Source organism: Ceratotherium simum, chromosome 30 (assembly GCF_057802395.1).
Source record: "Ceratotherium simum simum isolate JZ-2026a chromosome 30, ASM5780239v1, whole genome shotgun sequence".
NCBI classification, from domain to species: Eukaryota; Metazoa; Chordata; class Mammalia; order Perissodactyla; family Rhinocerotidae; genus Ceratotherium; species Ceratotherium simum.
In genome coordinates this window covers 29,827,461-29,896,020 of record NC_141929.1, presented here as the reverse complement: position 1 = coordinate 29,896,020, position 68,560 = coordinate 29,827,461, and the positions used below count along the sequence as shown (strand labels likewise).

Genomic DNA, 68,560 nt, shown 5'->3' with positions numbered 1-68,560 from the left:
TAAGGATTCAGTGACATGGTTATATAGAAGACCAAATGGATTTGGTTAAGGCTGGATCACTTCCATAAAGTCCAAAGATAAATTTAGTTGAAAATTGGTCACAGGTAGCCTTGAAGTTTCAAAGGGCATTTCTGACTAGACAAACAGCGTCTCCCAACATCCCCTCCACTGAAATAAACCCCGCCCTCAGCTCCCACCCACCAGCCAATAGCCTAATCAGGCAGAAAAGCTCTCTCCCTTCCAAAGATCACTCTGGGCTTTTTGTGAGCCTCTACGCCACGCCTCCCAGAGTTTACCCTCTTTTATCTGAGCTGCAGGGACTAAACTCTTCAATTAAGATAGTGACAGACTGGTCAAACAACTTGTTACATAAGGGCTTCTCCCTTCCTGGACTCTAACCTTAGTGTATGAGCCTTCCAAAGGCAGGCACAAGGAGACAGGTGCCCTTAGACAAGGAGAGACGTTGGTCCCCCTTTGGGGTCACTAGAACAAGCTTAAAACTTTTAGAGCAACTCCCAGCCCTGTAGCTGCTCAGCTCAGGAGCTGAGGACAAATCTCTTAGCTTCCCTGGGCTTCTATTTTATAGAGTTCTATGCTGTCAGGTTTGGAAGCACCTTAAATTTCATCCAGTCTCCTTTCTGATGTCTAAATTAGCTTTACAATGTTCTAGCCAAGTGATTCAGATTCTTGTCGCACACCTCCAGGGTCAGGGAACTCACTACCTTTAGAGGCAGAGATCTTTGGGCAGAATGTTCTTACCGTGATGAACTCCATCCTTCTATAATCCCTGGCTCTATTCATTCATTCATCTGTTCATCCATCCATCTTTCCATCCATCCTTTCATTTATTCATTATTCCATTTATTCATCCATTCTGGAAACATTTACCAAATGTCTGGCACTATGCTAGGCATTAGAAATTCAAAGATGAGTTTGAGACATGACCCATCTCCTCAAGGAGCTCACTATGTTGTAGAAAAGACAGAGGAGTGGGGGTTGGTTTGCAAATGCAATGTGAAGGCACTGAAATAGAGGGATGCAAAGTGCTCTGGGTACACCTGGGAATGTGTCATTTACCTGCTGGGGACACAAGGAAGATGTCGAAGCCTGTTTCATAGATTCATTAAATGTCTAACAACAGGGAATTCATTAAATACACCCTGGTACAGCTGGCTAAGGAAATACTATGAATTCACTCAAACTAGTGATGCACATCTCTGTTTATTAACAAGGAAAGACAGTCATGATCTGTTGTGAAGGGAAGAAAACAGATTATAAAATAGTTATGGCTGCTTTGGGAAACAGTTTGGCAGTTCCTCAAAAATTAAACCCAGCGTTACCATACTTGCCAGAAATTCCACTCCTAGGTAATTGAGATAATTCCAGATAACTGAAAACATGTCCATACAAAAACTTGTACATACATAGCAGCATTATTGGTAATAGCCACAAGTAGATACAACCCAAATGTCCATCATCTGATGAATGCACAAATAAAATGTGATCTATCGGCACAATGCAATATTACTCAGTGATAAAAAGTAATGAAGTATGGATACTTCCTACAACAGGAATGTTTTCATCCATTTCAAGGAAGAATCTAAAAAACGTTATGCTAGTGAAAGAATCCAGACACAAAAGGCCACATATTCTATATTTCTATTTGTAAGAACTGTCCAGAATAAGGAAATCCATAGATACAGAAAGTACGTTAGGCATTTCTAGGGGCTGCAGGAGGAGGGGATGAGGAACCACTACTAATGGGTATGAGGTTTCTTTTCGATGTGATGGAAATGTTCTGGGTTTAGAGGGTGGTGATGGCTACACAACTTTGTGAATATAATAATATCACTGAGTTGTAGACTTCAAAAAGTTGAATTATATGGTTTGCACGTTATATTTCAATAAAATAAAGAAATATTTTTTTAAAAATCCAGTCATGTATAATATCCCAATTTAGTAACAATATTTATCTTTATTTGAATAGGAAAAATTCTGGATGGTTATTCATCATACAGCCATTTCCTGGCTGTAGTACCATGAATATTTCCACTCTTTGTATTTTCCACTCATATTCATTCAGACATTCATTTGACTGTGTGGCAAACGCTGTGCTGAGTGTTTTGTTTGTAGAATCTCAATTAGTTGTCAAAATAACCCCATGAATTGATTCTATTATCTCCTGGGGCTCAGCGTGGTCCAGAACTGGCCACAATCACACACCAAGTATGAGGAAGAGCTGACGATTGAACAAAAGCTGCATAACGTTACAGCCCTTACTCTCAACCACTCTGCTATGGTGTCAAAACTTCTTGACAAATCAAGCACATACTTGGTTCCCCTGTGTATGAGCTTGTGTAGCCTCTCTCTTCTGGGATTTCCTCCATCTTCACCCCTTCAAACTGCCATGCCTTCCTGCTGACCCGTCCTGGGTCCTCTGACTGCCTGGAAGGATGGTTGGAAATAGGAGTGCTGGGGCTCCTGGGAGAGGTAGTGACCAGGTGGTGGAGGTGTGTGCTCATGGCTCACACTTCATGGTCTCCTCTCCCAGTGTGGACTTGTCACTGAGAAGGTGCTGCCCAGCCAGGAGCGCATGCACCAGTCTCCCTCACATTAACTGGAGTCATGAGATTCATTCTTGCCAATAGAGAGGGGGCAGACATGAAGCAGGGTTGTCTCCAGGCCAGCACAGTAAAGAGTCAGCTGTGCCTTCTCCACACTTACACTGTTTTCCCAGTGTCATTTGACAAGCCTGCCCTTGTCCAGGCCAGACTGATATTGACACAAGGGAGAACTGGGTAACCAGCAGTCATAAAACACATGACAGTCATAGAAAAGCTCATGTGTTCTTATCCACGGCCATAGGTTATAGCCAAAACAAAGCTTTTGGAGACCCAAATTCAAAAAGGGATGCTCATTTGCACTAATTCTAGACATTGTGGCAGGCTGGTGACGGGGGGTCTGTGGTGGGGTGAGGACTTTGTGACAGCATTAGAGTCAGTCTCCAGAGGTGACTGCTTCTGCAAAGACTGACCCGGCCTAGGGTTCCTCTCTCTTATCCAGGAAAGAAACATGGGTCGTAAAGACCACCCTAATGAAGAGCAACCCTATCTCTGTCCACATGGGACAATCTAGGTGGTCCTCATAAGTAGACAACAAAGCTGTTTCTAATCACTTAGCACACCACACACACACACACACACACAAACACAGTCACTCAAACACACAAGCACACACCCGCTAAGGCATAACCATCCTGCCTTTTGCCCTGGTCAGCTGGGCTTTGCAACCTGAGAACACAGCCCTAGCTCTTAGCCTATGAAGACTGTAGGATGCTGACTTAGCAAAATAAGGAAGGCAGGGATGAATTATTCTCCCAGCCCCACTGTTCAATCACATGCCCGCTTGTTACACCAACCAATTCCACAAACAGAGGCAGCCACTCCGAGACCTTGCCTTGTCTGGTTACAGCCTGGAAGCTCGTTCCTGGCTCATGATGACTCTGCAGAAGTGATGGGTGAGGCTGGAGTCTATGAATCCTAAAGCCAGATCTCAGTTTTCCTTAACATGTATAATCTCCCTGCGTCACATTAGCTGTAAGTTATACAGCTCTTCTAGTTTCAGTGGCAGTTGACTGGGATTATCGCTTTTCCCTCGGGGAACTCCCTGAGGTTTCCCCTGTGGAACTATATGGTCTGAAAAGTAAACTCCTGGGAGCTGGCCTTAACTCCTAAGCGGTTGTGCATGTCTTAGGAGAGAAGACACCCCTGGGGGCTCCAAATTAGCCCCCAAACCTCTCCACCTCCATCAATTTTCTCAACAGATACATGGAGAGCACATGCTAGAACAAGCACTGGACTGGTAGGAGCCCCTGTCCTACTGGCCCCTTCACTTGGCTCTGTCTGTTAATCATGGGATTAATCAGGCAGAACCATCATGAGGGGGAACACGGCACTGGGAGACCAGAGGTCTGGGAACCCCAGTGGCTGACATTTGGGGATCTTTGCTGGAAATGGGGTGGTAAGAGGTAAGGGTGGCTATGAGTTGATGATCTCTCATGCTCTGTTCACCCTGGATCAATATTCTGTGAAGCTAGAATCCTATGATAGTTTCCAATGCAGTCTAGACATATGAAGTGTTTCTGGAACCTCAATTATTCTCCTAACAACATCATGTTTTTTGCCATACAAGCATACTATCTGTACTATTATTAGCAATTTTCCTTAAGTGGGTTAATTCTGTTTACTTTAATACAATCATTCAAAAAGGAAATTTTACATCATTTACATAAATGGAAGATCCATATAACCTGTTCTGAATTAAAGGTAAGCATGGAAAATGTGTTATTGTATTTTTAAAAATTAAAATGATGATAAAATAAAAAGTGAATAAGGAAATAGAAGGGGCTGGCCACATGGTCTACTGGTTAAGTTCGGCATGCTCTGCTTTTGCAGCCCGGGTTTGGATCCCCGGCACAGACCTACACCACTCATTGGTGGCTCTCCTGTGGTGATGACCAACACACAAAATAGAGGAAGATTGGCACAGATTTTAGCTCAGGGCAAATCTTCCTCAACCAAAAAGAGGAAGATTAGCAACAGATGTTAGCTCAGGGCTAATGTTTCCCCCAAAAAAGAAAAGAAAATGTGAAGAAGGAAACATAAGTAATAACATCTTCAATTGATTTACAAAAGTTTACACTCAAAATAAGCTACTCAATGGGAAAAGTGGACCATTAATGGTCATTAGTAATATAAGGGCAGGGACAACCTTGTCCACCATCATGACCACTACGTAGGTGAGCAGGAATTGGCTTCATCAAAGGTCATTGCTACTGTAGACATTGCCTTGAGTTTCAGGGAACTTCTTCATTTTGGCATTCAGATCATTGCAGAGAAATGACATTATGTTCACACCTCTCAAGGCTCTCGATGCTGAGCTGCAATTAGGGGGTCAGACTCCCGGGGGTTAATCTGGTCCTAGGACAGAGTGAGAGAGAGCACCTATGGGAAATTTTGGTCTGGGGGTGAGTCCTGGGGGGCAGTACTGCCCCATGGGCATAGTGGTCATCCTGCATGGCACTAACACCTGGCGATCAGGTCATTTACATCAGGCGATCATGTGGGACTGCCTAGTTTAGCTCCTGCTGAGTAAGAATGTACTGTCGCAGTAGGGTAAACTATGGGAGCAAATAGTCTCAGAATTTCAGGGGCTTATTTCTTGCTTTTGTAATGGACTTGGGTGATGTTCGGGTCAGCAAAGTGGTTGTCCACTATATGGTCCCTCAGGGATCTAACCAAGGGGTCAGCAAACATACTCTCTAAAGGGCCAGAGAGTAAATATTTTAGGCGTTGTGTGTCATATGGTCTCTGTGGCAACTACTCAACTCTGCTGCTGCAGCAAGAGCAGCATAGACAACGCCCAGACAAATGGGCACGGCCGTGTTTCAATAAAACTTTATTTTAAAAGCAGATGGCGGGCCAGATATGGAACACGGGCCATAGTCTGCTGACCACTGATCTAGACCGTGAGAGCTTTGCCATCTTTATGTCATGGTTTCTAATGTTATTATGGGTGTTGACTCCAGTCAGCTCCAGTGGGGAGGAGCATAAAGAAGTGAAGACAGTGCGGGTGGGAGCAGAAGTGGGGCATTTTGGACCAGTCCTGGATGTGGCACTCCTCACTTCCACTCACATTCCACTGGAAAGAACTTAGACACACAGCCAATCTAATTGCAAGGAAGGCTGGGAGATGTGGTCTGGCTACGCACCAAAGAAGGTAGGACTTTAATTGACAGCTAGCAATTCCTGTGACAAATAATATCCATTAAATTATGGATTTGATATTAGAGATTTTTTTTTCTAAAACACAGCAAAGTAAACATGTAACCACTATATAAATGCTTTAAAGTTTGTTTGCATGCCGTGTGAAATGATCTTACATAACTCTGGGAAGAAGTGTACTGCACTTTGGTGAACACTGAGCTTTTGTATTTCTTTGATTTAAATCCTGAAAGCCTGATTGTAAACCCGGTTCTTGCTTGCTAGGGCTACTCTCTAAAGGTTTCCTTAGGCCTTTACAAGTAAAGAATGTAAATGGGTGAATTAGAAAAAGAGGTAAACATTTAGATTGAATTATACTCTGGAAAGAGCTCAGCAAACTCAAATTGTTGTTATAGATTTTATTATAGACATATGATAAACATAGGAACCTCAACTAGAGTTCGTTTGTGTGTTTTCTTATCTGAAAGTTTATATGTATCAATGCCCCAAACTGTTCATGACTTCTCCTGATTATACTGGGTATTAACAGGGAAGCAGGATTTGGAGGAGCAGAGAAGACAGGACATTATTGGAGGTGCAAGGTGAGTTTGGGGGTTTCTTGGGGATGTCATTTGGGATGGAAGGGTGAATAGAGGATGGAAGTCTTGAATGCCAAGTTAAGGAGAGCTGGTTTTCACCTCAGACAAAAGAAGACTTTGAAACGCTTTAACCCAGGGGATGACAAGATGAAAAGGGCATTTCCAAAAGTAGAATCTGGCAGAAGCAGGCAAGCCATTGGAGAGGCCAAGAAGGGTAGTCTGAAAAGCACTCTGCCAAGCACTCACTGGGAGGGTGGATGGTGAGCTCTCCTTTCCAAAGATGGCTATGCACTCTGCATGTGAAAGCTTGGCCTTTTGGGGTCCCACAGGCCTCAACAAGAATAATGACATAAGCGTCTCCAAAATGCTGGACTGCACAAAGTTTTGCCAAGTCCCAGGATCTATTGATGCTGGTTCTCAGTTCTCATTTTAGAATGTCACAGAAGCACAGGGATGTTCTAACCCTCTGAGATCCCCAAATCAATTGTGTGTTCTGTGCCTATGTCTTGCTATGGAAGCAGGTCCGGAACACATTGAGGGAGGGCACAGGAGTGTGTGGGAGAGGAAGAGTCAGTCCGTGGTCCCCCAATCTCATCACCCAGGTCCCAAGGGCCATTCAAACTCATACATATAAAATGTTATTTCAACATCCCAATAAGCATGATCATTAAGACTTGCAAATTAAAAGCATATGCTCAAATTGCCCCTATCAAATTGGCAAGGATTTTTACCATTATTATTTTAGTGGCCATGCCAAGTATTGGAAATATATGGAAAACAGGAACTTTCACCACTGATGTGAGAGATAAACTAGTACTGGCATTTTTGGGAGGCAATTGGAAAATATCTACCCAAACAGGCATCCCTGGGTATCTGCAGGGGATTGGTTGCAGGACTCCCTGTGGATACCAAAATCCGCGGATGCTCATGTCCTTTAGAAGGCCCGTTGTATCTGCAGGTTCCGCAACCCCAGATTCAACCAACTGTGGATCATAAACATACTACACCATCCGCAGTTGGTTGAATCCATGGATGTGGAACCCGTGGATATGGAGGGCTGACTGTACTTAACAGGGGCATCTCCATTGCCCTAGCTATTGTCTCTCTAGGAATAATTCTGAATGAGTCTAAAGATGTATGTACCAGGGATGGTTCACCTCAGTGATACTGAGAATAGTAAGAACTATGAAATAACCTAGTGATCAATAATACTAAATGTTTAAATAATTTATTACACATTCATACTATGGGATGTTACGTAGCTGTCAAAGTAGAAACATATATGATATTGTTTCTAAATATTCATTGAAACAGCAGTTTGCCACCTCCCATTAAAGAAGAAGGATCAGAACTTGCATGTATTTTCACTCTCTCCCCAAATTCATCTAAAAGGACAGTAAAATAAAGTCTTTAAAGGCACAAGCCCACATGGACAAATGGGATGGAAGCATTTTGGAAGCTGGAAGATGGACAGAGCAATGACAACTGCTTTTTGAGCAGAGAAAGTGAAAGTCAGTGCACAGGGAGGAGGGAGCCCCCAGACACACTGGATTCGAGATGGAGGCAGGAGAAAACTCTCTGGATTTAGAGTGATCACATACCTGTGAAAGTGGGATGCAGATATCCCCCACCTATGCACATGGCTAGTGCAGCTCTCTCCCAGGCCAGAGTTCCCCACAAGTGCTTTAACTCTGCCAGTCCTAGAATTGGATTGAATCTGGGGAATCTGATCACCTGATTAGAACAGAGCATCAGAGGGCCTTGGCAGCATCAACATCATGTGGTTTCTGTCCAGAGATATGAGCATCAACAAGAAATTCCCTGAAGGTCCAGGAAATGGTGAAGTAACAGTGACTCTTGACGAAGCCAATGCCTGGTCACCTAACCAGTGGTCATGATGGTGTGCAAGATTGTCCCTGCCCCTATACTACTAACTGACCATCAAACGGTCCACTTTTCCCATTGAGTAACTTATTTTCAGGAACGCAATTTTGTAAATCAATAGTCTTTCAGAAAATATCAAGTGTTGACATCAATAGAGAGCAGCTGGAAATCTCTTACTCTGCTGAGAGGAGGACAAATTTGTACAACCACCTTGGAAAAATTTTTTGGAGTGTCCACTATATGGTTGACATATGAAACCCCTGTGACCCAGCAAAGCCACTTGTAAGTAATTATCCAAGAGAAATGCAAGCATGTAGTCACTAAAAGACATGTTCTAGAATATTAAAGGGAACTCTATTCATAAAAACCTGAACCTGGTGTAGGGGAAGAGGGAGAATCCACCCCACCCCCGACGTGTCCCTTAAGGTTCTTATGGCTGGTCAAATAATTAAAAAGGCAGGTTAGTGAGAGAAAATAAAACAAAGTTTAATAACATGTATACATGGGAGAAACTCAGGAGAAACTGAGCAACTCGACAAAATGGCAGAGGTTCTCATCTTAAATGCCATCTTCAGCTAAAGAAAGAGCATCAATAACCTGAGGTACAATACAAAAGGTTTAACATATGCATAATTGGAGTCCAGAGGAGAGGAGAAGGAGAATGAAGCAGAAGAACTATTTGAGAGATATTGGTTAAAAAACTGATGAAAGACATCAACCCACATATCTAAGAATCTCAACAAATCCCAAATGGATAAATTCAAAGAAAAAAAAATCACACCTTTGCACATCATAATCAATTGCTGAAAACCCAAGCTAAAAAAATCTAACCAACAGCCACAGAATAAAATACATACTGGATTTTAGAGGAAAACAATAAGAATGATAGCTACTTTTATTAGGAACAATGGAAAGCAGAAGATAACAGGATGAAAGAAAAAGCACTGTCCATCCAAAACTTTTTATCTGTCAAAAGTATTCTTCAAGAAGGAAGAAGAAATACAGACATATACAGAAAAGAATTGCTGAGAGAATTTGCTACTGGTAGGCTCATACTGTAAGAAAGACTAAAGGATGTTCTTCAGGAGATGCATGGTGGCTTGGGAGAAAATGATGTCATAGAGAATCCCAAAGGACCATCACTCCACACAAACAATGAAAACATTGGTTAAAAAAAAAAACTGTCAGAATCAACTTTATCTGAACTCTGGAAATGAGTCAAAACTTTACATAACCAGGAAAACACTGAATCTAGGAAAAGGTGGCTGAATCTTGGTAGGAAAGCTTTGTGGCATTTTAATCTACTTTGCCACTGTCCCCAAACCCATCTCCATGGCAGTCCAGTGGCTCCTGAAGGACTAGCTCTAAAGGTTTGCTCTTATTGAGCCTAACTCAGAACATTCCCAAAATAGAGAGATGACTAACCAGAGGGCTTTTGTCAAAAATATTTAAAGACAAATGTACTAGCTGCTGCCAAATGGGACAAGGGATACTAGTTGGGGCAAACAATAGACACATAGAAAAGCTTGAGAGGGAAAGCTGGGCAGTGAGATGCTTTGGAAAATAAGGGCTTTGAAAGCTCCCACCTTGGGAATTTCAAAAGGCCATGTGCATGCTAAGGGTGGGGAGCATACTCAGAGGAGACATCTAAGGACCCTAAGATCTCACATATTTCTGACTTTCAGCCTCCATCCAAGCAAATATGAAGGCTAAGACAGAGTTGTGAATTACCCAGCTAACTGTTGAAAACATACCGCAACAAAGAGAGCACATCTGCAAAAAGTAGGAGGTTTTGTTCTTGTAGTGGAGGTTGGTATTGTTCTTCAAGGAATTTAAAGAAATCTCTATCAAATCACTAGCTAGCCACTAAGTTAAACAAACAAAGATTTCAGTGGCTGCACCCAACAAACAATACAGACTTTATAAAATTAGTTCATAAAAAGTCACTAAAACGAACAACATCAACCACAAGCAGCAACAACAAACCCTAGGGAGGAGGATGTATGTAATTTACAGAGTTGCCACATTATAATATTCAAAATCACCAGTTTCCAAAGAAAAAGATATGAGATGTGCAAAGAAATGAGTATGTATGGCTCATATGCAAGGGAAAAAAGCAATTAATAAAACAGTCCCTGAGGAAGTATAGACATCTGATTTACTAGAAAAAAGACTTCAAATAACTATGTTAAATATGTCCCAGAACTAAAGGAAACTATGTACAAAGAACTAAAGTAAACCATGAGAATGATGTCTCATCAAATATAGCAATGAAGAGAGAGAAATTTTTACAAGGAATATCATAGAAATTCTGGAGTTAAAACAACAGTAACTGACATGGAAAATTTACTAGAGGGATTCAACTGTAGATTTGAGTTTTCAAAAGAATAAATGAACTTGGAAATGAGTCAACTGAGATTACCTAATTCAAGAAGCAGAAATAAAAAAGAATTAAGAAAAATAAAAGAAGTCTCCCTGTGGGATATCATCAAGCATCCCAATATACAATATGTAATAGGAGTTTCAGAAGGAGAGGAGAGAGAAAGATAGAAGGAATAGTTGGAGAAATAACGTCAAAAAACTTCACAAATTTGATGAAAGTCATGAATCTCCACATCTAAGAAATTCAACATGCCCCAAGAAGTATTAACTCAAGTCAAAGACAAAGAGAGAAACCTGAAAGAAACCAGAGAGAAGTGACTCTTCACATACAAGCTGTCCCCAATAAGATTAGTAGCTGATTTCTCATCAGATACCATGGAGGCAGTGACATGACATATTTGAAGTACTGAAAGAAAAAAACAAAAAAAAACGTGAGTTAAGAATTCTACACCCAATAAAATTAAGCTTGAAAAATGAGAGAGAAATTAAGACATTCCCAGAAAAACAAAAAATAAGACCGTTTGTCACTAAACTATTTGCGCTACAAGAGATGGTAAAAGGAGTCCTTCTGGCTGAAATGAAAGGACAACAGACAGTAATATGAACCCACGTGAAGAAATAAACAACACTAGTAAAGGTAACTACATAGGTAAGTTTAAAAGTCAGTATTAATGTACGTTTGGTTTGTAATGCCTCTTTCTTATATGATTTAAAATAAAACCACATAAAACAGTAATTATAGTTGATATTGATGGACACAAAATGTATAATGATGTAATTTTTGACAAAAATGAAGTAAAGGGAGGTGGAGGTATAGAGAAGCAAAGGGTTCCTATACTGTTGCAACTAAGTTGGTATTAATCCAAACTAGATTGTTATAAATTGAGACAATAAGTGTAATCCCCAAAGGAACCAGTAAAAAACTAATGGGAAAATATACAGGCTTACCTCATTTTATTGTGCTTTGCTTTATTGCACATTGTAGATATTGTATTTTTTGCAAATTGAAGGTTTGTGGCAACCCTGCATCGAGCAAGTCTATTGGCACGGTTTTTCCAACAGCATTTGTTCACTTCATGTCTCTGTGTCACATTTTTGTAATTCTTGCAATATTTCAAGATTTTCATTATCACTATATTTGTTATGGTGATCTCTGATCAGTGATGTTTGATGTTTCTCTTGTAATTGTTTTGGGGTGTCATGAACAGCCCCCATATAAGAAGGTGAATTTAATCAATAAATGTTATGTATGTTCTGACTGCTCCACTGACAAGCTGTTCCCATGTCCTTCTTCTTCTCCTCGGCCTCCCTGCTCCCTGCGAGACCACAATATGGAAATTAGGCCAATTATAACCCTACAATGACCTCTAAGTGTTCAAGTGAAAAAAAGAGTCACATATCTCTCACTTTAAATCAAAAGCTAGAAATGATTAATCTTAGTGACCAAGATACGTCAAAAGCCGAGATAGGGTGAAAGCTAGGCCTCCTGCACCAAATAGTTAGCCAAGGAGTGAATGCAAAGGAAAAGTTCTTGAAGGAAATTAAAAGTGCTACCCAAGCGAACACATGAATGATAAGAAAGTCAAACAGCCTTATTGCTGAAATGGAGAAAGTTTTGGTGGTCTGGAAAGAAGACCAAATGAGCCACAATATTCCCATTAAGGCAAAGCTTAATCAAGAGCAGAGCCCTAACTCTCTTCAATTCTATGAAGGCTGAGATAAGTGAGGAAGCTTCAGAAGAGAAATGTGAAGCTAGCAGAGGTTGATTCATGAAGTTTAAGTAAAGAAGCCATCGCTAAAACATAGAAGTGCAAGATGAAGCAACAAGTGCCGATGTAGAAGCTGCAGCAAGTTGCCCAGAAGATCTAGCTAGAATAATCAATGAAAGAGGCTACACTAACCAAGAGATTTTCAATGTAGATGAAATAGCCTTATATTGGAAGAAGTTGCCATCTAGGACTTTCATAGCTAGAGAGGAGACAATGACTGGCTTCAAAGCTTCAGGGACAGGCTGACTCTTGTTAGGGGCTAATGCAGCTGGTGACATTAAGTTGAAGCCAACGCTCATTTACCATTCCAAAAACCTTAGGGACTTTAAGATTTATGCTATATCTACTCTGCTTCTGCCGTATAAATGGAACAAAAAGGCCTGGATGACAGCTCATCTGTTTAGAACATGGTATACTAAATACTTTAAGTCCACTGATGATACTTACTGCTCAGAGAAAAAGATTCCTTCCTTTTGATCAAAAAGATCAAAGAAATTCCTTTCAAAATTGCTTCTCATTGACAATGCACCTGGTCACCCAAGAGCTCTGATGGAGATGTACAACGAGATTAATGTTGTTTTCAAGCCTGCTAACACAACCTCCATTCTGCAGCCCATGGGTCAAGGAGTAATTTTGACTTTCAAGTCTTATTATTTAAGAAATACATTTTGTAAGGCTATCACTACCATTGATGGTGGCTCCTCTGATGAACCTGCGCAAAGTAAATTGAAAACCTTCTAGAAAGGATTCACTGTTCTAGATGCCATTAAAAACATTAATGAGAAGAGATCAAAATATCATGGGAAGAGTTTGGAAGAATTTGATTCCAAACTTCATGGATTACTTTGACGGGTTGAAGACTTACTGGAGGAAGTAACTGCAGATGTGGTGGAAATAGCAAAGGAACTAGAATTAGAAGTGGATCCTGAAAATGTGAATGAAGTGCTGAAATCTCATGATAAAACTTTAATGGGTGAGGGGGTTGCTTCTTATGAACAAGCAAAGAAAGTGGTTTCTTGAGACAGAATCTACTCCTGGTGAAGATGCTTTGAAGATTGTTGAAATTACAACAAAAGATTTAGAATATTATAGAAATTTATTTGATAAAGCAGCACAGAGTTTGAGAGGATTGACTCCAATTTTGAAGGAAGTTCTATTGTGAGTAAAATGCTATCAAACAGCATTGCACGCTACAGAGAAATTGTTTGTGAAAGGAAGAATCAATTGATGAGGCAAACTTAGTTGTTGATTTATTTTAAGAAATTGTGACAGGCACCTCAACCTTCAACAACCACCACCCAGATCAACATTGAGGCAAGACCCACTAGCCAAAAAATTATGACTCACTGAAGGCTCAGATGATGGTATGCATTTTTTAGCAATAAAGTATTTTTAATTAAGGTATGTACATTGTTTTTTTAGACACAATGCTATTGCACACTTTATCGACATCGGTATAATGTAAACATAACTTTTATATGCAGTGGGAAACCAAAAAAGTTGTGTGATTGGCTGTATTGTGATATTTGTTTTATTGTAGTGGTCTGGAACCAAACCCACAATATCTGTAAGGTACGCCTGTATAGTAAAAGAAATAAGAACAGGATAAAAATGATATGCTAGAAACCTCTCACACAAAAGAATTTGTAATGAATAATTGAGCATCAAAAAAGATTCAAGACATATAGAAAACAAATAGCAAAATGGCAGAAGTCTATCCTTCCCTGTAGGTCGTTACATTAAATATAAATATAAAATATTTTAAATTAAATGCATAATATAAAATATATATTACATTATATAAAATATTAAACTGTGCAGTGAAAAACAGAGATCAGTAACGTAGATAAAAACACACGATCCAACTGCATGCTGTCTACAAGAGACTCAAGTTATAAACAAGGATACAAACAGGTGGAAAGTGAAAGCATGGAACAAGGTAGTCTATGCAAACAGTAACCAAAACAGAGCTGAGTGCTTGTACTGATATCAGACAAAATGGACTTGAAGTAAAAATTGTTACAATAGACCGAGAAGGACATTATCTAATGATAAAGGGGTCAACTCTCCAGGAAGATATGACAATTATAAACATATTTGCACCTAACAACAGAGTCCCAAAATATATGAAGCAGAAACTCACAGGATTTAAGGGAGAAAGAGACAGTTTCACAATAATAGTCGGAGACTTCAATATCCCACTTTCAATAATGGATAGAACATCTAGAGAGAAGATTGGAAAGGAAATAAAAGACTTGAAAAACACTATAAACCAACTAGATCTAACAGACATATATAGCACACTCTATCCAACAACAGAATACACATTCTTCTCAAGTGTACGCGGGATATTTTGCAAATTATATCATATGTTAGGTTACAAAACAAGTCTTAAAAAATTTTAAAAATTTGAAAGCATACAAAGTAGCTTCGTCTACCATAATTAAATGAAAGTAGAAATCAATAACAAAAGGAAATTCAGAAAATTGACAAATATGTGAAATCTACACATGACACTCTTAAACAACCAATAGGTCAAGGAAGAAATAACAAGAGAATTGAGAAATACTTTGAGATGAATGAAACCAAAACACAACATATCACATCTTATGGGATTCAGTGAAAGTGCTCAGAGAGAAATTTATGGCTATAAATGCCTACATTAAAAAAGAAGAAAGATCTCAAGTAAATAACCTAATCTTCCACTTTAAGGAACTATAAAAAGAAGGGCAAACAAAATCCAAAACAAGCAGAAGGAAGGAAGTAACAAATATTGGAGTGTGAAAAAAACAAAATAAAGAATAGAAAAGCTATAAAGAGAATCAATGAAACCAAAAGCTGGTTGTTTGAAAAGATTAACAAAATTGAAAAAATCTTTTCCTAGGTTGATCAAGACAAAAAAAGACTCAAAATACTAAAATCAGTAATGAAAGTGGGAACATTACTACCAATTTTACAGGATGTTCTTCAGGCTGAAAGAAAATAATAAATAAAATATAATGCAAATGTCTTATGGGGTTCTAAGATGCACAGAAGTAAAATATTTGGCAAAATAGCAATAAACAGGGTAAAGGGACTGATGTTATATTGTTTCTTATATTATGTAGCCAATAAAACTAAACAGCAGAAACATAAAAAAAAGGAATCATATAAAATACTTGATTAATCTAAAAGAAAATACAAAAGAGAAAACAACAAAAGAACTGATGGAAAAAAATACAAAACCAATAGCCAGATGGTAGACTCAAGACTACCCACATTATTAAGCACATTTAGTGAAATGCACTAAGCACTGCAATTTAAGACAGACATTTTCAATACATTCAGTACAATAGATTTCAAGATAAGAAATGTTACCAGAGATAAAGATGATCATTTTTGAGTGATAAAAAGAAAATACCATTATCAGAAAGATATAATAATACTGATTCTGTATGCACCTAACAACAGGGCCTCACGGTACATGAAGCAAAAATTGAACAAAGAAGAAATAGAAAATGTTGCAATCATAGTGAGAAGTTTTAGTACAGTTCTGTCTATAACTAACAGAATACGCAGAAAAAGTCAGTAAAGGTATGTATTTGAACAACAGTACTAATCAATTTGACCTAATTGACATATATAAAACACTACACAAACAACTGCAGATTATACGTTCTTTTCAGGTACACATGGAACATTTGCCAACATAGACCACACACTGGGCCCTAAAACAAGTTTTAACAAATTGCAAAGTATTAAAATAATACAGAATATATTCTCTGATCACAATGCAGAAATCAATGACAAATAGACCATTAGAAAATTTCCAAACATTTGAAAATTAAGCAATATACTTTCAAAGTACCCATGGATCAAAAAAAAAAAAATCACAAGGGAAATTAGACAGTGGAGCTCAGGGATTGGTGGACTTGTGGATAAGATAAGTGGATTGACATCACGTGTAGGAGCATGGTTACTCAGGTGACACTGTTGTTATTTGGTTGGCACTCAGAAGTGCGTAAATTAAAAGGAGTTTGCCTCTGATGAGCTGATTTTCAGAAGCAAGGGGCTAAGAATGATTTGGTGATTTGCAAAGGTATGTTCACTGAAGCAATTTGTCATGGATCAACTGAACAAGTTTAGAACCAGTTCTGGTGGCTACTTGTTACCAGGGATACAGAACAATCAGTCTGTTACTCAGTTTGTGGAAACATATTTATTTTCAATATGAAAAAATCAATTTGTTTCTACCAACCAAAAAATGAGAAAATAAAATACTTAAATGCTAATTATAATAGTATCAAAAACATCAAATACTAAAGGATACATTTAATGAAAGATGTGAAAACCTCTGACTTAAAAACTACAAAACACTGCTAAGAGAAATTAAAGAAGATCTAAATAAATGGAGAGATAAACCATGTTCATGGATTTGAGGACTCAATATTATTAAGATATCCATTCTCCCCAAACTGATCAATAGAGTGAATTCAATCCAAATCATTTTTTTGATATAAATTTAAAATCTGATTATAAAACTTATATGGAAAATGAAGGGACCTTGAAAAATATTGGAGGACTTACATACCAAATATTGACACTTACCATAAAGGTACTTTGATCCCTACCTCATCATACACAAAAATTAATTTAGGACAGATCATACACTTAAATGTGAAAACTAAACTATAAAGCTTCTAGAAGAAAAGATAGGAGAATATTTTCATGATTTTAGGATGTGCAGAGGTTTCTGAGAGAAGATGCAAAGGCACTAATCAGAAAAGAAAAAAAGTTGATAAATTGGACCTCATCAAAATTAAAAACTTCTGCTCATCAAGAGACACCATTAAGAAGGCAAGGAGATAAGCCACAGACTGGAAAAAATATTCAGAATATGCATATCTCACAAAGGAATCATATCTGGAATATATAAGAATTCTCACAATTCAATAATAAAAAAACAAAAATCAATTTAAAATGGGCAAAAGACTTCAGCAGGCATTTTACAAATGAAGCTATCCAAATAGCTAATGAACACGTCAAAGGGTGCTCAATCATTAGCCCTCAGGGTACTGTGACTAAAACCACAGTGACTACCATTACATACTCACCAAAAGTGCTAAAAATAAAAAAATCTAACTATATCAAGTATTCGCAAAGATGCAGAGTGTACATTGCTGGGAGGAGTTAAAATGGTCACACCACTTTGTAAAACTGGGTGCTGGCATCCAAGAGTCATTTCTCTTGTCCTGGTCCAGTCGCAGCCTTAGGCAGACCCTGTGTCCCTTGGTCATGGAGAGGGGGCTTCCTAAGTGATTCTGCCCGTCCCCAGCAGTAAAAGACCTCTGAAGACCAGGACCCAGGACGGTCTCCACTGGGAGAGAATTTTTAAATTTTCCTCCTTTTCTCACCCTCAGCAGGTCTTCCCCAGGGCCCCGAGGGAGGTGGGTTTGCTGCCCTTTTCTCAACGGTTTAGGGATTTTGTGCATTAAGGGAGAAGCGTCTGAGCAGTGCTTTATGCCTACAGCCTGCCTACAGCAGGCGTTCTCTGGTCTTTCTACCTGTTCTCGGTCTTTCACAAGAGCCCCTGATGGAGGTCCATGGTCTATGTAAACTCTCCCATGGGTCCCTGGCTCCCGAGGGCTTTATACCCTCATATTATCCCAAACGTGGCCTTGAGCACTGGATTGGCAATTTTAGAGTAATTGTACGCACATATGTAGTGACTCCATCTTCCACCTGTAGCAGACAGTAAGTCAGCATCCACAGCTCATCTTTCTCCAAAGTGCCTGTAGTCCTGAGATTTCAGGGTAATTGTTCACCTGAAATCTCAGCTCTTTGAATGGTGCAGGAAAAGTCATGATTTTGAGGATAATCTAGCTTTTTCTTGCTATTAGGGTGGGAGTGACACTTCTTAGAGCTTTCTACAACCCAGCAGAACCCAGAAGTCACCCCAGAGATTCTGAAACAGGCAGTTTTAGGCTAACACTTCAGGGACTCACCCCAAGGTGGTCACTCCTTGGACCTGAAGTGGTCCAGGCTACAGAATAGGCTCCAATGAGATGTTGGAAGAGATGGCGTCAGGGAGGGGCCTGGGAGAACACTGTGTAAGTTGAAGAAAGAATTGTAGACCTGTGGAAGGGTCAGTAATGGCCACACAACAGTGCTGCTGGGTCACCGAGGCACCTCCCCCTCTCTGAGTCTCCAGCTACATCATAGTCTGTATCACCTCTTTCTCTACACTTAGCTCTACGTGGAGGAGAGGGACATCGTACTCTGGCCACCCCACATCCTGTTGTTGGAAGTTGTTGTGGGCCCCTAGACATAGAGTAGATCCAGAGTCCCCCTTGGCAGCTCCCAGGGCCCAGCCTGCTGGTCTCTGCTTGTCCAGAGGCCAGACTAGACCCACCAGAGGCACCTTCCTGCTGATGGTGCCCTCTCTCTTCATCTTTCTCTCTTAAGGAAGATGGCTTATTCTCCAGCCCATGAGACAGACACTAACTTGGTCTCCAAAAGAACATTTATTCCCAAAATTGAGGCCACTGATACAGAAACTCCCCCTGCCCAGACTCTGCCCACTCCCACCAGACAATTCCCCAGATTCCGCATTAAGATGCCTCTTTGGCCCATAAACACCTTTTATAGAATACCTCCATGCTGGCTCCCTGAGGACCATGAGGCTGGCTGGGCCACCCATTCAAAGCTCAACATGTTCTATCTGGTGTTGCTTCTCCACTGCCGCCTTGGCCAGGAGTTCGGTCCAGAAAGCCACTTCCTTGTCTTTCAGCTTCTGGGCTGCCTGGGTGGTGATGCCAATCTGCAGGTACCCTTCCTTCTGGTCATATGCTGGCCAGTGGGGCAGCCCCTCCCCATTGGGGTTCCTGGGAACAGAATCAAATAGAAATTCTCCAAAGTTACTGTGTGGTCCCCACAACCCTCTGAAGTTTCAGGGAACCCCTGGTGTCATCTGGGCCAAGAGGCTCCTTAGAGATAGGGAGATCACCATCTCCTGGCAGCCTGTCCATTGTTAGAGAGCTCCTATGTCAGAGGTCACGGGGCCAGGATTTTTACCATCAAACATTATAAGCTACCCCTTCCCAACAGATCTTCCCTATGCCTTCCCAGCCCTGCTCCATCTTTGCCATCAAACTTACCCATTGCGAGCAAAGTTGGCCCAGAATTTCATCACCATCTTGCTGAGTTTGATCTCCTCTTCTGAGGCACCCTCTGTGGGGAAGAAGACAAAAGTCTTTGCTATTCAAAGTGTGGTTCATGGGCCCGTAGCAATAGCATCTCTTGAGAGCCTAATAGAAATTCAGAATCTGAACACTTACTCCAGACTTACTGAGTGAACCGCTATATTTTAAGAAGAGTCTATGTAATTTATGTGCACTTTAAGCTTGAGAGCTGCTGATGTAGAACTCAGCGAAGGGCTGTAGTCAATCCATGAGCTGTCTTCAGGGTCACAATGCCACGCCCTGGTGTTTCAAATATAGCAACCCAACCTCCCAGGATTGCTTTCCTTTGGGTCTTTTTACAATCCCCTTCACCCACCCACATACACATAGAATCTGAAAAATAATGGAGCTGCAATGGCACTAAGGAGTCACCTAGGTAAGAAATGACCAGAGGCACTGGTGTGTCACAAATAGCCCCGAGGTGTGTACAAGTCATCTGTAACTGTTGATAATTAAGGTATTGAAAACATGTGTGAAAGGTTTTTTTTAAAATATATTCCTAAATATTTGAAATTTAATAAGATATGAGTTTAGATAGATAGATAGATACATAGATAGATAGATAGATAGATAGATAGATAGATAGATAGATAGATAGATAGATGTTTGGAAACAGACAGATGCAGGTTAGCCCTGATTCAAGCTCAAGTTCTGATATGCTCTTGTGAGTGGGAAGTGGGTGGGGGCATTCTAGCCCTTGAGCAGAGCCCAGCTAGTGACCCACCACCTGTCACATTGACCCCCAGGTCTGGATTCTTGGAGTTACCATGAAAGAGGGCACATGGATATACATTCTCTATCATGCATCTTAGAGCAAGAGAAAGGTTGAGAACTTTTGCAGTTCAAGCTTGTTATCGCGAATTCCAGAAACTAAGACCTGGAGAGAAGGAAGAGCTTTCCCAAGACCACCAAACCAAAAGTTGAACCCAGATCTCATAAGTCCAAGTTTGTAGTCACCAAAGGGCCATCACCTTTTAGAAGTGGGGCCCCGAAGACCGAGAAGACCTCATCCACATGGTCCCCCATCACCGTCTTGGGTTTCATGTCTGATGAGAAGCTTGGGTGATACTGAAACTCATACATGTAGGTGGCAGCCCCGGCATCTGAGAAGACATGGATTCATGCACAGTTCATTTTACCTGACGCACACCTGGATGGTATCAAGGTCTCCGGGTCCCCTGAGCACTCAGGGAATTGGTGGCACACCTGGGTCCTGAGTACACAACAACAGCAGTATTAATAACAGCTGCCCATTGTGAGTGTCAGCTGTGTGCTGGACACATGTGGCACTGAGGGAAACTCTGGGTTATCAACATAATAGAGACATAATTTTGAAAATTTCTGTGACTTCCTTAAGAGTGTATAGCTGCTGGAGGTGGAGCTGGATTTGAGCCAGGTATTTGTTGCATGAATGAATGAAAATTGAATGAATGAATGAATGTTGAAACTCTGGGTGGAGATGTTCAAAATAACTATTATAAGGGCACCAGGTCAATTCACATTAACCACTTTGCCTAGAGATGCATTGACGCTCAACAACATCTATATACATAGTTTACACTATTGTATTTCATTGAGAACTAGTTTTCATTCCTTTGGAGAATATCTGTGGCCCAATTGGGGTCTTCTATTCTGCTCAGTTTTGAGTGTTTCCAGCGTTTCTCCCACTATTTTGAGAAGAGTGAAGCAAATCCAAGTTTCTGGTCTGAAACTGCGAATATTTAAATACAAACATATGCAGAAAGGGGACAATCTGTCTCTTGTGTCTCAGGAAACCACAAACTCAGCCTTTCCTATTTCCCTGTCACCTCACGTGTCTTGCCTCCTGCTTGGCCTGGGGAGTGTTGAGGTGGTGAAGAGAGAAGAGGGGCTGAGGAAGGAGGAAGCTGCCTCTCTCCTGCCCCTCTCCTCCTCCCCTGCCTCCTCTCTCACCTCCCTCTCCAAGCCCCAGAGATGTGAGCTTTCCTGCTGATGCTTCCCCAGAGCTGCCATCGCTGCTCCTTCAAGGCTAACTCCTGGGCTACCCGGCCGTGGAGATGGGTACTTTGTGTGGATCATAAGACCCACAGTGGAGTTAATGATCACGCCCCAAGTCAGGGTGGTGGAGAAATTTGACACCTTTTTCACCCCTTGGGTACAGTAACAAATGCAGAAAATGCAGAGAAAAGGAAAATGAACAAAAAGATCACATATAATACCACCACGCAGAGAAATTTGTTAATATTTTAGCACATATCCCTTTTATGTATATAAAATAGGGACAATGTTGTATATGTTATTTTGTAATGATTATAATCATTTCTTCACATCATTCAATATTCATCAACAGAATGATTTAACAATATATTCCATCCTGACATGAGGATGCAGAGTAATTTACTTAATTGCCTCCCTCACTCCCATCACTGTACCCTTGGTTTAGCAAGAGGAGTTGTTTGGAAGAAGCAACCCCCTGTGGTTCTGTAATCCACTTGTTAAACAGCTGCTTCAAGGGCAAGCAGAAATCACCAAAAGGATGAGATTATCTTTGCCTCTGCCACCCAAAAGTTTTAGAAAGGAATTCAGAACACAGCCATAGAGGAAAGACCTTTTGTGAATGAGAGAACTTATTTTTGTGTAGGATGCTGCCCATTAGGATGTTTTAAAGATTTTTTAAAAACTCTCTGCCTTAAACTTCTGAGATATATAAAATTCCTACAATCAAACACAAGTCTTCAAAGTTAAGTAGGGTGCAGACTTGGACAATAACAATTGGGAACAATAAGAGAAGCAGAGTCAAAGAGAGAGCCAGTAATCAAAAATATGCAAACTGAAACAGCGTGATGTTCTTTTTTTTTTTTTTTTTTTGGTGAGGTAGGGCTTATGAAATTGGCAGCATTATTTTTATTTTTTAAACAGACTATCCCAAGTGAAAGGGTTAAGAAACTCACACTCTTATACACTGGAAACCAATTTTGCAATCTGTAAATGCTTTAAAACTTTAAAATGCTCCTGCAGTACAGCCTAGTAATTTCACTTCTAAAAACCAATCCTAAGAAAATTACTAGAGACATGGTTAAAGATTTATGTACATAAGGGTGAGCATAATGTTTTTGTGGCATCAAAATATGAGCTGCCAGCCTAAATATCCAACAGGACAGAAATGCTAAAGTAAATTTTAATCCATGAAATAATGGCTTTTGTCAACGAGTTTTTATTGACAGCTAGGAAATGCCTATAGGAATAAAAACATAATATAAAATTAATATTTACATTATATGTAAGACATGGAAATATTATTAGAAGAAAAGATATCAAAAATTTACAGCAGGGCCGGCCTGGTGGTGTCGTGTTAAGTTTGCGCATTCCGCTTCTGTGGCCCAGGGTTCACCAGTTCGGATCCTGGGCGCGGACGTACTCACCACTCATCCAGCCAGGCTGAGGCAGCGTCCCACGTAGAAGAGCTAAAACTCTACAACTATGATACACAACTATGTACTGGGGCTTTGGGGATAAAAAAAGAAAAGAAAAACAAGAGGAAGATTGACAACAGATATTAGCGCAGGGCCAGTCTTTCTCAAAAAAAAAAAAAATTTTAGCAGATACTTCTAGGTGGAGGAGTTATGAGTGATATCTATGTTCCCTTTACATGTTCCCATATTTTCAAAACTTTCTACAACTGTAAGATATTACATATTATTATATACTAATTTTACATTCAGAAAAGTTCTTTTTTATCAAAAAGAGAGATAAACACAAAAATGAAAAAATAACATTGATAAAATCTGGATAGTCCTGTCAAAAGACCCTGAACTCAAAGTCATGAAATATCAGATAAAACACACAAGTCCAGTGTGGCTGGACCAGGAGATGATGCAGCCAGGGATACCACAATTCAGGCACATAGTAAGAAACAAGACCAAGTTTATGAAAGAACAGGTTTGACCCCAGGGGGCCCCTGGCTGAAGAGTTTCATCAGGACCCTTGGGAGGAGGAACCAGTAACCAGCACCTGTACATCACTGTACTGAGTGCTTGGGCACATAGTAGGTCAGCTATAGCTAATTTTTATCAGGCTTATAAGGTCCTGAATTTAAAACCGTCCCAGCACAGTTAGAGGGAGAGGTCTGGACTAGAGAACCATTTCCTGACTTACAGACTAGAAGAAGGAGGGCTTGTAGAAAAGGAACGGTCCTGTGAGGACCTCAAAAAGGCACCCAGAAGGGACAACTCCTCTCTAGGTGAGCTCATCCAGCCCTGACCTCACATCCCTTGGGTCAAAGTGGAAGGTCCTGTGGTAGACCCAGCACACATCAGGATGGACAAAAGCCAGGTGGAGACACCGACATTCTCCAGCCCACCTGTCTTCTCCTCTCCCATTGCTCACTCTTCTTGACTTTCTTGGTCCACAACAACCCTCCTGATCCTATGCTTTGCTTCACTCTGTCCCCAGTTCCACTGGTTAACAGACTAGTTTACAGCTAGCTCTGACTTTGAACACCTTCCAAGACACACATTCCAAGATTTGCCTTGTAATCATAATTTCAGATGAGGAGTACCTGTAGCACATGCTATCTGTGCCTCACCATATCCCCTACTTGTGCAGGTGGCAAGCTGACTGCTGTCTCTGGCATTGATAACTATTTGCTTGAGGTCTTTGGCCACCAAAGACTACTCTGCTCGTGTGTGCAGCAGGTCAAAGCTCCAGGAAATTGACCTGTGAACAAGTTAACCTTGGGAACAGTCTTCAACCAATGACAAGTGGGAGTTGGAGGATAAGTACCCCAGTTCCCATACCACTCACCCAGGATAACCCTGAGACTATCTTCTGCTCGTTTCTCAGAGTTCCCCAGCTCCAATGTCCACTGTGGATACTAGCTTGACAGGGCAGCATGGATTGGCTTCATTCTCCTTCCTATGTCACTTCTCCACTCCTCTACTGATGTTTTCTGGGATTGTCTACCAAACAAACTACTTGCTTTCAGATCCTTTTCTCAGAGTCTGCTACCAGGGGAAAGAAAATAGGACAGTGTCCCACTCCAGGCCATATGGAATTGAACTCAGAGGCCTAAATCTTGGCAGTTTCCACATGTCTGTCTATGCTGAGGGGTAGGCAGGACTAACAGGAAAGCTGGTGGGGTCAGCGTCTGTTGTCCAACCTCTGGGACTCACCTCTGTGGAAGCGGGCCAGAATCACAGATGGGACACAAAACACCACATCTCCCATCAAATCCAGGAACAGGTCTTTCTTTTTGACAGGGTCATTGGTCCCTCCTAAATACTTCTCAGTGGCTGCTGGAGTCAGTTCCTCAGGGATGTCCTGAAATGGATCAAAAGTGAAAGTGACCACCACCCTTTGGTGAGTGACAGAGCTTCTGTTCTTGTGTTAATGGTGAACCTCTTATTCCATGCAACCACCCCTCACCTTGGGCGGTGAGTGAGAAAGGCAGAGAAATGGGGGTACAACCCACCAGCAAGAGTCTTCTTTCTGCTATTTAATTGTCTGTGATTTGGGGCAAGCCTCTTTCCTCTTTGGTTCTCAGCCAGTTGCTGTGATTCCCTAGATTCTTACAGTCATGGGGTAGGACTTCCACAAGAGTGACGTGGCCGTCTTCTGGTCCAGCTTGCCTTCAGAGAGCGGGTAGCCCATCATCTGTTAAAACAATGGTTAATCAATTGTGAATCATTGGGAATTAGCAGAAAGAATAAAACTGACCTACCGACCAAACCAATGCAGGCTGAAGGTCCCCTTGTCCTGTCTTGGGTCTTTGATAAGCTGGGCAATATCAGTGCGTCAAAGGACTTATTATATCCAGAAACTCAAGGAGTACAAAGACGATGAAGTAAATGTTAAGAAAAGCTGTCCCAGTCCTTTGCAGTATGTATGTGTATATATATATGTGTCGGGCTAGAGTCCCCACAATGGTCATCAAGACAGAGAGGGAAGGTTTAAGGCAGACTAGTGTGGAAGTGGAGGGCTCCGGGCAGACGACACAGACTCACAAATGCCCTCCCAGTCTCAGCTGACTGAGGAAACCCCAAATCCTTGCCTATGGTTTTTGTCCTTCAGTATAACCTCTGAAATTGTTCTGAAGTGAGAACTGCAGAACTCTGCACATAACAACTCCATCCAAACCTCTGCACTAAGGGAGTCGTCCAAACTCTGACAAGGCTTCTAGCAGCTTAAGACCCTGTCCCTAAGATGACCCAGCTTCCTTTAAATTGCCTGCCTGAGAAGGTCCCTGCTGCCAGGAGAATTTACTGTTTGTTTTAGCCAAAACCTAGATAGGTTGATGGATCCCTGAACCCCATGTTAGAGCAGTTCCTTTAGAAATCTTGTAATTACAAATCCTTTCTCTGCCCTTTGATATGTAAATCAACACCCAGACTGTTTCCTCAAGGACCTGAGAGCCATCTCTTTGAAGTGCAAACCTTCAGGAGATGACGCTCGCGCTCTCTCTCTCTCTCTCTCTTTCCGCCCCCACCCTCGGTTCCTGTGGGAGGATAAAGACCTAACTTCATTGGACATCTTGCTTCAACTTATACTTCTGCCTCCTGTCGTGAAGACAGGGGAGTCTATTTCTCCTCTGAATAGGTGCCAGTTAAGAAATCCAGGTGGACCAGTCACAGGGACAAACCCCCCTCCCACCCCACAGCCTTTCCCTGAGCACATCCAGCCTTTAAATAGGCTCCAGCATCTGTTTCAGGGACTAGAGTTCAGTTCACGCTGGACTCTTTTCCCTACTGCAGTGGTTAACTGAATAAAACCTGTCCTCACCACATCAACTAGTGTCAGCTTTGTCTATCTTTGGCAGAAGGGAAAGCCCTTCCTAGCTTTTAGCAGTCAATTTTAACTCAAGAGGAAGCAAGCCCCTCTGAATCTTTCCACTTAGATGACTAGGAGCATGTGTGGGATTTATGGAGAAACTGTGAAAGCACCAGCCCAAGGGGAGAGGCTGCAGGATCCCAGGCCTCACTCTCCTTAACACCCGAGCTCCTTCCCCTTTCCAGGCCTCGGTTTTCTCAACTGCTCAGGGATTGTCTCTACAGGGCCCCCAGCATCAATATTTCAGGATGATTGGATAGAGAACAATCAGAGAGTGTTTGGGGAGAGGGGTCCCCAGGGCCACACACCCAGGTGACAGTCGGGCCATCCCGGAGAACGTTTCTGTGTAAACGTCAACTTGTGTGAAAGGGACAGCGGCCCTGGACCCTGAGGGGGTCTGGAGAAGGAGGAATTCTTGTGACCACAGATGGGAAGGGTGATAGGAAGGGCAGGGGAGGCGAGTCTAAGAGGCCCTGACACTCTCACCGTTGGAAGAAGCCAGCCAAACTCTTGCTTGTTGATTCCGACGATGTAGGGAACAGTACTGAATGTCTTTTCAGCCAGAATCTCTTCAGGCATCTTTGGCAGCACCACTCCATCAACCACAGTGGGCAGGAAGGGATGACTCTGGGGAAGAGGGAGCATAGTGTCTGTGCTATGCTCTCTTGAGGGAACACCTGCCTCCCTATCTCCACCTGTCTGAGCGAGAGGCCAGAACCATAGACCTGTGTGCCCAGGGTGGTGACCACAGAACTCAGGGTCCCAACAAAGGGGACTAAGTCTGTGTAATCCCAGAGGACAGAACTTCACCCAGGGCTAACAGTGGTCAGGTGATGGGGGCAAGTCTCTAACAAATCAGAATATATATACATACACACATATATAATATGTATATGTATATATACATATTTTCATATGTTTATAAGTATGTATTTAAGTATTCAGATATATAAACATATGTACATATTTATGTATATTTCAAATTGAAGTACATGTATGTCTATGTGTATCTCTCTCTCTACAGTCATTTCTCATTATTCGTGGTGGTTTAGTTCTATAAAGTCTCTGTGACTTTCAATCAGTGACACTGAGCCATTGTCCCCAGGGGAAATACAGGCTTAGGTTCCTGGGAGCCTCTGGTCACATTTTCAACAACCCTGTTTTATGTGTGTTTAAAGATCCCTTACATAAGACACCTTCCTTACAAATAATTAGTTATTTGTAGTTCTTATTTATAAGAAAACACCAGCTGAGAAGGGCTTACACTTTCCAGCCTCGGGTAATGTGACTGTGAATTCATGTCCTTCAGCCTCGTGACAGTGCCGTCCACTGTGATTTTTATTATCATCATCTCATGAAACCACAACTGTAGCCGCTTTTCCACAGCCTCATCACAGCTACAGATGTTACTTCAACATTTCCAGAGGGGCCTCAGGGCAAATTTCCTCCTCCTTTTCTGGATGTGCTGCCCAGTTGATGCATTAACACTGAACTCACAGCCAACAGCGCTGTAACCCACGCCTGAATGAAGCTCATCTAACACACGTTTTTCTCACATGTTGGGCACATCACAGCCTTCTCGTGCTGAGGAACACTAGAGAGCACTTAGCACTGTGCTGGGGGCCATTTTAAACAGCAAAATTACCAACTGAAAGCATAAAAGTGTGAAAAATGTAGCACTAAGTAGACCGTGAAAAGGACACTTGTTAATAGTATGGGAGATGAAGCAGGAAGACAGAGCGTTGCCGTCTTTGATCTCAGATGGGAACGTTATGTGTCACTGTGCGACTGAAACTTTCTGCCCCTCTGTACACCTCCGCGAATGACCACAGAAGTGCCTCGAGTATTGATTTTGGGTAACAAATAAACTTCAGTGAGTAGGTGAATTCACACATGCAGAATCACAATTAAAGACAACTGACTGTATTTGTGTATCTGCATTTAAACATGAGCTATTCTTGATGAGTGGTTTGCTTCCAGGAGGTAGTGAGCTCCTCATCACTCAAGGGGCTTAAACCGAGACCTGACTCCCCATCAGAGAGGAAGAGCAGGAGAAAAAGAAGCAGGGATGGGCTCACGTTGTGTTGATAAATGTCTTCATTTCAGGTTTTACCTTTGATGAAAAATGTTTACATGTCAGAGATTCAGCAGAGTCTGACCCATGTGTCACCATCTGGGAAGCTGGTTCTGGGCAGATAAGTTTCATATTTGGTCACAGAAGTTGTTAAGAGCATGGATTTTGGAGCAAGATTCTCTGGCCTTGAGACCTGGCTCTGCCACTTACTAGCTAGTATCTTGGAAAAGTAATTTCACCTGTTTGTGCCTCAGTTTCCTCATCTATAAGATAGAGTGCTGTGGGGCTTAAATGATTGAACACTCGCAAAATGCTCAGCACAGTACCTGGTAGGTGGAAAGGGGTGGATAAACATTGGATGTTGTTCATTAGCAGTGCTGTTACAGATCCCTCACACGGCCACCAGCTCCATGTGCCATGTTCCCCACCTGGATGGCAGGTGAAACTGGACAACCCACAGGCTTTGAGACCCTGTGAATTCCAGGACCTGCATCTGCTCTCCAAGGATCAGTGAACGACAAGCCCGTTCTGGCTGCACAGGGGAAGTTCTGTCAAGTGATCTGACTTAGCAGGACAAGGGCCCAAATCCTAACACAACGTGACTGAAAATAGGGGGAAAAGGATGTGGTGTCACCACTGTTCTCTTCAAAAGGCTGTGCAGTTCAGAAAGCGGGGTTCCAGGAGGCCAGCAAGAGGAACAAATCCTTCTGGAAGGAGGACTCAGGGCAGGCCACAGGGAGGAGGTGCCTGCCATCCCGTGGGCTCTGGGGAGTGAACAGTGTTCCAGACAGTGGGAACAGAGTGAACAGAGAGAAAAAGGTGTCACTGTGCAGGACTAATCCCAGGAACCTCAGACCCCGAGAGTCCTGGGTTTGGAGGAAGCTGTGGGGCGTGGACTAGAGAGAGAGCAGATGGTGCAGCACGTTCTCTGCACAGTGTCTGCACAGAGCAGGGACTCAGATGTGTTTTGAAGGATAACTCCATGGGGGTGAGGGGGTCTGTCTTCTCAGGAAGGTCAGCCTTTTAAGAAGGGGGGACACGCCCTGACCTGGGTCTACAACGGTGAGTCTGGCAGCACCATGGGGTGTTGGAGTGGGAGGGACAGTAGAGGTGGAAGATGGTGAAAGTCCAGGAGAGACAATGAGGGCCCGATCAGGGCTGCGTCCAGTGGGGGCTGAGTGACGCCAGCACCCGTGAGAATGGCAGGAGTCGCCGCTGTCCAGAGTGGGTGCCAGTGGCTGCCCCGGGTGGGCCTCGTGCATCACCTGGCTCAGGACAAAAAGCCCAGGGGCCTGCCTTACCCCTTCTCTTTTCCTTACACCCCACATCCTGTCCATTAGTAAATTCTCTCAAATGTCACTTCAAGAATATCCAGGCACCAACCCCTTCTCTCCACCCCCTATGCTGTGAGCTAGTCCAAGCCGCCATGATCCTTTGCCTGCATTACCGCAGTGCAGTAGATTCCCAGCTGGTGTCCCTGCATCTGCTCTGCCCCTTCCCTACCTTCTATTTCAACACAGCAGTCAAACAACCCATTTGGGAAATCCAAGGTCACCCACTCCTCTCTTCAGAACCCTCCCAAGATTTCCCATCACACTTGGAATCAAAATCCTAATCCTATAAAGGACCACCCTCCATTTCCCATTCCCTTTTCAGCCCTAGGCCTGTTCCTCACTCCCTGCACTCCAGCCACACTGGCCTTCTGCCTCAGGGCCTTTGCAGTTTCTCTTCCCTCTGCCTGAAACACTCTTCCTGCAGTGTCCCTGACAGCTGGCTTCCTCTCCACCTCCAGAACTCATCTCAAATGTCACCTTCTCGTGGACCGTTCCCAACCCTGCCATGTAAATTCAAACAACTGGCTAACTCTAGCCCCATTTCCCAATTACTTTTTCTCCTTAATGCTGACTGTCAACACACACTATGTATTTCACTTGTCTGTTTATTGACTCTTCCCTCACTCCAGGAGGCAGGGATGGCCTCTGTTTAGCCTGTTTCGCTGCTATATCCCCAGCTCCTGAATCAGGTCCTGGCACATAGTAGGTGCTAATTAAATCTTTGATGAATGACTGAATGAATCTCACTTAATCCTCACAACACCTCTTAAGATAAGTGCTACCATCCCCAGGGAGAGATGGGAGGGGACAGGAGTGTAGGATGGTAATGCCATTGGGATGTGGAAATGTGTTGGAAGGTAGGAGGGGAGGAGGAAGGACATGGGAGGATACTGCTGGAGTTTCCTGCGTGGCTGGGAGGAGGTCGGTGTCCTCAGGACTGAGACTCTGGGCTCCCTTCCTGACGGCCCTGCAGACAGTGCAGCTTGCACAGATAATCAAGCCAGCAGTCTCCAGGGGAAGATCTGGGCCCCTCAATGAAGGCTCCTGAAGAAACCCCTTATCCAGTTATCTCCACCTCCCCATAGTGGAAGTTTCACTCGAGACTTTTCCCTTCGGGGCATTTTAAGGAGCAGGAAATGTATATAAGAAGTGAGCAAAGTAGCCTGGGCCCAGGGGACACAGAGTTAGTGACAGGAAGCACTGGACTGGGAGTCAGGGAAAGGAGTTCCAGTCCTATGTCTGATGCTCTTGGCTGTGTTACCCAAGGAAGTCACTGCCCGCCTCTGGGCCTCAGCAATGTTAACACAGGGAGTTACTGTGAGTCCACAGGGGGAATTCTTTCATTCACATGTAAATGGAGCTTAAAGGTGTCAAGACTTAAAACCTGTAATCAAGAAACCAAATGTCCTAAGACGGGCCTGTGGCCTAGTGGTTAAGTTCAGCAAGCTCTCCTTCAGCAGCCTGGATACCATTCTGGGGCATGGACCCACACTACTCACAGGCAGCCATGCTGTGGCCGTGAGCCACATACAAAATAGAGGAGGATTGGCACAGATGTTAGCTCAGAGGGAATCTTCTTCAGCAAAAATCAAAAACAGAAACTAAAGGTCCTTACCTCTCTGGGGTCTCCAAGTAAATCAAGAGTGAAAATTTTCTGTGAAGACAAAGGCAGAGGATGTGATGAGAAGGCTTCCAGGCAGAAAAGCTGGACACTGGCTCCCCTGGGCCTGAGTGCAGGGTGTGGATGTAGGATGGGTGAGAGAGCTCTGGAGAGGATGTTTATGGGTGTGCCTGCCCTGCCCTCCATCCATCTCCCCTTCTTGTTCCCCCCAGGTAATGACACCCCAATTTTCCTTGGGGGATCTCCCTCTTCTCCCTTCTTACTCCATGAATCCAGGCATCTATATGTGACCTGGGGTGCTCCATCTCCTGACCACAGAGATTAGTTCAGGGATGAGCATGTGCCTATGTCAGTTCAATAGAGTTTACCCCAAAACTTTTGCTGGGATTAGGGGAAGCAGCGTTACTAAGCAGATAGGATCTAAATATAGAGGGCTGATGCTGTCTTTAACTTCCCTAGGGGCCAGACAGATTTTTAAAAATATCATATGTACATCTGGATCTAGCCGTGCCTGAAGCCATCTACTCCTGAAGTGTAGTTTAGTTTTCATTTAGTTACCTGAAGAGTCTGTTACAACGCATTCCTCTTTCTACTCAAAGCAATTTGAGATGAGTTTTATCCTCTTGCATTAGAAAGTCCTGACTCATACAAGCTCATGGAAGTTCACCCAACACTATGTTTCTCTATGTTGTATGTTCACAAAGATTGTCCTGATTGCAATGTTACACTGTGGCTAACAGGTCGGACCAGCATGCAGCAAGTGACCAATAAGGGTCCCTCTGTTATATGTTGCAGCCATACCAGACACTGTGTGTGTGTGTGCATGTTTTGAGGACAGTGGGTAATCATGAAAACACTTCCACATGTTCTCAGAAAATCTCAGAAGGATAACATGGGCTCTTATGTTCTCTGGGTTTTCTCAAAATCACCAACTCTCCCCTTAAATGCTGGTTCCTCTTGTGCCACATGGAGAATTGGTGAAATAAATTTGCCACTTCCAGGCATCAGGAAACAGTCATGTTTTTATTCTTTGAACACGTTAGTCACTTTATTTGAGCCAGAGAAACCAGGATCCAAGCCCCCAGGCCACATTGGAGTCACCCCATGGAAATAGAGCAGAGTCCACTTCTAAAGGCCTGTCCATGGGCATCCAGGAGTGTCCTCAGGAGCCCAGGGTCCAGATAGAGAGTCCAGGGGCTCAAGTTACTCCTGGGCTCACATTCAAACCCTTCTCCCACAAAGGGAATACTTCCTGTTGGCCATAGATGCTGTATTCTCTGGGTGTCTGTCCCTGTGATGACCCACTGCCACAGCCATCCATCAATCCTCAAATGATACCTTCTGTGTGAAGCATCCCTGCTGACTATAATAATTGTTTCTCCTCTCTATACTCCCACCATACTTAGCCCATTTAAGCATATAGTGTTTTTCTCCTTGGATGGGTCTTTTTGCACAAGGACTACATCCGATTCATGTCTGCATCACCTTCCCTGTTGTCCGCCCCATATACATAGCATGGATGGATGGATGGTGTATGGAGGGATGGTGGGTGGATGGATGAAAGGATGGATGGATGGAGTTGGTCAATATATGGAGTATGAGTGAATTGGATGCATAAATGGATAGGTAGATGATAACTAGCATATAGGTGATGGATGGATCATTGTATTTGAAAGGATGAATGACAGAGTAAATATATGATGGGTGGATGATGCAAGAATGATTGTTAATAGAGGAATGAAAGTTATGGATGAATTGACATTAGATTGATGAAAGGATATAGATGAATTGGATGGATAAGTAGATGGATAGATGGATAATAAGATGATGAAAGGATGGATGAATGGATGGATGGTTGGTTGAATGGACAAGGGGGTGGACATATAGTTATTCTAGAACACTTGAGGTAGAGTCTCAGAAAATCTAGAAAATGGAGCCACCATGGGTTATAATCGAGGTAGTTTCTAAATTAGCTAAGATAAATTGTGACAACTGTCCTGAAAATCTTTGTTCGTAATATCCCTATCCCTAAAATTCAGTATGGTAGTTACCTTTGGGAATACGTAATGTTTTAATTTTTAATTTTTTAAAAATATCTCTGAGGGGCCAGTAGTGCAGCAAAGTGCGCGCGCTCCCATGCAGCACCCCGGGGTTCGGAGGTTCATATCCTGGGCGCGCACCGATGCACTGCTTGCCAAGCCATGCTGTGGCGGCGTCCCATATAAAGTGGAGTAAGATGGGCACGGATGTTAGCCCAGGGCCAATCTTCGTCAGCAAAAAGAGGAAGATTAGCATTGAATGTTAGCTCAGGGCTGGTCTTCCTCACCAAAAAAAAAAAAAAATCTCTGAAAAAAAGAATGGAGAAAACTAAGTTTTGAGGAGCTGGGGGATTATTACATCACTGTTCACTATGTTATTTTTTGACTTAGCTAACATTTGAGATATTTCATAACAACAACAAAACAAATTCTCCATTCAGATCCAGAGGCTGACAGTGCTCCCAAGGGGAGACACTGTCACAGGTAGTTTGAAATGATGAAGCCTGGGGCCAAGTTTACAGGGTGGGGTCTTGTGTGGCCAGGAGAGTGGAAGCACCTACCATCTTCTGCATCGTCTCCAGGAGCTCCTCCTCTGTCTTCTGGCGCAGGCAGTGAACAAGGACAGCCGAAGTGGTGGTTTTACACCCAGCAATGATGGCAATTTTCTGCAGAGATCACAGGTGACAGCAGAATTCAAGAGCCATGTCCCTTCCCTTGGTCAATAAGAGGTGTTCCATCCCAACCTCAATTTCTAAGAGCAGCAGAGGAGGTGACAGAAAATGTGCTAGACCCGCAGGTGTGGGTCCTGGTCCCAGTCATGCCAATTACACATCCTCTGTCTCTGTTACTTTATTTCTCTTAAAATGGGCACAGTGATCTCAGAGCTGAACATCTAAGGAGAGGCAGCATGGAGTGGGGCTTAAGATCATGGAGTCCAGAATCACACTGTCTGGTTTCAAATCTCAGCTCATCCACTTCCTAGCCATTTGGCATCTGGAAAATCACTTACAAAGTGACCAGAGGAGAAGATGCAGATGGAGAGAAGGCAGGCTCCATGATGGTGGGGCCATGGAGAGTGTGTAGGGCTCCCCAGAGCCTAGGACAGTGTCTGACACAGAATCAATGCCCAGTATGTATTTGTTGAATAAAAAAGAAAGGCACAGAGAGAAGTAGAGGAGAGAGAGAGAGAGAAGGAGCAAGAATAAGAGTCTTAGATTCCCTTAATTTTGGCAATTTCTGGTTCCAATTTGATAGTGAAATCCAGGCCCATCTCTTCCACCTCTGTTTCCTTTAAATAAATTACCCCTTCTCAACTAAGTCTTGTCAAGTGGGCTTTTGTTGTTTACAACCAAAGAATTCTGCAAATCCCTCTCAAAAGTTCTAAAAATTGCTGGTGTCTTCCTTTCCTCTCCTACTTTCCAGCCCCTCTAAGTCTGGCTGCTGCGCCCACCACTCCAGGAAGCCAGCTCTCACAGCCCTACCAAACTCTCCACATCACTGACTCCAGTGGGCAACCTCAGCAGAGCCGCCTGTTGCTCACTCTTCCTTGGCTTCCTAACAGCCTCCAGATAAAGACAAAGTCCTCACAGGGTCCTGTGCAGCATGGCCCCTGCAGTGTCCCCATCCTCAGCTCACTCCATGTTCCCTCTGTTCCTTCTGCTCTGGCCACATCAGCGTTTCTCACTCTTGCTAACTCTCTACTTCCTTCTGCCACAGAACATATGCACATGCTGTTCCCTCTTTCTAGAATATTCTTTTCTCACCAAGTAAATAACTGTTCATACTCATGACTTCAACTCCTTGATCATGTTTTCAGGAAGCCTCTCCTGATAACCTCCCCCTACTCATTAGACTAAGTGTTCCTTTTGGATTCTGTTATGACCTCAGGTACCTCGGCCTTATTGCTCTTGACACTGTCTACATTTTATAATTTTATAATTTGTGTGATTATGTAAGCATTAACCTGTCTCTTCCATTAGGATGGAAGCTTCATGAGGTTGCTAGATGTCTGGCTATATCAAAATTATTTGCTGAGTGAATGAATGAATAAACAAATGAACCAGTGAATGAATTCTCCAGGAACCACCCCGTCACAAGGTCCTCAGAGAGGGACCACTCCAGGCCCACAGGCTGGAGGCGGGTTCACCAGAACTCAGACCCTGAACGAGACAAGACACAGTGACACTCCACTGCCCACTGTCTGGCACGGCCCCCACCTTGGCACACTTTGGGAAGTGTTGTCAGTGGACAGTGCCCTGAGCTGACAGTGCAGAGTCATGACCCTGAGTTCCAGCTCTGCCCCGATCACTCTCTGACCTTGACAAGCTGCCTCCACTCTCTGCCCAGTTTGCTCAGCTGGATAACTGGGAGACTGGATGAGGGGTCTCCTTGTCCTTCTCGCTCAGCCACTCTCACTTCTGTTATTCTTTGAGGATGTCAGCTGGATCCAATGGCAGGAAAGGCCCCTGAAGACTCCAGGAGAGCAGAGCAAAGGGTGCAGGGGTGGTCCAGTGTGAGACCTACCTGCGCTGCGGCCTTCGAGTCCTTCTTAAACAGGGTAGGAATGAGGGCCACTCCACTCTCAGAGATGGCCCGGTGGAAGAGGTTCTTGGCCAGTGGAGATAACACCTGGGAGTGGAGGGAGAGGAAGAGAGTTTATGCTCACGGGAAGGGGTCTTCAAGGGCTACCCCCATCCACAGCTCTGCCCTGGACCATTCCCCTGGAGACCCTGGGGCTCAGTGGACAAGACATGTCCTCACCGGGCCTGGCCTGTTCCCCTGGCTGACCCTGGGACCCAGCTTCCACAAGAAAACCTGGATCAACTGGAGGAACCTAGGTGCACAGAGTGAGGGGCAGAACAGGACACATGTGGCACACACTAATTTTAACAATAAAAGTATCTGAATCACACTTAGCAATTCCCAGCCACACTTTAGAGACACAGTTCTGATTCTGTATTTCCATTATTCAGAATATATCCTAAGACAAATAATCATGGAGGCACACAATGGTTTCTAAGAACGCTTTTGCTGTTTAAAAGAGTAAAAATTGGAAATAATGCAAGGATCCAATATTATAAGTTGGGGTAAATAAGCTACTTTTCATTCTTACCATGGAATACTACACAACTTTAAAAAATAAAATTATGGTAGAATGCTTAATGGGTAGGGAAATATTTATGTTGTATTATAATGTTAAGGAAGGTTTTTTTGTTTAAAGAAATCCAAGATAATTAGATGGATAGATAGATAGGTAGGCAGAGAGATAGGTAGATAGGTAGGTAGATAGATAGATAGATAGATAGATAGATAGATAGATAGATAGACAGACAGATGATGATAGACAAATGGATGGATAGATAGATAGAGTGAGTCATGTCAAACATGACAAAAGTCATGTTATATGTCTCAAAATGTCCATGATGAGTATCCCTGTATAATGAGATTATGGATGGCTCTTTTCTTCTTTAGGATTATCTATACTTTTCTTTTTTCACCACTTTATAAGATACAAAAACATTTCCCTCTGAGTATTCAACTATGAAACCAATACATATTTTAAAAATACAGTAATAGTGCTGACCCTCTGCTCAACTGTGAGGCACTTGCAGGGTTCCCCACAGCTCCCAGCACCTTCTAATCTGGTTTTCCATCTTTGCTTCCCTCAGTGTCTCCCTCAGCCCCATTCCCCACACCAGGCTCCCAGGTCATGTCTGTGTCCCACATCCCTTTCCCATCCCTCCCAGTCCCACCTTCTGACCCCTACTCCGTCTCACGCAACTTCCCCAGCCCAGCTCCATCCCTCAGTCCACAGACTGCTGCCCTCCCTCTTGGACATGGACAAGTCATCAGACCACCTCAGAGGAGGCCCCTGACTTGCTCCTAGTGCTCATGTCCCCCTGACATGAAGATCTGGCTTCAAGCCAAACCAGGACACTCTGCCCAACTCTCATGGTTGCCTCTTCTTATTCATAAATGATACCCATACCTACTTCCCAAGAGAAGTGATGTGAGTCCTAATGTCAAAATGATTAGGAATGAGTGAGAGAGCTCAACAAATTGAGAAGAGGAGAAATGTCATTGTTGCAGCCACAGCTGGAGATTCTTATGGTCCCAGGATGCTAAGCTGAGCTCTGAGCTTCCTGGGGGCCTAGGAGAATTTGGCCATTAGCTCTCCACCATCTGATGGGGTGCAGAGTGGGGTCAGCCTTGAATCCAGGTCTTGTAAATCAGAGTGCCTATCGCTAGATTGTCTGGTCTCCACATCAGGGCCAGGAATACTTACAAGAACAGAGACACTTTCCCCTCCCGCTGACACTCCAAAGATGGTCACGGAGCCTGGGTCCCCTCCAAAGTTGGCAATGTTCTCCTGGACCCAGTGCAGTGCGGCCACCTGGTCCAAGTGACCCCAGTTTCCCCGGCTGTGCTCATCCCCTGTGCTGTGAGTAAGAGAACAGGGTGGGGTGGGAGCAGAGACGTCATGACAGGGCTCTCAGGACCATAGATGGGGCTCTAGGTGAGCCTTCTGGAATAAAATGGGGCTTCCACAGCCCTGACACAGGGGTCTTCACCTGCCTTCCTCTCCTGCAGCATTGTTCTGTTGTGGGCTGTAAAGTCCTTCATCCCCATCTATCTATTGAACATCTACCACGTGAAAACACTGTTCTAACTGCCAGGAGCACATCTGAGAACAAAATAGGCAAACCTCTGTATACACAGAGCTCACTCTACAGAACATAAACAAATAAACAGATAAGTATAGAATATAATGTCAGGTAGTGAAAGTGCTTTCAGGAAAAATAAAACCTGCTAAGGGAAAAAGCAGAGGTGGGGCCGTGGGGTCCTATTTCAGATCACATGACCAGGGAAGCCCTCTTTGAGGCTGTGGCATTTGAGTAGAGACCTGAATGAGTGAGCACAGAGCCTTGTAAACATCCGAAGAAGGGAATTCCAAGCAAAAGAAACAGCAAGTGCAAAGGCCCCTGAGTCCAGTGAACAAAGTGTGAGTGTAGGACATGCAGCTAGAGAGGGCCCTGTGGGCCTTGGTAAGGATGTCGATGTCACTGTAAGTAAGGAGGGAAGTCACTGCAGGGGAAGGACATGACTCCGTTTATATCTTATATGATCACTCTGGCTACTCTACAGATCAGACACAGTACAAAAGTTGCAGAGTTATAAAAGTATAAAAATTATTGTTACAATAATGCAGGAAAGAGACACAGAGAGCTTTGATTAGGGTGGGTGCAAGGGAGGAGGTGAGAAGGGGCTGGATTCTGAATGAATCTTAAAGGTGGAGCCAAGAGGATTTTCTGGTCGACTAGATGTGGGGTGTGAGAAAAAGAGAAGAGTCAAGGCTGACCACAAGGCTTTTATCCTGAGCAACAGGAAGGTTGGAGCTGCCAGCAGCTGAGCAGAGGGCACCGTGGGGAAAGTAGGAGTGTAATTTGGGGGAGGGGCAGTGGGAGTCAAGGGTTAAGTTTGTCCCTGTGAGGTGTAAGCTGACGTTCATATGTCCAGGGGAGACAGCAGGAGGTAGAAGGACGAAGTTAATGATGTGCATCCGGGTGTACAAGGAGAAGTTGGGGCTAAAAATAGGCAGCTGTGAAAGTGCCCCCTGAGGTCACTCAGGGCAGCAGTGGAGATGGAGAGGGAGAGACACACAGAGGCCCAAGGACAAGGAGGAGGAGGCTCCAGTGAAGGGGCTCAGAAGGAGCAGTCTGTGAGGTAGGAGACGGCCAGGAGCCAAGAGAGGAAGCATTTCAAAAAGTTGTGAAAGGTCATGTGTGGATGCTGCCAAGATGATGTGTGGATGTTTTCTAAAGCTGGGTCAAGAGAGGGTGGGTCATTGGTGAACTCAACCAGAACACTCTGGTGGTGTCGTCGGGGTGAATACCTGACTTGCATGGGTAGAGGAGAGACTGAGAAGAGAGGAACTGGGGAGAGCTAATGTAGCAGTTTTACTGTAACGAGGAGCAGCAAAACAGGCAATAGGTGAAAGGGATGAAGAGTCTTAACCAAGGCAATACATCCTGGGTCTTGACTCACTTGTGATAACCCTCCTACAGCTCCATTGGTCTTTCTAGGGAGAAGCCCATCCCTCCCCCAGCCCACCTATCAGTCATCTTAGGGTCAGGGGTGCAGGGGCTGGTGCATTCAGAAAAGGCTCACAGTAACTATGTCCTGCAGGAAACCTGGTTCCTGTTTCCACGGAGACTTGATGGAGAAGACTCTAGTCTTGACTCATGCATGTGCCAAGTGCAGAAGAAAATGGGGTGAGTGGATCTGACATACCTCCTGGGAGGGTTCTCCACCGGGGTCAGATGCCCCACAAACCTCCCAGTTCCAGCCAGCCATTCCTTCACCCTTAAGCATTTACCAACCTCCTGCCATGAGTCTGCTTTTCCTTATTTCTCATGAGAGGTAAGATGTATAAACTGCTGCTCTAACTACACTGCTGCATGCTAACTGTCATTTTACAGGTGTGCAATGTGCTGGGGCAGCACAGGTAAAAAGGAGGAGATGACTATTTCAGAGAAGGTAACATTTGAGTTGGACCTTGCAGAATGAATAGCAGTTTATCAGGTAGAATGGGCATCCCAGGCAGAGGGAAGAGCACATGCAAAACAAGGAAATAGACCAGTGTGGCTGGGGAATGAGAAGGTAGCTGGAGCCAAATTATGAAGGGACTTGGGTGCCTCACTAGGGAATTCAGTAAAGATCCCCTTGAGGGCTGACAGAGCAGGGTCCTAGCACCCTCACTTTGAGTACCAATGTGCAGTGAGGGGAGTCCAATATCTTACCTGAAGAATCCCCAGATGCCCAGACGGTACTGAATGGTCACCACCACCACGTTTTCATGAGCAGAGAGGGGCAGCCCATTATTGCTTGATGCCCTGCCTATCACCAGACCACCTCCATGGATCCACACCATCACCTGGACAGCGAGGAAGAAACCATACTGGATGTAGGAAGCAGAGCTGGGAAGGACGTCAAGAGGTTGTGTGGTTTGGTCGCCTGCCTCTTGGCCATGACTCAAGGAGGCCCGAAGTCCACCAGTCCCCAGCAAAGTTGGATCTGGCAGTGGCTCTCCTCCCCCACTCTCCCAGCTGGGGTTCAGGCCACCACCACATTCAATGCACCCTGGCTTGCCCTGCCTGTCTCTCCAGCTCCAGTGCCACCTCCTTCTAGGGGTATGCTGTTTGAGAGGGGTATGCTGAGAACACTATCATGGGGACAGCCAAGGCTAAAAGTGTCATCTTCTCCCCAACACTCCCATTATCCGTATGCATGGACCCCTCACCTACCGCAGCATTCTCTGCGTGGGGCAGCCCTTGTATATCAGCTTCATCTTTGTTACCTCTTGTATGGCGAATTGAACTTCTCTTGTGTGTGAGTGATTATCTCAAGAAGCACACATACCCCCAGTGTTAACTCTTTCTTATATTCTTTCCCTCTGCCTCCTCTGTTTCACCAAATCCCACTGGTCTCCCAAAGCCCAGCCTAAAAACCACCTCCTCCAAGAATTATTCAATCATTTGACTAACATGATCTGAGAACCAGGTCCAGGGACTGTGATAAAAATTGAGGATGAGTGTGCACAAAACAATTGATGACTCATGGCTCTTGCATTTAAAGAGTTCATGCGGCAGGGAAGTGAAGAGTGCCTAAAATAATAATATTATAATAATTTTGTTAATTAAAAATGAGAACTCATTACATGAACTGTGTGCCAAGTACAGTTCTAAAATAAACCACCCATGAAGTAGGGAATACTATTGTCCCATTTAACAGGTAGAGAAACTGAAGCACTTAATCTGCCCAAGATCACACAGCTAATAAGTGGTAGAAGCAGAACATGAACCCAGGCTGTCTGGCTCCAGAGTCCACAGGGGGAGTCGCCCAGCACACGGCAGCCAATGGCCATGGTACAGTAGGTCTACTGTTAGGGTAGAGGTAAGATCTTCCCTTTATGAAAATTAATAAACAGAATCCCGATTTAAAATGGAGTTGGGAGGCCAGAAGAGAGAACTCTCATGCACGTGCCACTCTGTTCACACTACAAACCCCAACAGGAAGAGACATACTTTGCATCTCCAATGGTAAGTGATATTTCTTAACAGCCCAGCTGAAAGAAAGAAATCCTCCTTGCCCAGCAACAGCTCAGCCAATAAGAGTGCCATAATGCAGTCAATAAAAAGCCACTACACTTCAAACTCCCAGTCTCCAACAATGGACACTTAGTTTACAACAGCCCTTCCCAACTTCATAAAGGAACATTTCTCCTCTTTCATTCTTTGGTCATGCACATAGTTTGCCGTAGACCACATGTCCCAAATTGCAATTCTTCGCTCTTCCTGAATAAACCTATTCTGCTGGTACAATAACTGGCTGTTTATTTTTTTATGGTCAACTGTATTTGGTGACTCATATGGGCATCCAGGGAAGACGCCCAAAAGCTCTGATGCTGGTGGGTAAACAGGTGCAGTACCCACAAAGCCCATTCAGCTTACTGCTTCCTCGCCTACCCTGGAGTTTGAAGGTGAGTTTTCTCCTGGATCTGGAGCTGTATCTCTGTGTTTTGAAGCTCTCTAGGCCTTATTTGGGATCTCTCTTTTCTGCCGAGAAGAAACAATCGGCTCCAGGGAAGGAAAAACAAGGTTGGAAATTCAACAAATATTCATTTGATAAAAAGAGAAAGCTCTGGTTTGGGCCAAATAACAACCCATTCTTACCAGAGACTCTAAAATTCCCATCCCTAACCACGGTACATGCATAAATCACTGGTCCACCAACAAAATGATAGCATTCATGAATCAATATGGGTGGGAAAATAGTAATAAGTCTGAAAAAGCGCCTACCTCACTTGTCCAAAACACAACCCAGAGAAGTCTGTTTGCACTGCTCTCAGACATTTAAATTGCCTAATGGGCCATTCGAGGCTTGGCAAATGGATTTCATACAGTTGCTCCTGCCTCACGGATATAAATATTTTTAGTCATGGTCTGCGTGTTTTCCGACTGGACTGAAGCCTTCCCTTGTAGACAGGCTACTGCCTCTTCTGTGGCTAAAGTCCTTTTGGAAAAGATTATTCCTACCTGGGGAACCCCTCTTGAACTTCACAGTGAATGAGAATCCATGTCACTAGTCAGGTGCTCTGACAAGTCATTGCTTTTTGGCTGGTTTTACAACTTTCACTGTGCTCACTACACCCTGAATCCTCTGGTGTCACTGAATGCATTAACAGCATTATTAAGATTCAATTGGCAAAATTTTTAGAGACCCTCCAAATACCTTGGACAAAAGCATTGCCATTGGTCCTTCTAAATCTCAGATCCACCCCCTTTGGAACTCATAATCTCTCACCCTTTGAGAGAGCCATAGGATGCCCAGTGCACCTTGTCGCTGACTCTTTTGATCTGCAGCTGATAAAAGGAGATATACTTCAATATTGTACGGGCCTAATTGCTTTTATCAAAAATAACCGTGTTCTGTCAGAGCAGTCTTTTCACAGATGAAGACCTTAAGCATCACACCTTGCAATCTGGAGATTTCGTTTGTTGGAGAAGACTACTCCAGAAACTCTCTTCAACCTTGCTGGAAAGGGTCCTATGAGGTACTGCTGACTAATCCTTGTGCTGCCAAACTCCAGGGAATAGACTCTTGGATTCATGGGACATCTAAAGAAAGCACCCAGTCCTGAGTGGATCTGCACACTGTCTGGTAACCTAAAGATAAAGATTTCCCAGAATTAAAGGAGATGACTCCTGATGAGAGAGACCCAAGGTGTCTGGACCAGACCTATCAGAAGGGTACAGACTTAGAAGAGAAATGCCTGAGAAGTCTCCCTTCTATACCTATTACTCAAATGTGACCACAATGGGTTTCCAGTCTGTTCACCTTCCCTCTGATGTGGGACACTACACCCAGGAAAGTTCCTTCCTGGCATCAAGGGACAGAGTCCATTAAAACCAGAAAAACCTGACTCTTGATCAAAAATGCTTTCAGAGAAAGATCTTGATCCAAAGAGGAAATATGAAAATTAATAAACAAGAACCTCATTTAAAATTGAACCAGGAGGCCAGAAGAGAGAACTCTCATGCACATGCCACTCAACCCACCCTACAGATCCCAACAGGAAGAGGCAGACCTTGCATTTCTGACACCAAGTGATATTGCTTACTACCCCAGCAGAAGAAAAGAAGAAATTACTCCTTGTTCAACAAGAGCTCAGCCAGCCAATGAAAGACTGCTATAACTCAGACAACGAAAGACACTACACTTCAAATTCCCAGTCTCTTCCAATGGACTCTGTGTTTACAACAGGCCCTCCCAACTTCACAAAAGAAAGTTTCTCTCCTTTGTTTCTCTAGATTTGCACAAGGGTAGCCATAGACTGCATGTCCTGAATTGCAATTATTTGCTGTTGCTGCATAAATCCGTTCTGCTTGTAAAACAACTGGCTGTTTATTTTATTTGAACACTTTCAACTCTAACTAACGTATCAGGAGTGCTCGCCTTGTGTACTTTGTCAGGCACTGATATAAAGCTTGATATTCACCACTCAATAATCATATGTGATTATTCCCATTTTGAAGAAACAGAGCCACATCTCTCAGCTAGTAAAAGGCAGAACCAGGATTCAAATGGAGACTCTTGTTCCAGATCCTGTGTCCATAAGTGAGGTCTCTCTGCCTCCAGGTTCCCAGAGTCTCTATTCCTCCCATACCTCTGATGCCTCCCTACCTCCAGGTGGAGGGACTGAGTTTGAGTCATCTCTGAGTGAAGGCTGAGCCAAAGTCCAGTCAGCAGTGATTTGCTGAAGTTAGTCTCTGTCTGTGGAGCCCAGATAGTAAGTTCCTCAAAGGCAGAGGATCCGTGGTAATGGTATAATATCCCTCCTTTCTCCTAACCCGCAAGTGTAGCTATGTATATGGGGGCACTGAGTACATAAGGGAAGAATGAATAAATGAATGAATGAGTGAACATTTGTCCCCACCTTGTGCAGTGCCACTTCTAGTCACAAGTTCACAGATGACACCTCCACTCCTGGGCATCACGCCAGGTGTGTCCTGGAGGATGGCTGGTGCTCACAACCCTCCCTTCTCCATCCCAGGATCCCTTCCTTTTCCAACAGACCTTCTCCCTCCAGCCAGGTCTGGAAGCCTGCCCCATCTCTGGGCCTCCTTTTGTTCAGGAAATGCTGACTCACTGGGTCATCAGCCCATGCCAAAGACAGTTAGGGAGGGAAATTACCTACAGCAAAGTCCCAGATAGTTGGCCAGAGGCAAAGGAAAGTGTTTCTTGGATTGACCCACATTCTGCCCCCACACTTCCCTCACTGGACACCTCAGAGAGGGATCTTTGTGTGCTGAGGACAGGCCACACACAGGCTCAATTTCCCAGTCTGTGTCAAAGAGCACTAGTGTGAAGATCAGACAACTCGCACTCTTGTTCTTCCAACCCTATATGTGACCTCACCTTCCCCTCTCTGGGCCTCAGTTTCTCTATCTGTAAAGGAAAATTTAGGTTGTTGGCCCAGTTCTAAGATACCTTCCAGTTCTAACTTTACTGGAAATTATGTCTTAGCTGCTCTGGGTATCAGATCCCTAATCTAGAACCAAGAATATTCAAACTTCTTCCTCTATTAGCAGAAGAGAACTTGGAAAAATTGAAAGATACACTACAAATGTACAGCAAACTCCCCAGAAGATCCTATGTCTGTTACAGGGGAAATTGAGGTTGAAAGGGAACAGAACATGCCACCCCAAAATATGCCATTTTGGTATACTGATTATTTTGAAATAAACTTACTTAAGAAAATTACTTAGGAAACAGCAAATGCAAGAAGGGCACTCTAACCCTCTTTTGTCTCCTGAAAGCAGGAAATACGTCTCCCATGTGAAGGGTACCCTCCCTGCACCTGGAGGGTAAAAGGCATCCTTATCACCAAAGATAGGGAATTCAAGGCTGAGAAGGCCGTATAAACAACTTTTGTTACTTCCTCTTTAACTTGTTACCCCAACCCAAACCAATTTGCTTTGTCAAATCTTCACAACTAATTGTTTCTTTGTCGAAAATGTATAAATGCTGCTTGCTTTGGTCACTTTTTTGAGTCTCATATTTTTATGAGCTGCTGTATGTACAAAATTAAATTTATATTTCTCCTCTTAATCTGTCTTATGTGAATTTAATTATTAGGCCAGCCAAAGAACCTAGAAGGGAAAAGTTTTTATCCTCTGCCGTTTCCTGCGGTCACGTGGTCTGGCTGTGGTGGGTAAAGAAAGCCCTGGGGCTCCTGAAACAGCCTTGGCTGGTGATGTCCCCACTCCAAACTGCCTTCATCCTCTTCCAGTCTCCACCAGAAGATCCTGGAGGCTGGAACTCACCAGCCTTGACCAGTGGTCCCCCTGCTTACCGGCAGCCTACTTTTCTTCGTCAAGTCAGCAGGAGTGTAAACATTTAGGTAAAGACAGTCTTCAGAAAACTTGAGAGGAATGTTCGCCTTTCTACTGGTATCGACGCCTGAGGACTTCTGCCCCACCACTGGGATTTGAGAGCACCTGGGAGGGGAGGGAAAAGAAGAACTCCTGAAGTTCAATCAGAGCTAAGCAAGGAGATGTCTCCTGCAGTAAGGCTGGACCTTAGACCGGGAGGTTAGACTGGTCTGCTCTTACCAGAGTGCAGACACTGGAATGGGCAGGAGGCTGTCTGGGAATCTGGGTGGGGGGCCCTTGAGCTCACTAAGGTCTTCCAGGACTGTGTATAGGGAGAAGGCCTAGCACCTGTCACCTTTCTGGAACCTTCAGGATGCCCTGGGTCAAGGAGAGGAGGCTGCAAATACACCTGGGAGAGGGCCATTTCCTGCATACCTTGGACACAGCCTGGCTCCCCTGGGCTCCGTATGGTGGGCTGCAGGGTGACCATGTTCACACCACGTAAACCAGGTGTCCTAGTCCATGCGAGACTTCCGTAAACCAGGAGAAGTCATTCAAATGGCAGACATTTAGGGCACACAACAGGTGAGGGATGAAATATTTGTGGGGCAAAATTAAAAGAACTGTGTTCTAGTCCTGCATTAGCCATTAGTATACTGGGTGACCTTGGTTGAATCCCTTCCCTGCTCTGGGCCTCAATCTTCCAGGGCCTGGTGAGTGGAGTTATTTATATAAGGATCTTGCAGCCCTGACATACTAAGATTCTATCATCACTCATCCCAGGCCAGAGCTGTTGGTTGCCTTAATAACAGATCTTAAAGATTCAAAACAGATTATGATTGGTAACATTTGCTGAGTCCTCCAGCATGCCAGTTGTTATTTTAAATACTCCTTATGTGGCTAACTCATTTAATCCTCAAGCCAGCCCCATGACATAGGTTCTCTTATTGTACAGAGTTTATAGACAAGAAAATACAGGCAAAGAGAGGTTAGAAATCCTTCCTCCACACAGCCAGAAAGATCCATACTGTGGAGTGCTTATGCTTCCAAGGACACTATAAGCAACATTTCCTGATGTCAATGTACCCAGAAGGCAGGCGTCACTGCTCCAGTGTGTAGATGAGGGAACTGAGGCACTAAGGTGCTTGAATGACACAGCTGTCAAGTGTCAGAGACAGAGCCTGCAAAGACGACTTCCTGATCTCCATCCTGTGGGAAATTTTGCTGGCTCGCTAAGAGCAAGGGGCATAATATCCATAAAAGAAGAAATTCAGATGTCAAAAAAGGGAACAATGGGGGCTGGCCCAGTGGCGCAAGCAGTTAAGTGTGCGCGCTCCGCTTTGCCGGCGCCGAGTTCGCAGGTTTGGATCCCGGGCGAGCACCGACGCACTGCTTTTCAAAGCCATGCTGTGGCAGCGTCCCATATAAAGTGGAGGAAGGTGAGCATCAGATGTTAGCTCAGGGCTGAACTTCCTCACAAAACAAAAAAAAAAAAGGAAAAAAAAAGAACAATGCTAGTATTCAAATAATGCAGAATAAATAGCATAATTATATATATGTATATAATTATGATGATGATAATAATTATTATTTTGCCAACCCATTAGCCAAAAAACATTTTTTAATAACCCCAAGCATTGCCAAGGGCCGGCGAATGGAGGTTTTCGTATATTAATGAAAGAGTGTAGTTGGAACATTTCTGGAGGGAAATTCAGCAAAAGGTACATATTCTTTGACTGAGAAATGTCGTTTCTTAAAACCATCCAAAAACTATCGTGAAGGTGCATAAAGATTTAGCTACCTGATGTTCATCAGGGTGCTATTTTTATTATCAAAAACATCAAAAATAATGAGTCCAAACAAGAGGTTGGGTAAATAAATTGTGATTCCACACTGAAGGTAATGTAGTTATTAAATGTTAGGCTGTGATATTTCATGACAGAGGATGATGCTCATACTGATAAGGGAGCAAAGCAGCATGCAAACTTTCTGGATCCTGTGATGTGATGCTGTAATTGATAATAAGAGACAAAGATTTGGTCTTACTCCAGTTTCTGCCACACAGCTCCTAAAACCCTCGGAACTTTATAAGCGATGAGAGCTATAAAGGTGTCTTTTGTTATATTGATGAAGTGACTTTTGGAATTGATATGGGCTGGTTGTCAGGAGAACCAATCAGTGATTAGAGGGTTGGAACTTTCAGTCCCTCCCCCCCTCACCTCTGGGGAAGGGAGAGGGGCTGGAGGTTGAATCAATGGTCAATGGCCAACGATTTAATCGATCATGCCTGTATAATGAAACCTCCATAAAAACACAAAAAGACAGGGATTCAGAGAGCTTCCAGGTTGGTGAACCAGAATGCTTCCACGTGCCACCTTGCCTGGTCCCAAACTCCACGAGGGCAGAAGCTCCTTTCTTCAGGACCTCGCTACATATCTCCTCATCTGGCTGCTAATTCGTATCCCTTAATATTCTTCATAATAAACCCACCATCTAGTGAGTTAACTAATTTCCTGAGTTCTGTGAACTGCTCTAGCAAAGCAATGGAACCCAAGGAGGGGGTCGTGGAAACCTTTGATTTATAGCCGGTTCCTCAGATGCACATGTGACAACCTGGGCTTGTGATTGACATCTGAAGCAGAAGGCAGTCTTGTGGGACCGAGCTCTTAACCTACGGCATCTGATTCCATCTCCTGGTAAATAGTGTCAGAATTGAGTTGACGTGTAGCACACTCAACTGGTGTCTGAGAATTGCTTGCTGGCATGGGAAAAAATCATAAGGTTGAATTGTGTGCAGAATCTTATTTGGTTCTATTTTTAAAGGAGAAAATATGGAAGACAGAAAATACTAGAAAAACACAATCTAACTTATGAGCAGCGGTTCTCTCCAGATGATATATACGATTTAAATGAAATCATACTTGATTTCATTTTCTTACCTTTCCTTACCTGTGCTTCCTCACTTTTCTGTAATAAATATATATTACACATGCAATCAGGAAATAAAAACACTAAATATTATCCTTAAAGAAGGAAGAAAGGAAGGTATAAAGGAAAGAGAGAAGAGTAGAAAAGAGGTAAAAAAAACAGAAAGAAAAGAAAAGAAGGCAGCAAGAGGCAGGACCCTGGAAATTCCCAGAAATGGCTTGCTGGGATGAATAAGGTCTGATGCACATAGGCATCCAGGCGCCCTGGGAGGTGAGGCTGAGGGGCTTCTTTGCTCGACTTGGCCAGTGACTAGGACACACCAACCACTGCTCTGCTCATCACTAGGTGGCTAGACACGCCTGGGAGTTGAGGACCCACCTAGTCAATATCATAAAACACCCCCCACCCACACACTACCTGGCTCACCCTACCTTCTAACTTTGGCAAAGGTCAAGAGAGAAGAATAAATAGAATCATTACTTCCCATCCCCCTCACTGGTCAACTTTTTTTTCCCCCAAAGCAGTTATCATATTCTAACACATTACATAATTCATTTATTAATTTAGATGCTGTTTATTATCTGTCTCTGCTCCTAGAATGCAAGTTCCATGAAGACAATATCTTTGTTCTGTTCACTAGTGGCTCCCAGGAACCTAGAACATGCCTGACACACAGTAGATGCTCAATAAATATTTGTTGAATACAGGGCTCTAGAATGCTATGAGAGTTCTGGAATGTCTTTAGGGATCTACAATATCTTGAGGATTCCAGAACAAAGTATAAGCCACTCAGAGGATTGCCTTGGCTCCCTCCTGCACCACTTTGAGGCAAACGTCCCACTGAAAGATGCCCAAGCCCCCCCCGCCCACCGGCTTACATCGGAGGGTAGGAGGTGGTGTTCTTCACGAAGTGCCATGGTTCTGCAGGCTGCGGCGGAGCAAACCTCAGGGGTCCAAGAGGGGGCTTGGCAAAAGGGACACCCAGGAAGACGGCCACGGGCTGTGCAAATCCTTCTAAGCTGACATACTTTCCCAGGACCTTGCCCTGCACGGTGTCCACAACAGGTGGCGAGGATGGGTGCCCTGCTGGACATCGAGAGGAAATGAGGACACATCAAGGAGGGGTGGCAGGTTTGACCTGGATTCTAGATGGCTCTTGCCACTTTAAGCATGTGACCTTGAATGACTGACCTCAACTCTTTAGGCCTCAATGTCTTATTATGTAAAAGAGAGATGAGGTTAACTGTCCTTCCTATCTCATCGGGCTATCTTAAGGAGCAAATCGGAATTGGAGGTAAAACAACATCAAGTGAAAAGTAAATGCAAGAAGGAGGGCTGCTGGGAGTGAACAGACACTGGGTTTCCACTCTCAGGAGCCTCTGGAAACAATTATCTACTAGGATCCTTGCGCTGAGCTGCATGCTGGATGGGAGGATGAACAAGAGGCGGCCCCTCTTCTCAGAAGCTCTGAACCTTGTAGTGAGAATGAGCCACATACATACTTGACTCTACTGCTGGGAAGAAAGTGGTCAGTGTTCTGAGAGAGGCACCAGTAAGGTCCTACAGGAGTTAGAAGAGGGAGCGAGGGCTTCTATTGGTGGCATCATGGAGGCCGTGACCTTGGGGCTGGGACTTGCAGCAGGGGGAGGACTGAGCAAGGGGAGTTGGAAGAGGGGGTATAAAGGCATAAAGCAGAGAAGAGAACGTGCCAAGATGAGGCTCTGAGACAGCAAAATGCAAGGCCCGCCCGAGGAAGAGTGATGGAACATTTGAACCAGAGGGAGTCTGTGGGGAGGGGAAAAGAATCCTGGGCTGAGAGTGGTTCATGTCTGGGAGGGCCTCGAATGCCAGGCTAAGGGTTTGGGCTTTATTTAGTGGGTAAATGAGCAGCAGGGAACAGTTCTGGAGTGCGGGAGAGGGACACAACCAGCTTGAAGAGTGTTCTTCTGGTGGCTCTGAGCAGGGTCGTCCAGAGCGGGAGAGATATGGGGTCAGATTCCTGTCTGTTCCATTCTTGTGGAGCAGACAGTGCTTCCTCACTGAGCTGAAATTCACCTCCCTGCAGCTGCCCCATCAGCCCTGGTTCTACCTGCTGTGGGACCATCCTGAGCTGTCATGGGACAGGCGGCCTTTCAGACACTTGATCGTGCCCATCCCTCAGGTCTTTACTTGTGCATCCTCAGTTTGTTCAATCCTTCCTCATAGGAAATGACTTCTAGTCTCTCGTCCTCCCAATTGCTCTCCTTTTGCTGTAGACAAAACGTCAACATCTCCCTCCAAGTGTGAGGCCAGAACAGAAAAGAATAATCCAAATTTCTTCTTGTACAAGAATATCCAAGGATATCTTTCAGGAGATATGAAGTGGACAGAAGCCAGGTTGTCAAGAGTGGGAAAGTGGTGATGGGATGAGAGGCATCAGCAATAATGGTAAGAGCAGCAGTTACCACGTATGTTATAGGAAATGTTTATATACTGAGCATTTCCTATGTGCCAGATATGCATTCCAGGTCAGTTAAATTAATCTTCACAAAACCTTGGTAGGTAGTAGTTCATATGCCCATTTTACAGACGTGGAACCTGAGGAAATGGAGGCAGCCAGTATGGACTTTCTGAAGATGGAAACGGTATGGATTTGCCAGAAGGTGAACAATGGTAAAGGAATGATACCTCCTAATTTGGTTCTTATTCGGCCCTTACACTCAGTTCCAAGCTTCTCACAGTGTCATGCCACCAGAAAGAAGATAGAATACAGATGGGCCTGGGCTGTCGGGACAGTGATGGCCAGAGCACTGGCTCTGGATTCAAGAGTCACAGAGAGAGTCCAGAGCATGATTTTCCAGCTGACCTTGGACAAGGCCATTTCCCTCTCTGAGTCTCAGTTTCTCCATCCATCAAATGGCACAGATGCGTTCTGAGGTCCCTTGTTGCACCCTTGTAGTAACCATGTTTTTTAGTGTCTATATTTGATGCTCTGACATCTGGGGCCTTGCTGACCCTGGAGGGACTGCCCCTCCCAGAGGCAGCCATTGCTAGAGCTGTAATCAGCTTGTCCTTCCAGCATGCCACAGCCCACACCCCAACCACCTTCTTTATCAGGATCCTGCCCTAACCCTCCAGGGCCAGGTAGCTGACATCTGGAGACAGCCCCGAGGCTCCAGAGCCCCTTGAAATCATTTAGTTTGCCCACCCTAAACCTGCTTATCCTGCCCCACCCCTTCCTTCCTCCAGAAACCAGGATTGTGTCCCACAATTCCTCCTCCTCCCTCTGCCTCTTGACTCCAGTGCATCACCTTGTGGCCCACCATGGTGGTGACATGACCCCTTCCCTTGGGAACTGTGAGTAACAGACTATCTTTCCAATGGCAGTCGGCTCCTGGTCTGTTGTTCTTACCGTGCCTCAAATTTCTACTAATATGCTATAATTTAAAACAATCCTTTTTTTCATGAATTCTTATTTTGCCCTCTGTTCATACTAGGCACTATGCTTTTTATAAACAACAACCCATTTCCTCCTCACAACAGCCCAATGAGGTAGGTACTGTTGTCATCCCCATTTTAGAGAGAGGGAAACCGAGGCACAGAAAAGTGAAGTTCCTTGCCCTAGGATACAGCAAGTAAGGGCTGAGCTGGGACTTGAATCCACGCACTCTGGCCCCAGAGTCAATATTAATATTCTGCTAAGCCACTCCCCCAGATTTGGCCATATCTGGACTAATATCAAGGGGAAATAAACTGAGTTCTCCAAAGTCCTCATCTGGAGGCATGAGGTTGGCTGGCGCCCTCCTGTGCGTGGCTGAGGCAGCTGAGGTCTCAGGGTGTTTATTCTCCCCTGGAGGGGGCTGGCTGGGCTGGGTGCTCCAAGTCTGGAGGGCACGCTGCTGAGGAACCAGAACTGTCACGCCTTTGTCCTAAATGTGTCTCCCTCACCTCACCCTTGGACAAGGATTTCCAATGTCCCCCACTATTTGTATTTCAGAAGGACTCACCCCAAACTGTGGAAGTGGCCAGGGAGACCAGGACCAGAGTGAAGAGCCACATCGTGGAAGGACAGCAACTCCTGGGCCTGCAGATCTCAGAGCCGCTGGGAGGGCTGTGCAGTCAGGCCCCAGAGCCCCAGCTCTCGCCCCGCCCCCATCTCCCAACCCCCTAGCCAATAGCCCAATCAGGCAGAAAAGCTCTCTCCCTTCCAAAGATCACTCTGGGCTTTTTCAGAGCCTCTAAGCCACACCTCGCAGAGTGTACCCTCTTTTATTTGAGAAGCAGGGACTAAACTCTCCGGTTATGATAGTCACATACTCTTCAAACAACTTGTTACATAAGGGTTTCTCTCTTCCTGGACTCTAACCTTAGTACTGTGAGTGAGCTTCCCAAAGGCAGGCACAGGCAGACAGATGCCTTTAGACAAGGAGAGACTTTGGTCTGGCGTCCCCAGAACATGCTTGAAAACTTTTAGAGCAAAGCTGTTCAGCTGGGGAACTAGGACAAATCTCTCACCTTCTCTGCTCTTCTGTTTCATAGAGTTCTATGCTGTCAGGATAGGAAGCACCTTAAATTTCATCCAGTCTCCCTTCTGATACTTAAATTAACATTACAATATTCCTGCCAAGTGACTCAGCTTCCTATCGCACACCTCCCAGGTCAGGGAACTCACTACCTCTAGAGGCAGGGATCTTTGGGCAGAAAGTTCTTACAATAACTAACTGCATCCCTCCATAGTCCCTGGCTCTACTCATTCATTCATCTATCCATTCACCCATCTTCCATCCATCCTTCCATTTATTCATTATTCCATTTATTCATTCATTTTTGAAACATTTACCAAATGTCTGGCACTATGCCAGGCATTAGAAATTCAAAGATGAATTCGACACATGACCCATCTCCTCAAGGAACTCACTATGTGGTAGACAAGACAGATGGGGTAGGAGTGGGGATTGGTTTGCACATGCAATGTGAAAGCACTGAAATAGAGGGATGCAAAATGCTCTGGGTACACCTGGGAATGTGTCATTTACCTGCTGGGGACACAAGGAAGATGCTCAAAGCCTGTTTCATAGAATCATTAAATGTCCAACAACAGGGAATTCATTAAATACACTCTGGTACAGCTGGCTAAGGAAATACTATGGATTCACTCAAACTAGTGATGCACATCTCTGTTTATTAACAAGGAAAGACAGTCATGATCTGTTGTGAAGGGAAGAAAACAGGTTATAAAATAGTTATGGCTGCTTTGGGAAACAGTTTGGCAGTTCCTCGAAAATTAAACGTAGAGTTACAATATTTCCCAGAAATTCCACTCCTAGGTATATGCCCAAGATAATTGAAAACATACCCATATAAAAACTTGTACATAAATAGCAGCATTATTCGTAATAGACAAAAGTAGATACAACCCAAATGTCCATCATCTGATGAATGGGCAAATAAAATGTGATCTATCGACACAATGCAATATTATTCAGCTATAAAAGGTAATGAAATATGGATACTTACTACAACATGAATGTTTCATTCATTTCAAGGAAGAATCTTGAAAACATTATGCTGATGGAAGAATACAGACACAAAAGGCCACAGATTCTATGATTCTATTTATAAGAAGTCTCCAGAATAAGCAAACCCACAGAGACAGAAAGTACATTAGGCATTTCTAGGGGCTGCAGGAGGACAGAATGAGGAATGACTGCTAATGGGCGTGATGTTTCTTTATGGAGTGATGGAAATGTTCTGGGATTAGATAGTGGTGATGGCTACACAACTTTGTTAATATAATAGTACCACTGAACTGTACACTTTAAAAAGGTTAATTTTATGGTTTGTGAATTATATTTCAGTAAAATAAAGAAATATTTTTTTAAAAATCCAGTCATCTATAATATCCCACTTTAGTAAAAATATATATCTTTATTTGAATAGGAAAACATCTGGATAGTTATCCATCTAATTAGTATCACAACAGCCAATTGCTGGCTGTAGTATTGTGAGTGTTTATACTTCTTCAATTTTCTACTTTTATTATTTCAGATGTTCATTTAACTGTGTGGCAAACATAGTGCTGATTGTTTTGTTTGCAGGATCTCATTTGGTTCTCAAAATAACCCTGTGAATTGATACTATTATCTCCCAGGGCTTGGCGTGGTCCAGGAACTGGCCCACGGTCACACATCAAGTACGAGGAAGAGCTGAGGATTGAACAAAAGGTGCATAATATTACAGCCCATACTCTCAACCACTCTGCTATGATGTCAAAAACTTTTTGACAAACTGAGCTTGTTGGTGCCCTAAGCACATGCTTGGTTCCCCTGAGGGTGAGCTCAGGTGGCCTCTCTCTTCTAAGATCTCCTCCACCTCCACCTCATCAAAGTGCCGCACCTTCCTGCTGACCCCTCCTGGATCCTTAGGCTGCCTGGAAGGATGGTTGGAAACAGGGGTGCTGGGGCTCCTGGAGGGGTAGGGACCACATGGTGGAGGTGCTCGCTGATGGCTCACACTTCATGGTCTCCTCTCGCAGTGCATACTTGTCGCTGAGAAGGTGCTACCCATCCAGGAACGCATGCCCCAGTCCCCCTCACATTAGCTGGAGTCATGAGATCCGTTCTTGTCAATGCAGAGGGGGCAGACGTGAAGCACAGTTGTCTCCAGGTCAGCGCAATAAAGAGACAGCTGTGCCTTCTCCACGTTCACACTGTTTTCCCAGTGTCATTGGCAAGCCTGCCCTTGTCCAGACCAGACCAATATTGACATCAGGGAGAACTGGGCAACCAGCAGCCATAAAATACATGAAAATCCTAGAAAAGCTCAAGGGTTCTTGGCCATGGCCATAGGTTATAGCTGAAACGAAGCTTCTGGAGACCCAAAATTCAAAAAGGGATGCTCATTTGCACTAGTTCTAGACACTGTTGCAGGCTGGTAAAGGGAGTCTGTGGTGGGGCGAGGACTTTGTGACAGCATTACAGTCAGTCCCCAGAGGTGATTGCTTCTGCAAAGACTGACCTGGCCTGGGTTTCCTCCCTTGAATCCAGGAAAGAAACACAGGTCATGAAGACCACCCTAATGAAGAGCACCCTTATCTCTATCCACATTGGACAATATAGGTGGTCCTCATAAGCAGACAACAAGGCTGGTTCTAATCACTTAGCACACCACATACACACACAAAAACACACTCACTCAAACACACAGGCACAGTCCCCGTTAAGGCATAACCATCCTGCTCTGTGCTCCAGTCAGCTGGCCTTTACAACTTGGGAACACAGCACTGGCTCTTAGCCTATGAAGATTGTAGGATGCTGACTTAGCAAAATAAGGAAGGCAGGGATGAATAATTTTCCCAGCCCCACTGTTCAATCACATGCCCGCTTGTTATACCAGCCAATTCCACAAACAGAGGCAGCCACTCTCAGACCTTGCCTTGTCTGGCTGCAGCCTGGAAGCCCACTCCTGGCTCGTGATGACTCCGCAGAAGTCACGAGTGAGGCTGGAGTCTATGAAGCCTAAAGCCAGATCTCAGTTTCACTTATCGTGTACAATCTCCCTGCGTCACATTAGCTGTAAGCCATCCAGCTCTTCTTCCTTCAGTGGCAGTTGACTGGGATTATCGCTGTTCCCTCGGGGAACTGCCTGAGGTTTCCCATGTGGAACTAGGTGGTCTGAAGAGTAAACTCCTAGGAACTGGCCTTAACTCCTTAGTGGTTGGGCAGGTCTTAGGAGAGAAGACACCTTTGGGGGCTCCAGATTAGCCCCCCCAAACATCTCATTAAATTCACTCAATAGATATATGGGGAGCACATGCTAGAACAATCTCTGAACTAGTAGGAGCCCCTGTCCTACTGACCCCTTCACTAGACTTTGTCTATTAATCACGGGATTAATCAGGCAGAGCCTTCATGGTGGGGAACACGGCACTAGGAGACCAGAGGTCTGGGAACCTCACTGGGTGATATTCAGGGATCCTTTCTAGAAACGAGGAGATGAGAGGCAGGGGTGGCTATGGGTGTGGTAACCTCTAATGCACCATCCAACCTAGATCAATATTCTGTGAATCTGGAATTTTTCCAGTGCAGCCTAGACATGTGAAGTGTTTCTGGAACCTCAGTTATTCTCCTAATAACACCACGTTTTTTGCCATACCAGCATACCATCTGTACTATTATCAGCAGTTTTCCTGAAGTGGATTAGTTACTTTTACTTTAATACAATCATTCAAAAAGGAAATTTTGCATCATTTCCATAAATGGAAGGCCTGTATAACCTGCTGTGAATTAAAGTATGGAAAATGTATCATTGTATTTTTCAAAATTAAAATGATGGTAAAATAAAAAGTCAATAAGGAAATATAAGGGGCTGGCCACACGGTCTAGTGGTTAAGTTCGGAGCACTCCGCTCCGGCGGCTGGGGTTTGGATCCCGGGGGCAGACCTACGTCAGTCGTCGGCGGCCATCTTGTGGTGATGACCCACACACAAAATAGAGGAAGATGGGCACAGGTGTTAGCTCAAGGCAAATCTTCCTCAGCAAGAAAAAAAAAAGTGAAGACGGAAACATAAGTAATAACATCTTCAATTGATATACAAAACTTTATACTCAAAAATAAGTCACTCAATGGGAAAACTGGACCATTGATGGTCATTAGTAACATAAGGGCAGGGACAACTTTGTCCACCATCATGACCACTACGTAGGTGAGCAGGAATTGGCTTCATCAAAGGTCATTGTTACTGTAGCCATTTCCTTGAACTTCAGGGAACTTCTTCCTTTTGGCACTCAGATCATAGCAGAGAAATGACATTATGTTCACACCTCTCACGGCTCTCGATGCTGAGCTGCAATTAGGGGGTCAGACTCCCTGGGGTTAATCTGGTCCTAGGACTGAGTGAGGGAGAGCACCTGGGGGCAATTTTGGTCTGGGGGTGAGTCTTGGAGAGGAGCGCTGCCCAATGGGCATAGTGGTCATCCTGCATGGCACTAACACCTGGCGGTCAGGTCACCTACATCAGGCGATCCCGTGGGACTGCCTAGTTCACCTCCTGCTGAGTAAGAATGTGTTGTGAGAGTAGGGCAAACTATGGCAGCAAATAGGCCCAGAATTTCAGGGGCTTATTTCTTGACTATGTAGAGAACTGAGGTGCTGTTCAGGCCAACAAAGTGGCTGTCCTCCATATGGTCACTCAGGGATCTAACCAAGAGGTCAGCAAACCTGTTCTCTAAAGGGCCAGAGAGTAAAAACATTAGGCGTTGCACATCATGTGGTCTCTGTGGCACCTCCTCAGCTCTGCTGTAGCAAAGCAGCATAGACAACGCCTAGACAAATGGGCACGGCCGTGTTTCAATAAAACTTTATTTTAAAAGCAGATGGCGGGCCAGATATGGCCCACAGGGCAGAGTTTGCAGACCACTGATCTAGACCATGACAACTTTGTCATCTTTAACTCATGGTCTCTAATGTTGTTATGGGTGTTGATTCCAGTCAGCTCCAGTGGGGAGGAGCACGAAGACGAGAACATGGTGCAGGGGGGCATTGTGGACCAGCCCTGGATGTGGCACTCCTCACTTCCACTCACATTCCACTGGAAAGAACTTAGCCAGACGGCAGATCTAATTGCAAGGAAGGCTGGGATATGTGGTCTGGTTGTGCCGCAAAGAAGGTGGGACATACTTTAATGGACAGCTAGCAATTCCTGCCACAAATAATATCCATTAAATTATGGATTTGATATTAGAGACTTTTTTTCTAAAACACAGCAAAGCAAATATGTAACCACTATATCAATGCTTTAAAGTTTGTTTGCATGCCATCTGAAATGATCTTGCTTAACTCTGGGAAGAAGTGTACTACACTTTGGTAACCGCTGAGCTTTTGTATTTCTTTGATTTAAATTCTAAAACCTTGATTATAAACCCAGTCTCTGCTTGCTAGGGCTACTCTCTAAAGATTTCCTTCAGCCTTTTACAAGTAAAGAATGTAAATGGATGCGGCCGGCCCTGTGGCTTGGTGGTTAAGTGCGCGCGCTGCAATGCTGGTGGCCCGGGTTCGGATCCCGGGTGCGCATCGAGGCACCACTTCTCCGTCCATCCTGAGGCCGAGTCCCACATACAGCAACTAGAAGCATGTGCAGCTATGACATACAACTATCTACTGGGGCTTTGGGGGGAAAAAGTAAAATAAATAAAATCTTTAAAAAAAAAAAAAAAAAGAATGTAAATGGATGAATTAGAAAGACAGGTAAAATTTAGGCCCAGAAAAGTTATGATTGAATCGTATACTGGAAAGGGGTCAGCAAACTCAAATTACTGCTACAGATTTTATTATAGCCATCTGGGTGAATACAGGGACCTCAACTAGAGTTTGTTTGTGTGTTTTCTTACCCTGAAAGTTTGTATATAATTAGTGCCCCAAACTGTCGATGACTTCTCCTGATTATACTGGGCATTAACATGTGAGCAGGATTTGGAGGAGCAGAGAAGACAGGACATTAGCAGTGCTACAATGTGTATTTTGAGGCTTCTTGGGGAGATCATTTGGGCTGGAAGGGTGAATAAGGAGAGAGGGCTTGAATGCCAAATTAAGGAAACCCGGCTTTCACCCCAGACAATGGGGAGCCACTGAAAGGATTTAATCCAGGGACTGACAAGATAACAATGGCATTTCTGGAATGTAGAATCTGGCAGAGCAGGCAAGCCATTGGAGAGGCCAAAAGAGCAACCTTCCAAGCACTCACTGGGAGATTTGAAGGTGAGCTCTCCTTTCCAAAGATGGTTAAGCTTTCTGTGTGTGAAAGCTTGACCTTTTGGGCTCCCACAGGCCTCAGCAAGAATAATGACGTAAGCATCTCGAAAATACTGGACTGCACAAAGCTTTACCAAATCCCATAATCTATTGATGCTGGCCCCCAGTTCTCACTTTAGAAGGTCACCAAAACATGGGGAAAGTTGTAACCCTCTGAGATCCCCAAATCATTGTCTGTCCTGTGCCTACATGTCCTTCTGTGGAAGCAGATCGGGAGCACATTGGGGAGGGCACAGGAGTGTGCGTGAGAGGACGAGTCAGTCCTCAGTCTCCCAGTCCCATCACCCAGGTCCCAAGGGCCTTTCAGGATACACATATATAAAATGTGATTTCAACATACCTATAACTATGAACATCAAGACATGCAAAATAAAAACAGATACTCAAATTGCCCCTATCAAATTGGCAAGGATTTGTACCACTGCTGTTTTAGTGGTCATGCCAAGTATTGGAATGAGTATGGAAAAACAGGAACTTTCACAACTGATGTGGGAGATAAACTAGCACACTTTCTTGGGGGCAATTTGTAAAATCTATTCAAATACAATCATCCCTCAGTATCCATGGGGGATGGGTTCCAGGACTCCTCATGAATACCAAAATCTGTGAATGCTCAAGTCAGAAGTGTGGTGACCAGAGATTCCTGAAAGAGCTGGCAACTAACTGTCTTCTGGTGTCCTGCTTATCAGCTACCAGCTCTGTCAGCCTCAGGCCTGGAAGAGGCTCAGCTGGGACAGACTAGTGGGGTATGAAGGTAAGGGGTTGGGCTTCAGGAAATCAAAGAAGACCACTTCTGTCTCCAGAGAAGGCCCCAGCAAGGGCCATGGCATGGACATATCCAGGAGCCACAGATCCATTGTTTCTGCAGCAAAGAATGGCTATTACACTGGGAGCAGCCTCCACACCTCCTGCAGCTTCAGGCTCAAGTCCAGAGTCCCAACATAAGATGCGCCGACTCAGAGTCAGAAGAGCAGAGACCTGAGGCAAGCCCAGCCCCTGGCCACAGTGGGTCTGTTGCAGACGTGAAGGCCATGGTCAGCCCAACAACAGGGCACCTGCCTGCTTCCCACCCTGAGCCCATTCCCGGGTCCCTGCCAAAATTCTTTCTTGCACCACAACCCTGCAAACTGCCCTGGTAGCTGCCATTGAACCCTGACCCCCATCTCCAGTCACTTAGTAGTAACAATACTCCAGCAATGGAGAAGAGTGAGAAGGCAGGGCTGATACTTGATGTACATCCACTTCACAGATAAGGAATGACATTGCAACTCTGACATTTCAAATGAGATGCAGAGTCAGATCAGAGAGCGTCAGAGCCAAGATTAGAATTATTAGCTAGGCAATTAGACTCACAGAGCCCCTCACTGAACTTTTGGAATTGGAAGGGAAACATGGCACAAGGAGTACCTGGCTTTGTTAAAAGAGAGAATTGGGTCCATCCCAGACTCACAAGCCATGGATTCCCAGGAGGACTGAGACCTTAGGAGCATCAGACCGTGGAAAGGTCAATGCACTGAGCTGAAGTTTAAGTATCAAACAGGTTGGCTTATCCTGGGCCAGTTACTGTTCCCATTGCTTTGCAAATTGCAGTTCACCGAATCCTCCTAGTGAGTCCATGGGGTAGTATTATTAACCCCATTTACAAGTGGAGGAAACTGAGACATAAAGAGATGAAATAACTTACTAGTTGGTGAGACTGGGGTTTGAACCCAGGAAGTCAGGCTCCAGTCTATACTCTTAACCACTCTGATATGCCATCTCCACTGGTCCCCAGCCATACAGGCGTAAAATGGTCCAGCTGGTAGGGACATGGGCACTCAACTGGTTCCAACACTTTCTTTGTTACAAATATATAATACATATAAAAATAAATATATTTATTTATATATACATATTTGTAATCGTACACATATATGTAATTTATATATATATAAATATTCAAGTATATATAATTTTTATATAAATGTGTATATATTTGTGTCTATAATACAATAGGAAGAAATGACTTACTGTAGGTCACATAGTAAGAGAGAGTTCATCTTGAACAGAGTTCTCCTGTCTCCCAGGGAAAATACCTTTGCTGGCTTTCTCCAAGCACACCCTGGTCCGTGTTCTCTGGTTCTTTATGCCAGATACAGGTTCCATCTGGGCTCACTGTCAAGAAGCAAAAAGATTACACATACAGTGTATGTGTGTTAGGATGACGAGTGGCAGCATGTGACAGATCTAACTGTGGTCTCTTAACAAATGGGGTTTTCTTACTATCTTGTAACAAAGAGGCAATGGGTCAGGGAGAGACGAGTTCTTCCTAGGGAGAAGAGGAAGAAGTGTGCTTGGTTCTGGAGAAGGACTTTAGTGAGGGCCTCTCCCTAGAGATACCCAGAAACATGGGATGGTTCTGAAGATGCTTAAGAAAGTCACCAAGAATTTGGATTCCTTCTAGCTTCCTGTTCCAGCATCCGTAGCATGTGGTTCTCATGCTCATGGATAAAAAATGGCTAATCCACCTGCAGACATCCTGCCCATCTTTCAGGCAGGAGGAAGGGAAACACAGAGAGAGGGCAAAAGGCAGAGGCCAGCTGAGTCTGTGCCTCTTGACACTGAAGAAGAGTAGATTTTTCTAGAACCCCACCTGGATGTCTGTCTACATTTCACTGGACAGATCCAAGTAACATGGCACCTCCTAGCTGTAAGGGAGTCTGGGGGGCAGGATAAGAATTTGTAACTGAGTACATTGCTCCTCTGGACAGAATCTGGGTTCTCTTAGGAAGAGGACAAGAAGGATATAAGGAGGATGCTGGTCATTGCCTCTCTTCCCACGGCTTCCTCACCCTGGATTCCATCATCTGCTGAGAAAGGTGAGGGTAGGGCGGGGAGGCATGTGGAAAATACGTGGTCTGAGCAGCCATAGAGAAGGGCTTCTCTGTCCCGTGGGCTGACATCATTATTCTCTTGGGCCTGTTACAGGGACTCAGGACTCAGGTCTTGCAGGGTGAGGACAGACAGACCTGGGGTTGGCATTCACAGATGCACCTCTAAGCTGGCTGAATGGATGGGTATGTATGCTGAGCAGAGCATTTCTCCCCGCTCCAGATCCTCTCCCCTTCTCTGGCCTAACAGGACACCTTAGCAACAGAGGAAGCTGATTAAAATGGCATATGGGCACTGTGGCCGCCAGGTGGCATAACACACACTCCTGCTGCCAAGCAGAAGCTGAGGGAAGACAGAAAGACTAGGGATCTTTGTCTCTGGACCAGTCTCAGAGCCTATTTGAACCCTCAACACTTCCCTGAACCAGGGAGAGAAAAGCAGTTCTTGTCTGGATGAAAAGATCAATTTGGTTTCATATTGTTATATCCTGGGTGGATTCATTCACTCATTCACTCAATCATTGCTCAGAGTCATACCCAGTCCTACTATGAACCAGGAACTAGAGAACACAAAGATCAAATAACCCTCTCCTCAAGGAACTCTCAGTCTGATGGAGGAGGCAGCTGGTGTGCTGATCAGGAAACATATATTGAGCACCTACTGCATGCTTGTTTGAAGCCTTCTAGTGGCTCCCCATTGCCTTCAATGTAAATCCAAGTTCCTCAGCCTCCTCATCTTCATCTCACCCCACCTTTCTGCCCCAGTCACCAGAGACTAGCTGCAGTTGTGTCCCCAAGCACACCCTCTCCCCTTGGGCCTCATCACCGGGCTTTTCCCCGTCTCTCTGAAATTGGCCAACTCTTATCTGTCCCTCACAATGTCACCCTAAAAAAGCCTTTCCTAACCTTCCCCCATCACTGCACTTACCACAGTTTGTCGAAATGATCTTTCAGGGAACCAGCAACTTTTTGGACCAGAGACACAATCACTTACTTCTGTTTATATCTCCAGTGTCTAGACAAGTATTTGGGACAGGCCCAGTGGATAGTTGGGTTACAGAGATAATTGAGACAAGGGCATCTCACAGCCTGGCAGAGAAATCATGCACAGAACCCCCCTAGGGACATAAGAATGGGCTCCCTGTCACAGATGGCCCTTGAGTTGATCTTGAGGGAAATTCCAGGTCATGAGAATAGCATGATCCCGCAGTACAAGGGTCTGCTGAAATTTGCCAGGTCCAAGTGGACGGGTTGCAGACGAAAGTAAAATACAGAAGATGAGGGCCCTCTCATGCTGGGATAAGGAGATGGAATTTTTTCCACGGGTACTGGGGAGCCATGAGAAGTTTTAGATTGGTGCAGTGAGGTGATCATACTTAGGTGTTATATGGTGTATCAGTGAGTGAATGCTGGGTAACACAACACCCCAGATCTTAAAACAACAACCACGTATGTAGCTCACGGTCTGGGGTCCAACTGTCTCCCACAGTTCTGCTGATCTGGACCAGGCTCAGCTGATCTTGATCAGGCTCACTCATGTGTCTGCAGCTGTGGGTCAGTGGAGGCTGGCTGGTCTTAGATAGCCTGTCCTGGGATGGCTCCCCTCCATGTGGTGTCTCATTCTCCAGCAGGCTAGCCTGGGCTTGTTCACATGGCACTCACATGGGCTCAAGAGAGCAAGAGGACACGTGCCAGGCTTCTTGAGTCCTGAGCTGAGAATTGGCAGACCATCACTTCTACCTTATTTTACTGTCAAAGCAAGTCAAGAGGCCAGCCCAGACTCTGAATGAGTGGACCTGCAGATTCGCGCGGAAAAGGGTGCATGTACAGAGAGGTGAAAACAGTTGTGGCCATTCAGATGCGTTACTGTGGCTCTGCAGGGTGGAGAATAGTGGCAGGGAGACTAGTTAGGAGTCTTAGACCAGCCCCGGTGAGAGGCAAATGATAGATCCTATGCAGAGAAATGCTATGCGAGTGGAGCTTCCTGAGCACTTCCGAGGTGCCGGGACCTGGATTAGTTCTGTGTTGGAGACTGGAGAGACCACCTGGGCCAGAAGGCATTTAATCTCAGTTTGAAGGAGGAATAAGACTTGGGAACATCCCACCCAAGCACCAATGCATGGATAGGATCTAGAGGCTGCAAGGGCGGAGGGACCAGTCTGAATGCTGAGTCTGGATGTGTCAACTCAGGCATTGTCACCACACTGAGTCTTGGTAGTGAGTCTTATCCTCATGTTGCAGTCCTGGCTTCATCCCTTAAGCAGGTGTGGCTGGATGGACACTGCCCACCAGAGGGCAGAAAGAGTCGCCAGCCAAATGGGTGTCTTTGGCCAGATTCAAGAGATGCAGCTGGAGACGAGGACAGGCCCAGACATGGATTCTAAACACTGTCCTGTGTATGAGGAAGGACTGCTTTGTACTTAAGTACTCAGGCTCTGAAGCCAGACTACAGAGGTTCATATCCAGCTCTGTCACCAGGGCCGGCTTCATGGGCATGAGACCTGTGCAGTCACACAGAGCCCGGATCTCTGACAGCCTTTAGCCTCCACGGACAGCTCTGCTGCCGTCATCTTAAAACTCTTAATAATTTTTAAAATGAAGGATTATTTTTATTCTGCACAACAAAATAATGCAAACTACACATTTTTATTTTGCCTAACTAATTATCTAGCTGGTCCCGTCTGTCACTTACTAGTTGAGTTTATTTGGGTCTTGTGTTAACCTCATAGAGTTGCTGTGAAGATTATTTGAATTAAAATGAAAAGTACTTTATTATGAAGACACATAATAAATATTCAATATCTTTTAGTTACTATTGTTATTATATTTTTCAAAGATGTAATCAACAAGTCACTGAAGGCTGATGTCCACTTCCATCTTGTAAAGATCCATTGGCGTGGCCATCTATCAGTCCATCCATCTAGACACATTGCCAAGCACTTGCTAGGGTACCATAAGAATGAATCTGACCTTGGTTCTGACCCCAAAGAGCCCACAGTCTAACAGGAAATCCTCTGGTCACTAGCTTCCTTGCCTTCGTATTTATTCCTGGCACCAATATACAGACGAGCACAAATGACTTCATGGCCACAAGGACTGAATGGACAGGACCCCGTTTGCTGATCCTGGGCTAACTGTCCACTCCCTTATTAGCCTCTCACCTCCTGAACCGACCAGGTGAAGCTCTGGGCAGGGCCTGCAGTTACGAGGGACCAACTTCAGAAGGCTGCCCTTCCCACAGTGCCCTTCTGAAGGGTGAGATGTGGGTTGCTCTGCTGGACCCCATGGGTGTGGGCACAGCTGAGCAGTCCAGGGCAGGCCCCAGACCAAGAAGGACTAGTGGGTGGATCCACACCCTGGTCAGGGAGGATCTCTACTGGAGGGTGACTGAGACAACCCATCAGACCTCCTCTCTCAGGAAGTTTGAACTAAAACTGTGCAGAGAAAGCCCGAGGTCAGGAGAGGGGACAGAGTGTAATGCAAGGTGACAGTGAGCAGAAGCCCTGAGCAAACAGACCCAGAGGACATTGGCAGGAGCTGTAGAAGCAGAGGATCCGAGGGGCTGAGTGGCCATGAAGGGGGATGTCCAGGTCAGCGGGTGGTGGGGGCCACTGCAGGGGAATTGACACAATGACCCTGTTGTCATAGGTTCCTCAGGTTCATCTCCCAGACAACATTCCTGTCTCCACAAGGCCTAGTCAATGAGCTGCTTTCCTTCTTGTTTCCTGCATTCTTACCACAAACCCCCACCCACTAAAGAAATCCTGGGTAGGCCTACATTTTTTGCAATCTCCAGGAACTGGCAAACAACTCCTTTACTCACCTGCTCATGCATTCAGCCGTGCATGCATGCATGCATTCAGCACACCCCCTGTGCAGGGCCCTGGATATGCAGAGACTTATAGAAAGGGTCTATGCCTTCAGGAACAAACTGAGCAGATCAGTGGTTCTCAGCTCTGCCTGCACACCATCTTCACCAAGGGAGCTTTTAAAAAGTCCTTATGCCCAGGCATCTCCCCAGATGAAAGGCATCAGAATCAGGATGGGGTCTGGGCAATGGCATTTTTTAAAAGCTGTGCAGGTGATTCCAATGGGCAGCCAGGTTGGAGAAACTCTTATCTAATGGATTTCTTTCAGCCACTGCAGGTTTTGCTTCTTTAGTCCTTCCTGCATTTTTTCATCTCTTGTCTTTCTTTTTCAAGTTTTCTTCTCCTTTCTTTTTCTGCTTGGCCTGTCTCTATTTTAGGTCAGGATTTGGTCTACAAGAGATACCAGCTCATGCCACCATTTCCCGCAAAGATTAGTTAGTCATATTTTTCAAGAAAAATGTCCATGATGGAACTTACAAAGCCTCAGGTCTCTTACAGCTGCCCAGGTGGGGAGAAATGTGTGTTTGACAGAGTCAGTTTCACACCCTGGAGCTGGGCAAGGAGGGGGAGCAGCTGTAGGCAGATGCAGAGGGACAAGGAGTGGAGAGTGTGGTCAAGAGGGAAAGGCCATTCCTGTGTGGAGGGGGTCAGTCTGGGAGTGGCCAGACAGTGCAGCTGAAAGACCCCCGCTTTGAGGCAAGGAGGCCTCAGTTTGTCTCCAGTAGTTTCTCAATGTCCTCTGGATGACTTTGAGCCTGTTCCTTCCCCTCTCTGGGCCTCCCTTTGTCCACATGTAGGGGTGGTCAAGTGTCCTTCCTGGTGCCCTTCTATGTCATGTCACGTCTTTTTCCTCTGGTTGCCTTCAATATTTTCTCATTGTGTGTCTAGACATGTATGTTGTTGTTTAATCCTGCTTGGGGTTTTCTGATCTTCTTTGCTTTATGCTTTGATGTGTTTAATTAATTTTGGAAAATTCTCAGCCATTATCTTTACAAATGTTTTTTCTGCTTATTCTTTTTCTATTCTCCTTCTGGGATTCCAGTTATGCGTATGTTGGACCATGACATATTGTCCCACATCCCTTAGATCCTCTGTACTGTTTTTTTTTCCCCACTCCTTTTTCTCTTTTTATTTAAGTTGGGTAATTTATATTGACGTCTCTTCAAGTTCACTCAATCTTTCCTCAGCCGTGTCAAGTGTACTGATCAACCCATTGGAGGTGTTCCTCATCTCTGCTACTAGTCTAAAAAAATTTCTAACATTTCCATTTCTATCTCTCTGCTGAAATTACCCATCTGTTCGTAAGTTTTCCATGTACTTGTTTTAGATTTGTAGTCTGGTAGTTCTAACAACTGGGCTATCTCTGACTCTAGTTCTATCGATTGGATTTTCCCTAACTTTGTTAGTGGGAGTTTTTTTTTTTTTGCTTTTGTGTGTTTGTAATTTTGGATGAAGGATCCAGAGTCCCCCTCAGCAGCATGTGTAGGTGAATAGAAACTGAAGTAAATAATATTTATGACTGGAAATGGGCATGCCTCTTCTTCTGCTAGACTGATAATGTGTGTGTGTGTGTACAGGTGTGTGTGTGTGTGTGTGTGTGTGTGTGTGTGTGTTGGGAGAATTGAGTTAACTTATCAGGAGTCAGGCAAGGCTTGGGTTTCATTGTTGCTATGGTTATCTTCAGTGAACCAGCTGCTTCAAAAATCTAATGTTACCTTGTGCTTTGGGCAAAGGCTCGCTTGCTGTTTTCCCCGAATGTTCCTGTTCCACCCTCAGCTTTAGCCCTGCCCTGTGCCCCTGCCCCTCAGAGAGATCTCTGTCCACACTTTCCCCTCCCCTATTGGTACATTTACGCTCTGCAGTACTTGGTGTGTGCTAACTCGAGGGCGCATCCAGGAGTGGTTTCTCCTGTCCTGGTCCAGCCTCAGCCTTAGGCAGACCCTGTGTCCCTTGGTCATGGAGAGGGGACTTTCTCAGTGATTCTGCCCCTGCCCAGCAGTAAAATACCTCTAATGGCCAGGATTCAGGACAGTCTCCTGTCCCAATCCCAGGGGCCGAGGGTTTTTAAATTTTTCTTTTCCTCAGTGTCAAGTAGTCTTCCCCAGGATCCCGAGGGAGGTGGGTTTGCTGCCCTTTTCTCAAAGGTTTAGGGATTTTGTTTCTTAATGGAGAAGCGTCTGACC

The 68,560-nt window shown here is 44.5% G+C and overlaps 1 protein-coding gene across 2 annotated transcripts; it reads right to left on the bottom strand.

The window, feature by feature from the left end:
* Positions 1–18,880: 18,880 nt before the first annotated feature.
* On the bottom strand, positions 18,881–52,888 carry LOC101387217 (liver carboxylesterase-like). 2 transcript variants are annotated; one of them, XM_087420235.1, is made up of 14 exons: positions 52,837–52,888; positions 49,729–49,936; positions 45,904–46,048; positions 40,289–40,422; positions 37,774–37,927; positions 36,012–36,116; positions 34,049–34,153; positions 31,444–31,482; positions 26,907–27,047; positions 25,167–25,247; positions 24,767–24,914; positions 20,588–20,719; positions 19,533–19,605; positions 18,881–19,259 (listed from the first exon to the last, which is right to left on the bottom strand). In XM_087420235.1, exons 1-14 carry the CDS (start codon positions 52,886–52,888, stop codon positions 19,076–19,078), a joined length of 1,701 nt encoding a protein of 566 aa, XP_087276361.1. In that variant the 3' UTR covers positions 18,881–19,075. The 2 variants fall into 2 exon arrangements, with proteins under 2 accessions (XP_087276361.1, XP_004431674.2); XM_004431617.3 differs by having other exon boundaries at positions 49,729–49,933.
* Positions 52,889–68,560: the final 15,672 nt, after the last annotated feature.

Bases quoted from the DNA above. Each gene is read 5' to 3' on its own strand.
- LOC101387217 (XM_087420235.1), bottom strand. From the start codon at position 52,888: ATGTGGCTCTTCACTCTGGTCCTGGTCTCCCTGGCCACTTCCACAGTT. The intron at 40,423-45,903 runs GTAAGCAGGGGG...CTCGCTGTCCAG, and splicing joins CGAAGAAAAGTAGGCTGCCG to GTGATGGTGTGGATCCATGG. The intron at 24,915-25,166 runs GTAAGAATCTAG...GATCCATTTCAG, and splicing joins GGAAGTCCTACCCCATGACT to GACATCCCTGAGGAACTGAC.